Below are 72,089 nucleotides of genomic sequence, written 5' to 3' on the forward strand. Positions count from 1 at the left end.
AAGGTTCAACCACATACTGTAGCTATTGTAGATTGTAGATCTGTAGAAATTAAATAACTTGAGATGACATAGCACCGCCTACTTTGAGCTGTCATCTTGACTCTCTCATACGAAAATTAAGCTTTAAAGCAAGGCATTTGGTGAAATATAGGGATATGACAAAGGAAACAAACGCCGAGCAGAGGTTTAATTCAGTAATTCTGAGAATACACTCGGAGGATCTTTCAGATAAGGTTTGGAAAACATGGACAAAAAAGGAGAGGATGATAAAAAGTTTCCTCCTAGGCCACTGAAAGGTTAAAAACGCAGTTGGGCGCTAAGCAGCTAAAAGTCCAATTAGCCTACATTATTAAATGTATCATTTTTAAGTACCCTGACAATGAAGTCTTGTCATTTTTATAGTGAGTCTATACAATCCCAAACGTCTGTCTTTGGTGATGCAAATTGTATAATGATAATAATAACTTTTGATTGCCTAGATATTGTGGATAACGTTTCTCACTTAGTCAAAGCACTAGACCTATCTACCATAACAATATAAAAGATGAATACGAAGGTAGCCTAAATAGGCCAAAAATGTTTGATGATTTCTAAATTGGCTTGAAGAATTCGCTGTCGAGATACAAATTCATTATCCAACTTAAAAATTTTAGGCCTACATATTACTCATTCCAATTCCTAAACATAAGTATGTGGATCGCCAGATGTGGGTTTGCATAGAAGCGTTGACAAATAAGATTGTGAATTTTAAGTATTTCTGTCAGAGTGAATAAGGGGCCGGACCGGATGTTGGACATGCAACCTTCAGATGGGCTTTGAGGAAATGTGGGTCTTTAACCGACAAACAATAGCACTCTTGCAAATCGCATTAGCGCAAGTCATTTTTATTGCGTTGCAGGAAACAGGCGAAGTCAGAAGGCCTTCTAAACAAACTTATTTTATCCCACTGAAGACGAGACAGTGGTGAAGAAGTGTGTTCACCCATCTGCAGACTCCCCTTTTGCAAGTGAGTATTTTTCAGGTAAGCTCGGAGTACCGTTAACTGACTCTGCCTGCTAGCATTAGCTGGGTTACTAGCATAGCACAGCGGTAGCAAGCGACACACGTCGTGTGACTGTTAACAGATTATGAATGGGGGACATTTTTCTCTAATAGCAATGGACCATTCAAAATAGACGAATCGCCCCATTCACATCCTCACCTACAAGCATTAGACAAACGGTGCCTGTTTAATCGACTTAGCATGCTAGCGTACACCGTTAGCAGCCCACTCTGCCCTTGTGCTGCTCGGGTGAGTTGCCCACCAACCTCAGGTTTAGGCTCCAGTCCGCTAGCTGTAACTTATTTTATTTGTTGAATAGTGGCAACGGAAATACAGGTGTATATTTATTTTGTTGGATTTAGGTGTGACTGTAACTCGAGTTGACCACGTATCTTTCATATTGTAAATTAAGTTAGATTTGAAGTCAGTATTAGTGTCTACTGAAAAGCCCAGTCACTGGTTGGACGCAAGGTGCATGCTGGCTTGTTTTCTATGTAGCTACTTCAGGCTAGCAATGCTTCCTTGTCTATATTAATACCTACTGGTTATTTCTCGAGGAACCATGGAGCCGCAGAAGTATCTGGTAACAAACGCTTAAGTGCTATGGAGCGTACAATGCGAGATTAAGATGGGCAAGAATAATATAAAAGAGGTTATGCAGTGCAAGCCATCTGTTATTGGCCTTACGTCATATGAGCCGTCTGGCTTCAAGTTGATTGGTGCTCTGAAACATACTTTCGACTCTAGGTTACTGGAGTTCATTCGGGTCTCTGTCTCCTTACCATTAGGTCATTTATTCTGCACACAGTACTTGACTGGCTGGTAAGGTTAATGTGAAAATGACTCGCTACTGAAACCTATTTATGTTGTACTGAGGGGATAATTACAGAACAAGCTCTTGTTGGCCCCATTTGGGGCTATCATATTTATATAAACGCTATAGTGCTAACTCCATGGACACCCAAAGTAAACAGCCATTATCTTTATTAGCAAAACCTCAATGTAATCCATGACTTGCTGTAAAAGACAGATGGCTCCCCCATTTATATAATAATCATCCCTATTTATAAATCACAATTGAAAACAGATTTTAACAAAGTGCTTGGACAGACAAGGCAAAGAAAGGATCTCAAGAAGATGACTTAATGGCTATCAGTAGTTGGCAAGCAAAGGATCAACTAGAATGAATGCACATGAAGGTATAACATAGAAAGAAAAGGTCTTAAAACGCAGGGCTGTTGCTTTGTATTTAAAATTTGAGCTGTTTAAAGTCAAAATACACAATCTGTCAGCGCAACATGCCAGCTGAAGTAGTTTGCCTTTAATCCAACAAAAGACAAACCTTGCATAGCAGATGGATATGCCTGTTTCCTTATTTTTCACTGGTGAATCCATCTTGCGAAACTCCTGTCTGAACCGTTTGGGCCCAGTTAGAAAGTGACAGGACCAATCAGTGTTGAGGGGCAGTACTTTCAGGCGTGGCGAAGCTGTGACGTAAGCAAGCAGCGACAAGTGGCCAGTGCAATTATGGCGGAAGACATTAGCGTGGATGCTGCTAAAGCAGCAGTTTTATCAGAACTTGACGACATTTCTTTGTTAAAAGAAGAGCAGAGAACAGTATTGAGTTGTCTTCTTTTCAAAAACCATAAAGGTCGCCATGGTTCATATTATGCAGTTCTTTAAGGCGTTTACGCCTTTAAGAACTGCAGCTCGGTAGCGGCTGCATCACGTGTTTTGTTGCTCTGATTGGCCCGTAAAGATGTGACAGAACGTTCATCCAATCACCCTCCGAGATTTTTTCAAAGGCTCTCCCCTTTCCCAAACGCTGTCGATGAGTGATTTACCAGATGTACGTGTGAAACTAATCCAACTGGCGTGCCAGGTCAGGTCCAGGCGGCGTTTTTATAGGCCTTTGCATTTTTCAGATGCCTGCCAAGTTTCAGAATCTTTGGTTGAACATGCTGAGAAAAACTGAATTTGGTGGCACCTCTGAGCCGATAAGCCATGCCTGCTGATAGTACACTTGTCAAAGTAACGATTTTTCCAGTGGGCTCGTATTCACCAATATTTATTGCAGTACAAGTACTTTTAGCCCTTTGAAGAACTACTTCCTGTTTCTTTGTGAGTGAGGATCACCTTTGCAACTGATATAGGCTTAGACAGTGTGGCGACAGTCAAAGAATTTTGAGGTACATAAGGTTAGCTTTGCAGGAATTGTCACTGCTATCTTGAGAAAAAGTTTTTTTCTTATCCAGTTTGGGACACCAAAGTTTGACATGCCACTATGACCAAGCCCTTTGAAATTTGTAAATGAGCTAAATAGCTTTTTCCTACAAAGATCTTTTTAAGCATTTGAGCAAATTTCAAGAAGTTCCGATAAACCCCCTTGAAGGAGTTACTACTAGAAGGACCCTTGGAACTTTCTGCTGTAACCAATATTTTACCAAGATATGAAGATAGCTAACTTCCTGTTTATTTGACAATTTGGCTCCAAGAGGCTTTTTTTGTAGGACCTATCATGATGCACCTGGCATGCCAGATGTACTATTTCATATATCCATTGCATAGGAAACATTTCACATTCATCTTGGAAACCTCCCATAGTACGTTTTTGGAAAGGGCAGGAAATGAAAATAAGAAACACTCTAAATTTAACAGAGGAATGTGGTCAAGTGCTAATAAAACTGCCCCTTTACTTTAGTTACATCCAAGCTAAGCTGTACACCAGCAGCAATCATTGCTGTCAGCTTACTGTACAACCAAGCCCAGCCCATAGTGATCTCCTCATTCTTCTCGAATGGTGCTGATTAGTCAGGTCTATGTTCAAGCCTGGTTCAGTCATTTTTAAACTGGAGCTTTTTAAAATGGCTTTGCCAGAATCTGGCCAGTCCATCTACTTTGTAAGGTTAGCACAACACATAGGCTGTCTAAATTTCAAGTATCAATGTACGGTGGGTTCAGATAAAAAAAAAAAAACTGTTGGTGGTGGCACAACTGAGCTGTTTAGTCAAGCTTACCAACAGAATCCACTCCATCTCAGTTTCTCACTTTGCTTTCTTTCTGACTTGTTTCATGGCTTCACAAGGGGTTTACTCTCCTTGAAAAAACACTCCCTGTTTGGCAAACAAAAAATGACATGACGAGAGAGAATTTTACATAGACTTTCTCATGAAGATTTTTGTAGAGGGCTAAATCAACATCTTTAGGCCTTCCTGACAAAAATTTGGCACGAATGTAACTCTTGTACCACCATTGATACAATGGCCTGTACCATACACCATAGTATTTCCTTTCTTGTCACCACCAGTAGTCGCTATGATCTGAACAGAATAGTACCATATGAATGTGTTCAGGTCTGAACTCTCGTGATACATGGACAGATTTGATCAGATTGGACGATGGAAAACAGAGTTATAAGTAACTTTCTTGTTCTTAAAAATATGCAAATTTGCTTGCCACAGCTGTGGCCTTTGAGTTGTGTACATGAGCTGAACAACTTTTCCCCATTAACATCTCTACCACTAGAAACCTTTATTAGGCTAAATTGGAAAAACTCCCTAGGAAGAGTTAATCGTAGAACAACCCCTAGATATGGGCAAAAATGACCCAGTTTTAACTGTTTTATTAAAATGACAGATATTCATCTGTCTGTCAGGGGGCACTCTTGAGGCAATTTGAAATGTGCATGTTTGACACCCATAATTTTTTGCAATTTTTGCAGGACCTGATGCTCCTGCAGAAATTTCCTGACTTTTTGAGCATATTAAGGCCTTCAGAAGTCCAAGAGAGGATAAAGATGAGCCATAATACTTAAATTCGGTCCTCACACCAAGGAGCTCAGCCCTTAAATAAACCTTGTTATCATAAAAGAAGTGAAATAAAGTATGACTAAGTGTAAACGTCCTCAACTCACTGTATCTCTAAGGGGCTGTATTCATGTGTATTATAAACAAGCATTAGTTAATTTAATGAGCTGCTTGTTCAAAGTCCAGCAACATGACTGAGTGTAATTGAATTCTCTGTCAACTTTTCAAGATAAGTATAGCCCTACAGGACTTTGAAACATCAATGAGCGATATCTACTGTTATCATCAAGAAGTATCTTATGTATCCTTGAGCCTTGTCATAAATTTGGCCACCTACTGGGGTTACATCCAGTCTAGGGAGTGTTTAAAAGGATCTCAACCATTGATTAAGTGATGCAAGGTCATTCCTTTTTAGCCAGCCCCTGAACATTTACCATTTTTATTTCACAAAGGTAATAAATGCCAGCTCATACTGTGCGACTGAATCACTTGCGACACACAACTATTGCACATAGTTCATGTGCTCGCAATATACAGTCAGATTGTCGCGCATGACCCAAGTGCTGCTCACACTGTACGAGCGAAGTTGGGGCAGACTGTGACAAAAATTTGTGGAGTTTCCTTTGAAAAAGTCTCACACACTGAGGTTGAAGTCGTATCCTGTCATATCCCCTCTCTCGTGCTCTCTCTGTCCTGCTATCTCTCTCTCTAGCCCACACACACAAACAGCATCACAGTCCATGCCAGCTGGCCGTGTAGGAATATTTCCTTCTTGTTTAATTCCTTTATTATTGTGGGGGCAGGGGGCATTAGAAAGTAATTCCTGCTGTTGTCATGATGACGCAAGATTCTGTGTAACAGGACAGTTTACAGGATGTTGCTCTGCTCTCAGTGGGAGTGTGTGGAGTCGTACAACCAAAATACCAATCATGTCCAATCCATCCGAAGGGACCCTTGGTTCCCAACCCGGGGACTGAGACCCTTGGGGGGAGGACGCCAGTGATTTCAGGGCGGGGGTGATGGCCTTTCTGCTCTGAGGTTGTTAAATTTAGGTTTGTTCCTCTTTCCAAAAAAAGACAGCATTTCAGTCAATGTCCGTGATTTCCGTGTTTAATAGTAGATTCGTTTTTATTGGTCATTTCCGCGATTCCGTCCACAATCCCGTTGACGTGGAAATCATAGGGCCCTATGCCTGTTTACACAGATTACACATGATCAGACTATGACAATGACTTTTAAGTCATTATTTCATCTATCTGTATGTTTGTTATTTAAACAAACATAATGAAAAACATGATCAGCTGTTTCTTACATACATACAGTCTGTTACAACACACACACTGCTGCATTTAAAACATAAACACCAGCCTCTCCGGTTTTGACTGTGGTGCTGCTGGTTGGAATGAACACATACTCTTTTAAGCAGCAGTGTCTTTATGACGGTAAAGCAATAGCATGACTAGTTTTTAATACCCCGGTATATGGTATTACTGTATTAGTGCCCATTCCTTCTGACAGTCCTCTACAACTTTTATAGGATGGACTTGAAGTTGCACAATGTACACCCCTATCTATGAGGATAATTGATCTGATATGTTAAATATGCGATGTCTTGTAAAATACATCAGGAATGATTCAAATGCCAGAGCACACATTATAGCTCCCAACTTCGAGGGGTTACTCTGGTTAATTTGGTAGAATTGGTCGCTATTTTTTAGAGGTTTTATAGCATAAAAAGGGCAAAATCCAGAAGAAATGTGTCTGTTTGCAGCAAAGTTGTTAAAAACATTCTTTTAACATCATCATCATATTACATCTCTAAAAGCATACATGGTCTACTACTCTAGCTTTGTCCAACAGTCATAGTTTGCAGTGCAGTCAATGTTTTGATAGTTTTATACTTAAATTTGACTAGTTGTTAAATATTTGGACACTGATTTGTGTAAGTTGTACATATTCAGGCTTGAAATGACATTGAGTCCAAAGAGGAAAAGAAATGGAGCTAGCTCCATGCCTCTGTGTTTAGTGTAGGTTCGCCTGCAGAGGGAAAACACACAAGCAGCGTCCGTCTGCATCGATTATGTGTTGCCTCTGCATCGATGCAGAATCGCCCACGTCCACATTACAGTGCATCGTGGAAATTATTTTCAACCACTAGTGATGCATAACTGAAATAAAACATAGCACAATGGTAGCGGGAAATGAAATACCATCTTGTCCTAAATTTAGAGGATTTGTCCTCAACACTTAAAATGAAAGTGTCAGACTTCCTGCTACAGCATACTGACTTAAGTCAGGACAGACAGGGTAGACATAAGTGTATGCTGCAGCACCAAAACTAACTTTGGGACAAACTCCCGCCTTTGTTTTCTTCCTTTTTATATTCGACTAATTGCTCCAGTAGTCAATAACTACATCCCTACATCTGACACCTAAACACATATGGTACCTTCACAAGCATTCAGACCCATTTTTATTACAGTTAAACAGTCTAAATTAACTGAACCCCTCAGTGATATCAAATACAGTTGTCTTTTTTAATTGTGAAAGTAAAAGCAGACTTTCAAAAATGAGCCTGATTAATGTGTACATTTATGTATTTTGTTAAAATGTTATTTCTAAATTATTTTCCTGCAAGTTGATTCTCTGGGGTCTCCATCCTCCAACTTTCTCTTTAAAGGTTGTTTGACAGTGATAGATGGCTACAATGACAAAATGCTGTTAATGCATCAGTGAGTTTCTGTCTTTTATTTGTTTGTGATAAATTGTGATAAATCTTGTTTACAGTGAAAACCAAGAATTGTGGCTTCATACCAGTAGGGGCATGTAAAACTTTGCTCACTGTGTTGTCCTCATTTGTGTTGTGCTTTCTCTTGTAGCCACCTGACAGTCCCTCAAAATATACTATTGACTAAGTGATTACAGTACCACTGGCCCAAAAAGGGCTTCACTTTTGCCTGCTGGCACTATGTCTATATGAATAGCTGCAGTTTAGAATATGGGGTGTACCTCCTTTACTGTCTTTTTGGCTGCATTGTGCATCCTCAGAAATGTTGTTCACAGGGCAGTGTGGCTGGTATAACCTGGTCATATGCACTGCAAAATAACATCATGGCCTAGCAAAAAAATGATTGAAACTGCTTTTGAATGTTCAGCAGTGAAGTGGAGATATTTAGAAGAACAGGAGGACATCGTGCTCTGAAGCACAACTGGCTTCATAGCTGTCATTATATGCATGTCTACAGTTATATTTGGCCTATTGGCAAGACCTCAAGACTGTCCTTTACCTTTGACCTATTTGTTTCAGTAAGCACTTGCATGTATTTGCACACCCTCTGCTGGCTAAACAACATTTGTCATGAGCTGTAGGAACACTCAGACCTTCACTGATGATGTGCCCCATGGCCAGCTTTATTCCCAACTGCCTAACAGATGAACATGTTTCTCTTTTAAACCATTTTAGGTACAAAGGTGCAATCAAGAGAATGATTTGGATGGAAAGCCAATGGTTTTCTGTTTAAGGGTTGTTCACCTCAGACTATACTCAATTAGAAATATACAGAGCAACAGCTTGGCAACACATATGAAGAGGTTGCTTAAGGGAACTATCAACTCACTTTGAGGTCATCACTTCTGTTGGTGCTTGGTGTAGCCAATTGCAAGGTGTGGCAGGAACTTCCACATCTTGATTGGTTCCTCTAGTGTAACAGATGCCATTCTGTTAAACCTGGTGTGGGAGAGCTCCGCCTTTTTCTTTGTTAGTGTTAATGTAATGTGACATATCCAGGGTGCCCATAGCCTGCTAATCAGCACTAATCTGATCCACTGGATTAGAGAATGGGAATGCATGTAAGACGCTGCTTACAGTATGTGTGCCTCCCTCATTCCAGAAGTGAGCCATCTTTCAGTCTTTTGAGCATTCAGGTGCAGACTCGAAAAAAATAATCCAACGAAGCCTTTTGGACTTTTAGATTTTTGTATGCATTTATTTTGTTTTTATTGCAAAGTCTCTTCTTAAGATCCAACTTTACTGGATTTTTTTCCCTGGTGACAGGAAATTATTTGGTTTAAAGGAAGCACTTGTTCTGTTTTGGAGATAATTTTTTTCCAACTGGATCTGAAATCTGCTTGGGTGCCTGCCATCGTCATCGACATCGTCATCATCAACATCATCATCATAATCTCCCTTGTTCCTACTGTAGGATTATGATGACTATGAAGCAGGATACCCTGTGACTGTTCACTGCATATAACAGGCCTTTTCCTGTTTTGTTTTGTTTTTTTGTTTTGTTTTGTTTTTCCTGGCCTAAATTTGGTGAATTAGCAAGATCCAAAATGCTAAACCAAAGCGCTGTTATGATCTTCACAGGAATATGTGGGGCATTGGTGGTCATGGCAATGGCCTACTATGTCTACTGGTGAGTGCTGTGGAGGAGAAGTAGTCTGGATAGCATGGGCCCTACGTATAAAAGACAATGAAGTTAGCAGAGTTCTTTAAGGCATAATTCATCCTTCAGCTGTGACGTATTTTAAGCTTGTAGACTCAATAACTTGGCAAAGATGTAATACATGTCCAGATGTTGCAGAGATATGCCAGGATACGACTGTTTTCTACCTGTTTCTAAGTATCTTTGATATCAGACTTTTTGTAGTAAATGGCATTTTTATTTATATGTATGTTTGTTCAGAGGACGTAGAATAATTTATTAGAAGTTCTAAAATTGCACATTGTGAAGAGTTATTGAATATTAGCACAGGTAGCTTGGGTAATGACTAGGAGAAGCAGCAGTCCGGTCTTAAGCAGCTTTAACTCGGTCAGCATCTCTAATCTTGTGTGTCAGGCGGTCCCTTCCTCCACATGGAGATGGACCTCCAATGGCTGTTTGCATTGTACAAGGCGATGTTCATCCCTTCATATATTTTGTGTTCTTTTCAGAGGCTTAGAAAAGAACAGTGGAAGTGCGGTCAATAAATGTATTGTGTGTTTGGCTGAATAACCTGATGCATCAGATTTATATTGAACCTCTTTTGTGTATTTGGTCCTGAGAGTCTACTGCCTAATAATGGAGGAGAATCATAGGTGAAGCCTCTAAACTAGGAATCAGTCCATTCTTTAAATTCCATTAAGCCCTTAAAAGAATAAGATATTGGCAATAAATCAACAACTTGATCCATTAAATCATTAGAGCATTTACTGCAGAGTTAAGTGGATTAAATTTTTGTAGTGTTTTCTATTCACAATTGGCAGTGCACTGCTCTGTTAATGGCAATGACAATGTTTGTGCTTGTCCCATATTATTTTTAAATCCAGTCTTACTGTCAAACTATGAGCCAAAATAATTGAAATACCATCTTCTTTAGCTGCTCTGGTGATCACGGAGCAATGCAGGAGCAACAGCATGACAGTTTTTCTAGGGAAAGGTTGATAGAAATGGACCTGGCAGAGTTATTAAAGTAGACATATGCTACAGTTATGACTGTTGGCTCAAACGCTTTGAAATGCGTCCCATTACTCAAACTTTCTCTGCTGGGCATAATTTTTATTTTCTCTATGTTGAAAAGTGATTTCACATTCCAAGGGAAGAAATTAGAACATGAAAGACGTGAGTCTTGCATAAGGGGGTGAAAGAGAAGTTTGCTGATGAAGTGAATTATAAGAAAAACAATGAAATAAATGTCAGAAAATAATGTTGCAGCTGATGTAAAGGGCATTTTACTATCACAAGAGCAGCTAACAAACACCATATATGCTGGCCCATGTGGCATTATCAAAAAGTGTGGTACTCCCCTTTAATTGTCTTGTATCTTTTATTGCAATCAGAATGATGTTAACATCATTTCGAGACAAACAGCTTTATGTTAGAATGGTTTCCAAAAAAATCCTACCTTCATTTTTGTGCTTTTTCATTCTCAAATATGAGAATGACAAAAACCCTTCAATGCAACAATTAATTTCCAATTTGCAATGCGAGTCAAAATCATCAGAATTAGATATTTTTAAAGAATTCTTCAGCCCTTGTTTAGGAATAAAAAAAAGTTGGAGAGTAATTGCATATCAAATCGCAATTGCAATGTTGGGGGAGGGGGAATCGCAGTTAGATTATTTTCCAAATTCGTTCAGCCCTATGTGCAATTCACATCTTTGTAACCCTGAGAATGTGTTGTTTTTGGCAGCAAAAAGAAAAAAATAAGATTAAAAATGAGGAAACAGTGGCTGGTAGTATTAAATCACAGTCTTAACAGCTGTGTTCATCTTGTGTAAGCTAGTAATTGATCTGCCCTCAGGACGGCATGTTTCATGTTATCCCAGGTAAAATACATCTATAAACTTTACTGAAAAATGTCCTTTTATGGTCCTGAACACATTTTTGATCATGTCATTTTATCACCAACCCAGCATTCTGGCATTCTTTGAACCTGCCAACTTTCCAAAAGTATATCAGTAGTCACTGGTACAATGCAGGGATGCACAATATTGGATTTTTGCAGATATCTGTATGCCAGTATTTAAGCTACACTTTATTTTTTAGCTGATATCAATACTGATGTTGAAATGTTGTTCCGACCCAAAACTTCAGTCCTTAAAACACCCAATTTGAAGTTTGAGGATGGACACATTAACACATTAGAGTCCTTAAAACAACCTTTAAAGTGTAAGGGATGATGATGAATGAAGAAAATGACTTCAGCTGATGAAGGTCTGTTGGCCGAGCTTTAAACTCCACTAACTTATTTGTTCATACAGCCAATACTTACAGATGATATATGCATATTTTTGTAGCCATTTATCTGTTGTAAATTGGTATAAATTTTCAGATGTGTGGATACAATGATTTACTTTTTGAGCTAATATCTGCCGTTACCTACATCATGTAGATAACAATGTGCATCCCTAGTAAAACGTGCAGTAGTGTAGCCCTGTTGTAACCAGCAGAGACAAAGTTCATCTCATATTGTGGATACAACTGTGGACATTTGGACTTTTAATCAGATAGATGACAGTCAAGCACCACGTGTCAGTATTTCAGCACAGTACACAGTACAGCACATTCACACCACCAGGACTGAGAAACGGTTTTATGTTCATCTGTAGAAGAGCCTGGCCTGCAGTTCTCACATGTAAGACTTGATTTTCTTTACACTAAGTCTTTTTTGTTTTGTGTTTAAATGCAATAGGAGTATTCCAGTGGATAGTCCTTGTTGTGTAGCCACTTTAAATTGGGTGGTTTGATAAAAAAAAAAAAACTGTCTTTTTTCTTAAATTAATTTCTGTGATAAATTGAGATTAATGTAAAGATGGTTATAAATATGACGATTTTTTAAAAGCTGCCTTGAGTAACTCGTATTAAGAGTAGTTTTAGGTTGTTCTCAATAGATTCATTTTAAAAACTGTTCCTTGTTTTGACTTGGTTGGGAATACCCTCACTTTCATCAGATCCCCCTCCATGAGTACAATTGTACATTGGTGGAACACGCAGTCAGAGGGGTTTTGTCTCCTTTTATGGTCTAAAATTAAACCACTGATGGGCTGTTTTTGTTGATGTGCTGACAAGGTTGTAGAACTGAATTCGTAGGAACTCATGTCAGTATGTTTATAAACAGGGAATAAAAATAGAGAAAATAATTATTTAGATATTTGTCAATTATTCAATGAATATCACTTAAAAGAACGTAGTGTTGATATGTTCCTTGAAAAGAATCTACTCACTGAAACTGTTTAAGTGCTTCTCTTAAGGTGTGTGTTTGATTAACCACAGCTTTGGTAATTTCAGTTTTAAAAGTGATTTCAAGACATTTTAAGAGAACTTAAATGTATTTGTACTGGCACTGAGGGCTGGGCAATATGTAGGGTGTTTAAGATAAACTTAGATATTTTCAAGCAAGACAGAGATAGGACAATTTCAATTATTATGGTACAATATATGTTGTGGTTGATATGAAAAAAATAGATGCCACATGCTCGGTAAAAAGATTTACATTAAAAGTAAGTACTTTACAGTAATTGTAGTCAGTAAGTACTTGCTACAATATATTTTAATGTTTGGTCTAAATGGTACATTTGTTTTTTAAGTGTAACAGACTTTTTATTTCATTTTTTTTTTAAATATGGAAACTAAGATTTTTTTTCAATATCATCTAGTTCTATAGTTCTGCTTACTACTTTACTTTGAGTTAAACAGGTTTATTAGTAAGAAAAAATTAAAGATAACAGATTTAAGATGATAACAAATAGGAGTCAATGTATCATCAGCCTGGTCAATTATTGATGCAGATATTTGGCATTTGGCTTAATATCAGTATCGGCATTTTAACTTACCTATAATCTGTACAATTAATGATTAAAAAGTGCACTACTTTGGCTCTGCTGCAAAGTGTGTCCTCCCCTCTGGCTTTATTTTCACTCTCCACAGTCTCACCAGATGTCCTGTATAACACCCAGTCTAAATGGCTAGCTGTCATGTGAGTTCTAGCCAATCAACACTTAGGCCTAGGTGCCACGGACACAGTGAGCTTATGGCATTGTGTCATGTTTTCCTACTGCTACTGTGCTGCTCTATGTATTTTTTCATGCTGATAGCCCTTGGGCTATATTGTTTTTTCCTTTTATTTATTTATTTATTTGATCATGCATTTTTACTTTTTTGACATTCAGTACATCGTGTACATCACAATAAATGCATATCGGTTCCAAATGTCAGTCTTATGAGCTACTAATAATTGGTGTCAGCATCAGCCCTGAAAAATCAAAACATGTAATAACAAATGAAGACCCAGCTAACCATGGCTTGTATGACAAGAAATAGCCGTACAAGAAATCATAGATATAGATTTGAACTCTTCCTTAAAGGCCAGAATTGCTTTCAGATGGCCTTAGTCACTCTTCTGAAAACTCTAAATACAAAATGTGCTTTTTTTAAAGGAATTGTCACTACTTGATATACTTTTTGTGAGCAGTAGAGTAAAGTGATGATGTCAGCGGTGTTGTCGGTATTTGAGATGATGTATTTCCAAGTCCTCTCATTGGTTTGTAGCCCAATTCACAGGATGTCAGTTGGTTGTTTAAACTCGCCAAAGACTGCTTATTTAAGATGAGTTTCTGTGGCCTGTTCTACCGGCTATGCACAAGTTCAATCTCGAGCTATGGTTTGAATCCACTGTAATCCAGAGGTAGAAAAATTGCACATTAATGTACTCGAGTACAGCAACTCTGGTTAAAATGTATTTATTTATTATTAGAATGCCTGTCCCTCACTAAAGGGACTTTTCCTGCAGTTTGCTTGTCAGGCAAGTCAGGGTAAGAAGAGTCAATCCTGGATGGAAAAATTCAGTTGTTTGCATTTACACATGCAGCTCATCTTGGTAAATGTGGGAAATTTAAGGAGCGTTTTGACTTGCAAAATGAATAGATAACAAAAGCATACACACTTATATTTAATGCAAAACAACAGTGACATCATGAGGAAATTAAACGGTACACTGCTGTCAGACAAATTTTATTATTTTTACTCATGGAAAACTCAAACAGACATAAAAAGCAAAATTAAATGACATTTCTTAGAGACGTAATCCCAACCTTCTTCTCCTCCTTTTACACAACATACCCATGACAACCATATTTTATGGTGAGCTTTACACTGACTAGAAGGCAGGTATGGTATTTCAGGTGTAAGTTAAGGTGCAACACCTTAAATGTTAGTAGACTGTGAACGCTACAGTAAGTGCTTTAAATTCTGTCACCTCATAAAATAGCAAAGGCTTGTGAGAAAGCAGCTTTTATGCTTTAAATTGCAAGTTCTAATGAAGACCTGGATACAGTACAAAGTTAGGTCTGCAGGGTTTCTTTCTGTGACTCTGTATTTAAGCATTGTAATGCCGAAAAAACAAAAACAGAACTGTTCTGCATAAGAATCCCAGCTGAATCTTTATTCATGTACCTCAGAAAACTATCCATCTCTTAAGATATACAACAATCCTCTGTGTTTTTGTTCTCCTAACTCTAAAGGGTGCAGTAGTGGGGCAGGCTTAAATGTGGCAGTAAGACTGTGTGACTTTCATACCTCACTGTGACAGCATATAAACAGTTTAAACACGTTGAGTAAAGACTTACCAGTTGTGAAATTTATGACCAATACTGACGTGTAACGTAAGCATTTAGCCAATGTCTGCCAGTACCAATGTTTTTGTCATTACTTACTTCATTACTTCTTCTGGTGTAGCACTCATAGTATGCCAACATTTGACCATTGAATCAGATCAGATGATGTTTTCCCATCCATTTATACACTATATCTACTTGTTTTTTCAACCCTCATAACACAAAAAGCAACACATCTTGAACAGACCCACGGGTCCTTTGCATTGCTAAGTCAGACTGTTACCTCAGGGTAATTACGTGTTTCTACATATTCCCCCATCCATTATCTATACTGCTTATCATGGTCAAAGCAGTGGGTCTTATCAAGGGTGGAGTCTATCTCAGTTGTCAACTGGTGAGAGGACAGACACCCTGAATCCATCAACAGTCAATCACAGAGCTGACATATAAAGGCATACAGGCATTCACACTTCTTCAGGCAATTTAGAGTCACCATTTAATCCCGTAAGCATGTCTTTGGGCTTTGGGAGGAAGCTGGAGCACCTGAAGGCACCCATGCATGGGTGGGGATGCAAACTTCACTCAAATTAGCCGGCGAGGGATTTATGAGTCGGTTAAACCAATTACCTATTATTTTTCATAACCATGGCCTTGAACTCACGGTTTCTCATGCTCTTTTAAACTGCAATGAACCTCCCACAACTAGAGGCCGCTGTAGCTTCAGTTCATGGCCACTACCTTTCTGACTAGTCAGCTAAACGAAATTAAAATGAGCCGAATGGGGAAATGGTCGCTTTGGAACATCCTTAATCAGGAGGACGGCAGGTCCTCAAGCGCTTAATACATTTTTAAGTGTCTTGTTTCCACCGTAAACATATCATAATTTTAAGACATCAAAGTTAAGCTGGACAGGTAAAAATATCACCATAGAATATGATTATATTATACAGTTATATGATGAATATGATGATATTATCATATTTCTAAATATAATGTGATTATATGATGATATGAAAACATTGACGGTGCTTGGTAAAAAGTTGTAAAATCTGTTGTTAGTTCCCCTTCTCATTTTGATTTCGGCCTCTGCTGTAATCACGCACACTCATTAGCCTGTTCCAAATGTGTGTTTAGCAGTGGGGTCCTCTTCCCTCATCTCAGTAGGACCCAACTCAGGAGGATCAGAGGAAGGATCCTGGACTTTGAGAAACAGCTTGTGTCTGTCCAGTAGTTCATTTAGGAACCGCCTTGCTGTGAGGCAACAGCACTGTTCACTGTCCCACTGCGCAACTCTCGTTTCCACCAAACCGTAGATAAATGTTTTCTACTTTTTGCACAATATTATTAGCATGATACTGGTATCAGCAGATAGGAAAATTTCTGCTGATATTTATAAACAATATTTTTTGTCTATAAATATATGCCTACATCAGCTAGAACTTTTGGCAACACAATCAAATAACTTGGTGGACTTTAGGCTGAAGTGTTGTTCCTTATTCATCATCATTTCTTACAATTTAGTGTGTGATTTAAGGAGTAAAATGTGTTGATTTGTTCATCCTCAAACTTAACATTTTGTATTTTGAAGTTTAGGGGCTGAACTACATTTCAATATTGGCATCCATATTAGAAACAGTTGAAAGTAATTTGTAAATATCAGCATATCTTATAATGTCAAAAATCAGATTTCATGCATCCCTAATTTTTGGATTACAATTAGAGCACCTGAAGGAATTAAAATAGGTACACAGGTGTTAACTCTCTATTGGCGAGAAGGCTTTCATTGTGTGCAGAATCATAAAAATATGATGTTTAACTCCCAGAAATGTAGATTGATTCTTTGTATTGCTTTCCCCTATTCCTAGTTGTACAGAGGGTGCATGAATTTATGTCTGTAAGTATAAAACATCATACTTTTGTCTTTGTTAACTCAACCTCCTCTCCTGTCTACTTTAGGTCAGTAGTATTGGCCGAAGGACCGTGTAAACGGGGCTTGTAAAAGGATCCAGCGTGGTAAGAAACATAACTGTTTTTATCTTCAGATAAACAAACCCATCTCATTTTCCTCTGCATGATATTGTGAATCTTGTAATAATTTTCCACCCTGCCCTCTCTCAGGCTGGTGTTGGTGTATAGAAAGGAGCCTACTCAGCTCTCCAGGCTCCTCAGCCATGGCTCCACTGGCCTATCTGAAGAGCCTGTTTATCCTGCAGTTGCTAATGGGCTTTGTGTTTGTGGTGAGTGGTCTCATCATAAACTTCATTCAGCTCTGCACCTGCATTCTTTGGCCAATCAACAAGCAGCTTTATCGAAGAATCAACTGTCGGCTCTCCTACTCACTCTGGAGTCGTGAGTAAATTATTTTTTGTATGGTATTTCAGTAAGTTGAATTCTTCTTTAATGAAATGCCAAGTTAACACACAGACTTAATAATAGCCACCAGGTTATGTTTCTTTTTTAAATCATGCACGGTTCAATGCCATATAATTAACTGCATTAGTAGTAGGGGAGAACAGGGTTGGTTGTCACACTTTCTACTCTAGTGTGAATTGCTAATTGAAACATTTTTCAATAGTCATTCCTACATTAAACTGAAGCTTAAGTGTAAAATGTGTATCCCTCTCATTTTCAAACTTATTGTGACAATGAGGTAATGAACTATCAAAGACACGCTGACACGTTGTGACAACCAATCCCATCACGGGGATGGTTGTCACACACTATGGGTTGTTTTAATGGAAAAAAATCTTACAAAGAAGGCAAGAAAGCATAACTAATATATAACGTATATAACTTATATAACTTATAACTTATATTGACAAGTTGACAAATACATACGTTAATCTTAACGCAAAATAAGCAAGACACATGAACAGGAGCATCTTTAGGCCAGCCTATAGGCCTATAATAAAATATAGAACAAAACAAATAGGCCTTCCAATGATAGCCGACTCCACTAGGCTACACGCATTCACTATCTGAGTTGCAGTCATGGCAAATGTAGGCTGTGCACATCCAACCCTTCTCCCATACCTCCCCTGACTGGCTGTGACAACCAACCCTGTTCTCCCCTAAACATGATATTTTGTTTTTTGTCTTTGTGCAGAGTTGGTAATGCTGCTGGAATGGTGGTCGGGCACAGAATGCACTTTATACACTGAACAGGCTACAGTGGACAAGTTTGGTAAAGAGCATGTCATTGTCATCCTCAACCACAACTTTGAGATCGACTTCCTTTGTGGCTGGACCATGTGTGAAAGATACGGTGTATTAGGGGTCAGTATGACTCAGAAAGCTACTCAACTCTTTATTTGTATATTATCTAACTGATGGCCATTGGCCACTAGTCCTGCTTTAATGGCAAGGATTTACTTCACCCCTGACGATGTGAAATACAACTTTCATAACCAAAAACCTATATCTGTGCTTCCTCTGCAGAGTTCCAAAGTGCTTGCCAAACATGAGCTTCTAAAAGTTCCTCTGATTGGCTGGACTTGGTACTTCTTAGAAATAGTGTTCTGCAAAAGGAAGTGGGAGGAGGATCGAAAGACTGTCTTTGAAGGACTGACCAGGCTCAAAGATTATCCTGAATGTATGTGGGTAGGTACATGTCAGACATATCGTGCTTGTTGCTCAAATGGTATGAGGAACAAAGGTGCAGTGAGCTGTGATTCAAGGTTTGGCAGTTTGTTTAGACTTGTTGCACAAATCCAACACGTGGGTTTTGATTATTTGTCAACGTTGCCTCTGTTTGTGCAATCAAAACTGCCAAATACAAAACTGAAACTAACGTGTTACTATTAGGAGTAAATGAAATTAGAAGAAATGTGAAGGTTTGAGCTATTCTTATGAGGGTTACAAGTGTAAAAAAAGGTTGATAAGAAAATTGTGGTTACATACAATTCTGGTTCTTTAATATGAATGGTTTTGATTTATTTATTTGAGAAGAGTTGTTAAAAGATCAGCGAAAAAAAGCCTTTGATTTCTGCCATACTTTGATTACTTTCAAAGTTTGTCAGAGAATCCTTGAAGGTTTTTAATGGTCTACATTCCTGGATAATAGCTGTTAACAAGCTTACTTGTATCACTAATGGGAAAAGAAAGCAAAACCACAAGCAAATGATCAGTTTTCAACTCTGATTACTCTTGAATGAAGTATCAGTAGTTCCCTGAGGATTCCTCAGGAAGAGTATAGGAAGTCCAGACTCTGCACTTTGACACAGTTTTTACTTGTGGGTTGATCTTGGCAGTTGTATACGTGGAAGTTCTTTGAGTCCACCAGCTGTTTTAACATCTCAACGGGAATTTTTGTGTTTATTTTCTGTGAAACTTCATGAACTGGGTATCCACTGTACATTACAGAGTGAGAAGACATTCACCCAGCTTTAGGGGGCAAATTTGCCTTTTTTAAATAAGCAAGCATATTCATGGTGTCATAATTTGCAGTGACAGGTCTTGCTGTTTGTTGTCCCTCTTAAGTGAAGGTTTATAGCACCTTGTGTCACAGTTTTCCACTGTGTCACACCAGTTCACCAGGGAAGATTAAGAGCATCAGTTTAGGCAGTTGATCTAATTACCCTGAAGTCACTAGGCCAGTGCTAATGAGGAAGATTTGAAGTGTTTGGATAAACCAAGTGAGCTGTCTATGTCAGAGTTTTCATCAACCCTTCCTATTGACATACATTTTAATTCAGACACAAAGCAAGAAAAAGGTCAGCTTAAGTGTGATTTCCTTTAAAAAGGTTTGTGTATATGAATTAACACAGCTCATTTTCCTCCACAGTTTCTGTTATATTGTGAAGGAACCCGCTTTACAGAGACAAAGCACCAAATCAGCATGCAGGTTGCAGAGAGTAAAGGCCTACCCAAGCTCAAATACCACCTGCTGCCCCGCACCAAAGGATTCACAACCACACTGCAGTGTCTTAAAGGCACAGGTACGGCCACACAATCTCTCTTTCTCACACACTTACTGAGTTTATTCAAGAAAACACACTAACTTAAAATCATACATCTGTATTTATCTGTTTTAGTCTCTGCTGTGTATGATGTGACTCTCAACTTCAAAGACAACCACACTCCCACTCTTCTGGGCATTGTCAATGGCAAGAAATACAAAGCTGACATGAGTGTAAGGTGAGTGCCAAGGATATCTTCCATTTACATATGAATCACCTTTTATTCTTGATAATGATACATTATTATATTTTAGAGCCAGCTTTACTCGGTTTCTCCTTGTTAATAAATGTGTCTAGGCACCCCACAAACAACATTGTTGTTCAAATTCTGAAGCAACATGTGAGGGTAGACTGGAGCCACATAAACTTATCACTGGGTTCAGAGCCTGAAATCACCTGCCATAGAGATATTGGCTATGGTGCACTGAGTTTTTGGGAAAGGTGCCCCCTGGTGGTAGAAACATAATTGATATGATGTTAAATGGTCATCAAAAATAATATATATTAATGTTATTTTTCCACTTAAACAAGTCTTAAAATAAACAGATCAAATATAGATTATATTTTTGTGATTTTAACCCTTTAAGGCCAGTATGTTTACATGATGTCACAGTTTTTTTAATCAAAAATAAATGTATTTATTTGTGTATATCATACCTGTCATATATAATAAGAATATAATTTCCATAAAATACAATTTAAGGAGTATTTGATTATTTTTATAAGGCCTTAAGATGGGTCAATGGCTGGCAGCAACATTGATTTTGATTTTTATTTTTTTTTTTTTTTTTTGCAGCGTCAGGTTAAAATACCCACTTTGTAGTGCTAATGACAAAAATTGTCAGCCTTCTAAAATTAGCTGTAAATGTATGTTATTTTTTTCCACTTTAAACAAGTCAAACTCTTTCAACTACTTCAGTTTAAATTTATGCGTATCAAATATTCATGATATATGGGGGATTTTAACCCTTTAAAGGCCAGTATTTTTACACAACTCAACTGTTTTTAATGAAGCAAAATCCCAAATATGCACTCACAAAATGTTTTTTTCACACACCATTGCCCAACACCCATAGTGACACATTAACCATTTCAATAACAAGTCACCCTTGCAGAAAATGGTCAAAAGTGTGAAATTTGCAGCATGTTTTGAATGGGAAAAAGGAGCACCATCTGGTGGACAACTATAAAACATAAAAATTGAAAGCTAGTAGTCCAAAATGAAATGTTAACATAAAGGAATGCATTAATTTATTTTAAGATAAATGTGGAATTAAAAATGACATTTTCAATGGTTTTCAATGGGGCATTTTTCTGTCATTAGGAATAAATGTGTTGTTATTTTGTGTAGTTTAGCAAATACTGACTAATTTATGGAACTGGGACGACAATTATAAAAAAGTTTAAAAATTGAAATCCACTGGCAGATTTGAGCTACATTCATTCAACACAGCCAAAATAGCTTGAAAATAAAAAGAAATGAGTGGCACTAAATGTCCCTCGGATCTCTTAATTATATACATAATGATAATATATTTATTAACCCCCACACACACATTTATTTTTTCCCAACCAGGCGGTTCCCTGTGGAAGACATACCAGATGATGAACGAGAGTGTGCAAATTGGCTGCATAAGCTCTACCAGGAGAAGGTAAAGTGCAAAAAATATATATATATATTTTAAATGAAACTACAAATAAGTTTTTGTACATTGAAAACTTAATCTGAACGGTCTGCATGTTCACTCATGTATCTTGAATGTGGCTGTGTCTGAGAGGTTGAGGTTGTTTTCTAATAAGAGAATTGGTCCTTCAAACCCCCACCTCAATACCTTGCATATCAAAGTATAGATACTGAATTCCTCAGTTGTACAAACAATTTTTTAAAAAGTAGGAACATTGCTTGAAATAAAAGAAAACAGACTGATGATTTGGGAAATATGGGTACCTAAAGTTTGATTGACAACAACACAAAGGTAGCATATAAAGGAATAGGAATAAAGGCAAAAATACCATACTGGCTCTGATCTTTTGGCCCTTACAGTCCTGCATTTAAACCAGACACAGTTTTGTTGTAGACATCACTGCATGGGCTCAATAATACTTTCAGAAGCTATTGTGTGTGAACACAGGTTATTACTGTATCTGCAAGTACAAGCTGAAACTTTACCATGTAAAAAGAGCACTGTTCATAAACCACATCATGAAACACCACCTTCTATGAGCCTTAGATCATTTAAAACAGGCGTAGCTGTGTGATTTTTCATTGTTTGGAAATCCTATACACCCTGTCCTCCTAGCTAAAGAAGAGAGGGACCATCTGTCTTGTTATTGGCATTCAGTCCAAAAGCCAGTTGCTATGATGGAATAGGGGTGCATGAAGGCACATGCCATGGCAAATGCACACATCTGTGATGGTGTTAATAATGCTGAACCATATACACAGTTTTTGAGAAGTATATGGTGCCAGTTGATACATCTTTTTTTTCAGTGGAAGCCTTGCTTGTTTTAGCAAGACAGTACCAAGCCACTTTCTGCACACATTGCATTTCTCAACTGCTGGACATTTTGGATTAGGTAAGGGAACATACATCATCAGTCTAGGAGGGATAATTATAAGTTGGCTCAGGTCGATCATCCAGAGCTCTTGGTCCTTTTTTTTTTACTGGGCACAGCTCCTATTGTAATGCCCAATTGGTAGGGATGTAACAAGTCATTGATGTATATTTATACATGGATTGGTTGATTAATTATCCGATCAAATTGACAGAAAGTTGATACATCAATCTACATTGCCCCCCCCCCAGCACATTTATTGTGAAATTCCTCCCGCATGCCGGTTGATCGTTTCTGCACTGCTGCACATCCTCAACAAGTTAGTTGCTGACCAGAAGCAGACAGCGCAGAAATCCACTCTTCTCTCAGCTTTGTGGACATATTTCAGACATAGACTACTGCAGGGCAACCCTTCCCCCTTATTTTGTATCAGCTTTATACAACTGCTTATGAGATAATTATACAGATTAAAAAACAAAACAACTATCCCCCTGTTGTGCTTGAAGTAGTGAGGGTGCCTTTTGCTGCAGGGAGCTACTACATATCTCTTTTGATACACTGATGGAAGTCCGTCTCATATCAGATTTGTAAATAAAGATAAAAGTTGTCTGACCTCGACATGATTCAAGCAGGACTGCTGCTCTCCTTCTATACCCCCTCTTTTTCTCTCATTATGAGGCTGCTCATAACGACTGATCAACCTTTGAAATAACTACTTTGTCCTAACCACTCCATTTATCAAGATCAATATTGCAGTAAATACAAAATATTATGAATTCATCACTGTAACATTATATGCCACACATTTAACCTAATTAGAAATGTCACACTGTACTACAAAACTACAAACATTAAAATGCTCCTATGTAACACATGAAGGACTATGATAGAGCTGAAATAACTTTCAAGTCCACATGTATGTAAATGTGTTCAAAAAAATCCAAGACAAGGCAAGAAGAGGCCAGAAGAATTGATCATGATCATGTTAGGTTGCAGAAAAGTGCATATTGTTTTTACATAAAAGGAAATAAAAAGGTTTGGTGCTTAAATTATTTGTTGTTATGTAATCAACATGTTTTAATACAGACATCAGTTATGTTTCTAATTTTGAGGTAATCAAAGGCCCTCAGCTTTCTGTTAATAAAAATATATTATATTTTCAACCTTTTAAAATGGTACTTTAGTGAAAGACCGGTCTTTGTTGTATTTGTTAAACAGATTGTTTTTATTAAATACAGAAACTTTTCAGAAATGCCCAAATTGTTTTTTATGTACCTGCGAGAAATTTGTGCATTTAATTGTCTGATATCAATCGTAGGCTGTTATATTGAATCGAATGGAAATCCTATCGTGATAGATTTTGTGATATCAGAAAATATTGTCTCATTGTCCAAAGTATCGATATCTTATAGTATCATGATGAAACCGGTGATTTACAGCCCCTACCAATTAGTGGAAATGTATTTATTTGTGTGTTGAAAATGGAGGAGCAAAATAAAAAAGACTATATAAGTAAATAAAATAAGTATGTTTAACCTGTAATCAAATTAAAGAAAAAAGGGGGGATAGAATTAGAGCTTTTATTGTTGAAAGCAATTGTTTTCACATTTAAATCAAAATGGATTAGAAATAGGGAAAATGCCTAGCAGTCACATTGACCCCTTTGCATCCTTCAAATTATTTACAAACATTTTTATTATAGATAGACGCATAAAAAGAAACAGAAGTACAGGGCCCCTGCAATTTCTACAAAGCCCCACTAGAGGACAGGCAGTGCCAAATAGAAATGAGCAAAAGACCCTTAGAGATTTGAGGTAACAAGGCTTTTGGAGCCTTCCAGCAGGACTTTATCAACATCAACTCTGAAAACTATGCACTATAGGAGTACGTGATCTATGTAATTGATGGACAGGTCAGTGGCGCTACATCTTTGACAGACAAGGAATCATATCAGACAGGTAGACAGTGAGATATTTTAGAAAAAGGTCCAAAGGAGAGCTATTTAGATTTTTTCATTAACATACAATTGTTCAGATTTTAACCATCAACCCCATTTAAGCTATTATTAATCTGTTGTTATGAAAATTTTCCATCTTTGTCTTTTGATCATGCATTAATTATGTTTTTAACCATATTAAAGGGATACTTCAACATTTTGGCAAATTTGCCCATTGCCATAATTCCTATAGTCTTAGTAATAGGTTTGTTTCCTTTAGTTGTCAGTGCAAGCTGTTTCTAGATCTGGGGGACAGATATACCAGCTGCACAGCGGAAAGCAGACCCAATTTTTTTTGCTTTCCCTCATCAAACTCATCAAATACACAATCCACCAACTCCAGAAATAATAACGTATAATTATGTAACATTATGACACATGAAGCAAATACTCAGAACTATTTTTTGAGTAAACCACTGGGTGGAGTGACAAAGTGCAGCAGCCATGTCTGGAGTGTAGTTCCAGCTTTGCATTTAATTTTAAAACATCTCCGTCTCGTAATGTTCCATGATTATTTCATAGCGTGGTGAATGTACAGGTCACGACTTGTCCGCGAGAGCATTTTGGACTTGTTGGATTGTGTATTTTATGAGTATGATGAGGGAAAGCAAAAAATTCTGTCTGCTTCCATAGCGTTAGCTGTGCAGCTGGTATATCTGTCCCCCAGATCTAGAAACAGCTTGCACCGACAACTAAAGGAAACAAACCTATTACTAAGACTATAGGAATTATGGCAATGGGCGGATTTGCCAAAATGTTGAAGTATCCCTTTAATCATGTAATATAATTCAGTTTTAAACATCGGGCATTACAATATTTATGATCATGCATTAATTCAGTTTTTAAACCCTGAATCATGCATTAGTTTTGTCTTTTACTGCTTTAATCATGCAATTAAAGCAGCCATGACTAAATGAGTTTTTAACCTGTAAATAACACAAGAACTCAGATGTTTTTAATATATTAATCATGCAACAGTTCAGCTTTAAACCTGTATACGCAATAATAAGCCTGGCATTAATTTGGTTTTACCCTTGAAGTAATTTAATAATCATGCTTTCAACTGCTTCAATTCAGTTTTTAAGCTTTAGAGACTTAAATATGTGCTGGAAACTTTGGATTAGCTTGAGGCTGGCACTGGATATGTCATTTAGGAGGTCTGAGTCCGGTTATCATGGTCAGCTGACTGGGAAATTGGTGTTCGCTTCCTGCTCTCTCCTCCACTGGAGGTCTTGTTATTTTCAAGTGGGCAGTACATGTGTGAAAGGAGTTTGTGTTCGGTTTCTGTTGTTTAAAAGCAAATGGTAAACACAGTCAATTCATACAAACTCTTTTTCTGCTCAGGATGCCCTGCAGGAAATGTACAACAAGGAAGGGAAGTTTCCTGGACCAACGATTATTCCACATCGCAGAGCTTGGCCGCTGTTGAATTTCCTCTTTTGGGCCACCCTGCTTCTTTCACCTCTCATCAACTTTGCTTGTGGAGTCGCAGTTAGTGGTTCACCTCTCCTCATCATTGGCTTTATCATCTTCCTGTTCATTGGTAATTAAACTTTGATGCACCAGTAAAATGACACATCATCTTCCTTTTAAGATGCATCTGCTACGGACACTGTTTGGTATCACATTGGATTGTTAAAGTGATTAAATCTGCTCTTTTCTTTTCTCCTTTGTTTTCTCTGCAGCTTCAATAGCGATCCGTCGACTCATAGGGGTCACAGAGGTGAAAAAAACAGGTTCCAGTTACGGCAATCAGGAGGCCAAGAAACAAAACTAATCTGTTTCACCCCGTCTCTGTACGATCATCCTGCGGTGTCTCATTCCTGCCATTATCTATTCTCCTCCCACTGTTGGGTCAGTTGGCAGCCCAGGGAGGACACCCAGCTGTGAACACACAATACAGGCCAGTTTTAGGTATCATAATGGCATGAGAGTGAGAGAGAGCACGGAAGGTCTTAGGTTTAAGCTCTCTGGTGCAACACAGAACATTTAAAGGGGAAATGCATCACTGTCTTCCCCTGTTTCTTTCAGTTTCTTAATCATGTTAGTAAGTCACTGTCCCCATCTTAGACTCATTAATTCCTGTCAGAATCCGTGGTTAGACTCCTAACCTATCAGAGGTTACATGGACAGCCAGACAGTCCCTTTTCTGCTCTGAGCTATCTACCTCCTCTTCTTGTCACAGTCAAAAACCATTCTGAGAGCAGTGACATGGTCATTCATTTTGCCTGCAGAACACAAGCCGATCCACATTTGATCATGTAAACCATAACCTCCATCCAGGGGTAGTGCACGTTTGCAGCTGTGACCTTTAAAAAGCAGGACTCTCCTCCTCTTTAACTACTTGACTTGTGGTGAGAACATTGTCTTTAGGCCCTGGAATGCTTTATAACTAAGGATGGATTCACCTAAGATCACAGAACAGTTCTTATTTGGCAACTGGCCTGGCAGACAGTTAAGGTTTTTATGTCCCTAGACTTGAAAGGCACCACTGGCACTCCAGTACATTATTAGTGTGTACGATTTCCTTGATGCTGAAGTCATTGTGGCAGAACATCTTAAAAACACAGCATATGTGTGTCAAGATAATCATGATTTAATGCTAATTTTTACAGTTGAAGCTAACCATACTGACATGATTGCTTATTGGAGTTGTAAGCACACAGTTCGTGGACAGTGAAGTTGCATTTGAAACATGTGAGTGCCACCTGTCAACTTCAATAGTAGTGTGCGTGTTTGAGCAGATACTAGATACTGAAAGGGTGAATTTGATTTTATTTTCTTTCAGATTTGCAGTCCTTTTTTTAACTTAGCCCTTTACATTTTAGCCAGGAGTCTGATGAGCTCATGTAAACACTCAGAATGTAAATCTGACCTCAAAGATAGCTATCATCTGTGTCAGGACCATCTGTAACCTGCAGCACAAACATCTACAGACTACAGACACGTTTTGATTATGTTTTATAACTTCTCTGATTTTCACCTGCTTTTCCTTAAAAGTTTTTCAGACATGCAAGTGTGATGATAATTTGACACAGAACTCCTATCCATATACCAAAGCAGAGCAACCCTTCACCCATCCTCTGGTTCAAGTTGAAATGCAGCAGACATTACTTAGGATGAGACCATTCTGCTTGTGTAGTAGAATGACGGTAGAACCAGATTTAAAAGAAGTCATCATGTAGCCTCCAATCAGTAAGCGTATCCTTTGCTGTCCAGATTTTGACTGTAGAAGTGGATGTTTTAACCTTTGCCTTAAATCATGCTTGCTCAGGCAAGGGATTGTTAATTTACCACCCCTTTAAACAGCACCCACTTCTTACCTAGATTTTGAATTTCCTATCTCCTCCGTGTCTACTGAAAAATGGAATAATGTACATTTATTGGGGTTCATTAAAATAAAAGTTTGTAGAAACCATTTTAATTTTTAATGTTTATCATCTTTGTTCTTATAAGTTTGTTCTAACTGCACATTATAATTCTTTAAAGAAAGTTGTTTACACAAAATGTGCACAGAAGATATGTCAGAGTCGGTCATCCCAAAATACTTAATAGAAAGCCTGCAGGATCAGACAAATTCATCTGATTGGGTATATATTTGTTTCTCTCATAGGGGTGTATCGGTTCACAGAGGTCAGGGTTCGGCTCGTTCCTCGGTTTTGGGGTCACGGTTCAGTGCGGGTTCGGTTCATCAATTAAAACAAAGTCCCAGATTTATTATTCTAGATGCGTGTCACTTATTATTGTTATTTTTACTGTTAGTGCAGCTAATGTTTTTTTACATGTTCAAAATATACATTTGAAACAATTAAATTAACACTTTGTTACATCTGGTGTTATTAAGAACTTGCAGTGTTAGTCGGTACAGCCTATAATGTTTTTTAACATGAGACAAAAAAGGAAAACAAAAATAATGTACAACATGAAAAGCAAAACAGAAAACAGCCCAGTATCTCAAAGATAAATACTGCATAATATGCCAATTAAAAAAGGTGGTAGAGCAGCATATCATATTTATGATTGATGAGTGTTGTAACACCATTTTTCTTGAATAGCCTCTACAGTGGTTTCTCTGTTTCCACATCTGTAGACATTTTAAAAAGGGGTGAGGAGAGTGAGGAACGAACAGTGGGTCCCGCTGCCTTTCTAGCAGCAGGAGTCAACTTTTCTTCTACGTATGTTTCTAAAGATCACATTCTTTTTCTTCTTCATTGGTGTTTTAAAGAAAAAAAAAAAAGACTTAGCATTGCTGCCTCCAATATCGGTGGGTAAATACTGCCTCTTTTCTTTTCCTGTCTTTTTTTCAATGGTATGGACGTATTCAGTGTGTACCTACGTGCAACGAACCGTGACAGTTCGGGATGAATACAAAGACCGTTACACCCCTGATCTCATTTGTATATTGAACAGAAAAAAAAATCACTGGATACGACAACAATCCGCTGGGAAAATAACTCAAACAATCCCAGCAGGAACCAGCTGTTCTCATGTTGTGCTACTGTGTAATCAACAGAGGTAGAAAAAGTACTGTTACTCTGGGTAAAACTTACTTGAGCAGAAGTACTGGTTTTCAAAATGTACTAAAAAATTTTTAATTTCCCCCAAAAACTACTTAATTACAGTAATTTGAGTAAATGTAATTAGTTATTTTACACCCCTGGAGAAACTCCCATGATGCTTTTGTTTTGAAAAGCCCCGAGCACAGTTCCACTACGCACCAAATCAAGTCTCTTATAGGGAGGTTTAAGGTAAAACTAAAGAAGAATAATAGGGCTCTGAGAGCAGGGAGACCAAGCCGACAGACAGCAAACCAGCGCCTGGTATGAAAGCCATGACAGTGCTAAAACATGCCGGCCTCCTGATGAGGCCCAAGTTCAAATTTACTCAAATTCTGATATCTAGTGAATTTTTTTGTTCAGTATACATATGAGAGATAAATAAATCTTTACATTTAGGTGAATCAGTCTGATCATATTGGGTTCCTTTTAAAAATAAACTCTTGCTGCTGCAGTTCATGGGTAAATGATTTCCACTGTGACTAGGCTCTCCTGGTCCTAAATGCAAATATCATGAAGGGCCTATTTTGTCCATCTCTCTTCTCCCCTCAACCTTCCTTGCCATATATTCATCAAATTTTTCTTCTGTTAAATTTTTACTCCTCTGCAGCAATATTTTATGTGCATCCTCCCGGTGTTATAACAAGTCTGACAGATTTCATTCAAGCCTTAATAGACAGTGCTGCTTACTTTTTGTGTGGAAATATTAGAAGCTCTTTGAGCCCATGAGGTAGTGATGGAGTTAAAATGTCCTCTGCTATAGCAAGCAAGTTGCTGTTATTAGTTGCCAAGTATTTTATTTGAACAGTAAGAATTGGACAGAAATAAAATAGTTCGCTCTTATCTGTAAAGAGCTCCGTTTGCATCATTAACAGTTTTATATAAAAACACAGTGAGTTGCTTTACCTCAGAAATGTGTTCAATGATTTCTGACCTGTGATCTGTATTTTTCTTTGATACCTACATCCAGCATCAGATGTGTTACAGTCAAACTCATCCTGCCATTCAGTCAAAATCATCTTCCAAAGCAGAGGGAGTGAGAAGGAAGTCAAAAAGTATTTGGAAAACCTTTTACACTGGTTGTTTTTTTTTATTCAGAGAAAAATAGAAATGTAACTTGTGCTTGTTTTTCAAATCAAACCAATATCAAAAATCGACTCCTTTTTTGTATATCTAAAATTATTCAGTCAGTGGCACCTATCAATTCAGATTTTGTTTTGTTTTCTAAGGCAATTTTTATGTTTTCTTCTCTAAACACTTGAGATTATTAAAGGATTTAATCACACATTTTGTGTCAGTTTCTCTGTTTGCACAACAGTTCTGAAAAAAATGAATAAACCCTCAAAAGGGACAAGAGGGCTTTATTATATTCAGGTAACTGAATCCAGGCGAAAACCAAAACATCAGTCATTACACATTTGCAATGTTTTTTTCCTCCATGAACAGAACCATTTTCACTGAGGCTCATAAACATCACTCATCCATCATGACACATCCACAGTTTTCCACTAAGATGTATTATTTAGTGAAATGTTAACAGCTGAAAATAAGTACAGAAGCCAAATAATGAATGTCACATTCACTTTAAAAATATACGCGTGAAAAGCTTTTCTTTGTTTTCAGGAGAAAATCTGAATGACCCATTTACCAATCATCCACCAAATTTCCTGAGAACATTTTGGATATCTAGTCACATGATGTGATGTGACAGGATGTAGACTGTAAAAAAATGTACATAATGTAAATGATGTTCACTTCTAGAAATGGCTAAGGTGCTCTTCTGTTCTTTTGCAATAGCTCTTTGAATGATTGGCCATGCGTTGAGGCTACGACCAAATGTACTGCTGAAGAAAAGCTAAAGCTGTAAAAGTTTCAAACTGAGCTTGCCTCCATTGTTAAGTTCACAGAATAATCTACAAAGGTTTGAAAGAGTTAACATGCCATTAAAGATCGTTTCTTTCAATTAAAGCCACAGGCATACTGCAGAAGATGCTTAAAAAAGCCTTTTCCAACTTTCTTAACCATGGTTTCATACTGTAGTCAATTACTTTTTGCATGATGTGCACTATTGCACATTCAGTGAAATAAGTTTTTTCTGACTCAGGGACTCTTTAAAATAATGCAACAGCTGTGGCATTTACTCTGAATTTGAACTCGAATAAAAGGCTTTCTGTAGAAGTTGAAGAGGTGTGATTTTTGTTTTCTTTTTTCACAGACGTCCAGATGTGTTGTCTTGGTTCTGCAAAGCACAGATAAACTTGGTTTTGGTTCAAAAGTTTCCATACAAGACGACATATTGGCAATTAATAGAAAGGGGATAGCTAAGCCCTGCCCGGTCAAACTCTGATTGGCCTCCAGAGGTCGAGGTAAAAGTACTCAAGTAAAAGTAGCCACTTTGGTTATAATTGGATGGATGCTTAAATGACAATGTGTACTGAATACAATAGAATGAGTTCAAAAGCAATTTATCCATAGTGGCATGAATCTCAATATGAGGGTGCAACAATCAGCATTAATGCAAGCAGGGATTAGTGAGAAGTATGTCATGTTGAAATGGACTGCTGTGATTGGCTGTGGGAGCTGGGAGGGAATAATTGGGATCAGCTGGCTGTCAGCTGATCACGGCTGGGCGTGTGACTGCCTGCCTGCATAAACTAACGCTGAAGTTGAAGTAAAAGTACTTGTCTATGAAACTACTAAAGTAAAAGTTTTTTATTTAACTTCCTAAAACCCTGCATGAGGACATTAAAATGTATTATATTATTGTCTGGAATGCCCATTGAAGTTTAAGTAATTAGCTCGAAATACTAGGAGAATTTTCTAGTAGTAGTTCAAGTATTTTCTCGGAAATGTAAGATATATTTGTATGTTCTGGAGAGTTTCATTGTAAGTTTTGGGGAATATTTGCTGTGATTTTTTTTTTTTTTTGTTATTTTCATAGAAATGTGGGAAGGTTTTTTATGTTTTTTTATGAAGGGGGTATTTTATTTTGAAATTTTCAACCATTTTTATATAAAGTTGGGAAACGTATTTGTAATATGAGGGAATTGTATTGATTTTCTGGGGGGTGGAGGTTTGTGGAATATAGGGGAGGATTTTCAACATTTTTTGTAATTTGCTATGAGATTTTAGGGTGAGCTTCCCTTTATTTATTAGGGGGAATTTGCTTTCAATTCTGGGGAATCTCTTTTGAGATTTTTAAGAAGTTTACATAGAATTTTCGGGAAACATTTTACTTGAATGTTTAGACTTTATGACAAAGTTGCACTGAAACATTTGAAGAAATCTTGGGACATTTTTATGAGAAATATTAAAAATATGTTTAAGAATTTTCACAGAAATTTTGGGTAGTTTCTTTGAAATTTTAGGAAGTTGTGTTGATTTTTTTACATCATTTTTGGTCAGAATTGATTCCAGAGATGAGGCTGAGCTTTTAAACCTTTCAGGTCCTACTTACCCCAAATAAGTGGTTAAAAAAAACCCCATCATTCTCAAGTTTCAGGAGGTTGAAGTTCACTTAAAGTACTGAGTTGCTTATTTTGATACTCAAGGATCTTATAGAGTGAAATATTATCTTTCTTTGCTGTGCAAAAACAAAGGGAGAATGTTAATCTCCAAACAGGTTGGCTATTCAAAGGTGCACCTTAACTTTTAGTAAAATGCAACAGCTGTGTTGGGATGAAATGTGGAATCATTCTCTGGCAAGGTGCTTCTGACCATCATGTGCTGTCAAAGCCAAACTACTGGACAGTTTCATGTTGTTGGTAGAAAGCTTAGACTTCCTCTGATAAAGAATTATCCCAAAAAGAATCCAAAACTGAGATGAGAAGTCTTGTGTTTGGTCTTTTCTTCAAGGTTCATCATTGTGTTAAACATAGAGTGGTCAGTAAGGTCAATACAGTCCTTTTTTAGTATTTTAATAGATAACATTCTTCTCTGCAACTTTTTTTGTACACTTTCCATTGTGAACATAAACAGTCTAGTATTTTTGGTCAAATCTTTAAAGTTTGTCATCATTATCACACACTTGCATTATGATACACATTTGCTTTAAAAAAAAGCAAAGTTGCTGAAAGTCTGAGCCCAAATACTCAAAACAAGACAAACAAAAAAAAGTTTAAATCACTGACAAAAACATTAATGTAGATACACAGAGACAAAAGTGGAGTTCAATGTAATGTGATAATGTCAAACATCAGTAAGAGACAGAGATCACATTTTACTATATTTTCTACCATATGTTTTATCTTAGCCGTCTTCTTGCACTTTGTTTAAATCCTGGAAACAAGTAAAACACAACCTCTTAATTGTTTTCAGTGATGTGCAGAAGCACTGAGACACCTACCAAACAAAACATTCTTAACCCTGTTTCTTATTTGTGTCAGGTTTAAACCATAAATGAGCGGATTGATGATTGGAGGAATAACAAGAAATTCTATAGACACAAAATTCCTCAAACTTTGGTTGAACTTTTTAGAGCCGAATCGTATGTACAGCAAGTCAAAGAGCAAAGAAGCAAGCACTGTGAATAAACAGAGTAAATGAGGCAGACATGTTTGCATGAACTTACTTCTGTTCTCTTGTGAGATGAGACATGTTTTGATCAGTTTAACATAAGACCAAAAAACAAACACAGCATGGCAGAAATAAAAAGTGTAATTAAAAGCAGGACTCACAACCATTGCTATGGAGGCAGAACAAGCCAGTTTACCAACAAAGTAGTTAATACAGTAGATCCTGGGTATGTGTGAGCCACACATCCTCAATGTTGATGTTGTTATCGTGCTAATGAACAACAGAAATAAGGGAAGACACCAAGCAATGAACACAAAAACACCAGTTCTTTGTTTAGTCATCACAGAGTGGTAGACTAAAGGTCGACATATCGCCACATATCGGTCAAAGGCCATTACAGCTAAAAGAGAGAAATCAGCACAAGCTGAAGAGTGCAGAACAAAACCTTGTAGAAGGCATCCTGCATAAGAGATCATATTAGTGGTGGACAGAAGATCCTTGAGGAATTTAGGGTAAAAGCCAGTCGTTCCATAGAGTGCATTGATGCACAGATTACAGAGGAAGATATACATGGGTTGATGAAGGTTTTTATCTACAATAGTAGTGACAATGATGGTCATATTCACAAGCCAAATCACACAGTAACACAAGAGAGTAACAACAAAGAGAGTGACTCTGTAGTTTCTCGTCCCACTTACCCCTGAAAGAGTAAACATGGTAATTGCAGAATAGTTGTCTGTCATATTGAAATGATTTCTTTTGTTGAAGTAAATTTTAATGCACGACTGGCAGGATGCTGTATTTGCATACCATAATCTCTACAGGAGAACGTATAACTAGTCCTGTGTCTGTCCACCCCTAACAGCCAGAGCTGTCTTTCTGGCATCAGAACTTTATATGCAGCAGCAGATCATGACCTTGTCATCGTGGGAATTCAAACCATGCAATTAGTAAGAGGGGGTAGGTGACAACCCTGTCCATATGGCAACACAACATCAACTATCTTGATTGACAAAGTGTCACTGAACAACAGTTAAGGTAAACATAACGTGGAATCAAACAGAGATCCTTCACCTCAGTAAGAACTACAATGTAGCAAATGAAGCAAATGTTTGGATGCGTTTATTCTGAATCCTAATTGACTACAAAGAAAATCCATGGATGTTAATTTTACCAGTTTACACTGGACCTTTTCTTCATTGCACCTAATGATTAGATGACTATTAACACTTATTGTTGAATCAGTACTTTATTTTGTGGATTTTTTGGACACTATTTTCCACCCAATTTCTGCCAGGGTTTTATTTTATTTATTTATTTATTTTTGTAACTTTTTCATCACTTTTAACCCCGTTTTTGCTTTGTCACCTATTCTTGCCTTTTTTCTTTTTTGCCCCCCCTTTTTTTTTTTTTTTTTTACTTTTTTTCTCATATTTGAAACATTTTTTGCAAATTTTTTTGCGTATTTTAGCCCCCTTTGCCATTTTTGCTGCTTTATGCCCTTTATGCCACTTTTTACCCTTTTTTGCCCTTACTTTTTTCTGTAACTTCTTTTTAGCCACTTTTAACTCATTTACACTATTTTTTGACTACTTTTTACCCATTGTTGGTCTCTTTTCACAATTACTCTATTCTTTTCTAAACGAGTTGTTTAATTTCTTCAGGTTAAAAATAATAAATGGTTAACACAGCTTAACTTTATAACATACTGTGATTTTGATGACCACCACAGACCTTCAGTTTAGCTGGGCCCCAGAAAACTCTCTCTTTACCCCCCTTATGGGCGGTCTCACCAGCAGCCTCTAGTGATGCATCCTCAAAACCATTTTCCTATGTTGTTGATTGTTAAAATGATTTCTTTTTTAGTAAGTAATTAGATAAAATATTGAACCACTGGTTGATGCTAATGCCAATGCATTGAAAATGTGCTTCCCCAGCAGTGGCCACACTAACTGGTTAATGGTCATGTGTTGGACCACGAGTTACCGAGAGCTAGCTCTCCTGCCAATTTGCCTCTGTTGTGAATTCATTGCATGTGATAAACAGAGTCTGCATCCTTCTTACCTATTAATAAAGATAGAGAAAAATTATATACATTAAGAGAAAATAGATATGTCAAAGATGAATCAAAAACAGTTATTTTTGTTGCATAACCACATTTCAAATATATGTACAGATCTGATGTTTATGTGCATGCACATTTATATATATTGGTAATTAGATTGTAATAAGGTAAAGAGATACATGGAAACAGAAACTGTATTGTTCAGGGTAGTGGTGCGGTGCTTGACACTTTTGCAGTCGCAACAGTTAACATAAAATGCAGCAGTGTTTCCAACTGCTGCATTTCACTCAACAAGTGTGAAAGTTTTTGCTGAAATGATGTTTGTTGGAAAGAACTTGTCACTAATGTCCTGGTGCACTAGAGGTTTAAAAGTGCGGCCCTGTTTCTGTCCCCTGTTGGGTGCAGAGTAGGGGAGAACGGGTTTGCTTGTTACACAGGTTGGTTGTCACACTCATTATATCTCACCACAAGAGGGTGCTGTCACCCAAAACTTGGTATGGAAATGTCCAGAACTGGGACAAAAGCTCACCTAAATGGTCTCCTCTGAAGTAGGACAGTAGGACTGAACTTTAGGTGAGAGGATTTTTTGTGTTTTCCATGTCGAACCATAAATATTCAGCTCATTAGTATTTCACTTTCAGGCTTTTACACAATGGGTTTATAATGAAATAATTGTTCCTCTTAAGAAGTGAGAAGGGAAAGCTATAGTTTAGATTGTTGTTAGCTAGCTAACTTGTTATTAGATGGTTGTTAGCCTTGAAGCTAGCAAGAATTTCCAGCTGGGGTTGGTTGTCACATGTGATAGTGAAAGCATGCAGCCTAGATGGGTAGGATGTCAGTGTAAGTTCCCAGTCATCAGGCTTGGGGAGTAACGGATTATATGTAACGGCGCTACGTAATCAGGATACAAAAAAACGGTAACTGTAATCCTTTACAGTACAAAGAAAAAAATGTATTCAGATTACCAGTATATTTTATACAAACGGGGGTTACTAGACAGGATTACATTTTTCAAATCAAATGTGCGACCAGCGGCAGACATGATGGTGCACACGCAATGCAACACGTTACGACACCAAAACAAATTACGACGACCTCCCAAGCTGTGCACGGCATGCCAATGCACATGAATCCCAAGTGCCCACGTTATGCGGACGATCAGCAGCCTGGGACAGCACAACAAAACTAGCGCATGGCCACGGATGAGAAATCCGCTTTCACCGGATGGAAATTCCGCCACCACTTTGAGTTTGCATCCGCACCAAAAAACAACATCTCTGTGCAGTGCAAGTTATGCCTCCCGGCGAAGAAAATGCTATCCTCATCAAGACACTCAACCTCCAACTTAAAGAAACATTTACAGGTACGGATAAACGATATGTGTTTTGTATGTTTTGCATGTTTTCAATTCTTGTTCAAACTCTACTGTGAATTATTACATCCAATCTCTTTTAACACTTTAAAAGCCCTTCTTGGGATGGTTTAGATGGGGAAACCAAACATGTCCTCAGTGATGTTTGAAAAATTTCAGCCAAAAAGGGCTATTGGCACAACAATATTAAGGCTTGTGTGTGCAAAGGATATCAGCATGTTTGGGATTGAAGTAATCCAAAAGTCACTACAAGTAATCAGGTACATTGCTTTTATATTATGGTACTTAGGGTAAGTTACTGATTACATTTTTAAACAGGTAACTTGTAATTGTACTGGATTACATTTTTAAAGTAACCTTCCCAACCCTGCTAGTCATCCAGGTCATTGTTGTCTGATTCTTTGTCGAAAGGGCCACTGGACTTACTGGAGGTTCTTGAAAACATTTTGCCTCTCCTCCAAAAGGCTTCTTCACTTCTAATGTGAACATGTGGATGGTCAACAATATAAATTCCAACTTTGGCCCCAGTCACATTAGAATTTTTTTTGGAGGAGAGGCCAAACATCTTCAAGAACCTCAAGTCCAGTTGAACTTTCTAGCTGAGTAGGCTACTGGCCTATTTGTTTTGTTCTTCAAGTTGCTATAGGCCTGATAGGCTGGCCTAAAGATGTTCCTGTTCGTGTTCCTTGCTTATTTTGTGTTAAGATGCATTAAGTTTCTGTATGCATTTGTCAACTTGTCAATGTCATGCCTTTATGCCTTTTTTAAAAAAAGATTTTTTCCTATTAAAACATTGCGACAGAAAACCTCATAGTGTGTGAAACCATCCCTGTGATGGGGTTGGTTGTCACAATGGGTCATAGTGTTTTTGATACTGAATTACCTCTTTGTTTCGATAAGTTGAAAAATGAGAAAAATACACATTTCAAGCCAATACGTTAAGTTTCATTTTAATTCCTTGGGACAGCGACCCTTGAAACTCAGTCTTATAGTTAATATTATATCAACTGTGCATTAGCATTAAGCCTCTTGTTCTGATTTAAAGCAAAACCCTCCATTAGATATGGCCTTGTAAAAACCGATCATGTAGGAAACACCGCACTTAATATTAGCAAGCTAAATGATGCTTAAGTAATAAATGTCATCAGGTTAAAAAGCAAGATGCCTCAATCTGAGATCATGCACTTTGTCAAAATAGCACGAAAAGAAAAAGCAACAGGCTTAGATTTGCCATGTGGCCCAAGTCTCTGGAAAGATCATCTTTGGATTATGTCTGTTTACATTAGGGGAGACAAGGGACAGTTGTAACACGGGTCAGTTTTAGCACTTGCAATTGCTCCAATCAGGAACAAGTTAGGAATCACCTGATTCACTCGGCACATGCTCAGTTTGGTCCTTGAACACATGTGAAGAAGCAGTGCCCTGAAGCAGACACAGCAAACTTTATGAGGGAAAACATAATTTGGAGGTAAGAAAGTAATTTTTTTGCTCAAATTATTTTTGTGATTACACAGCCTGCTTTGTAGTTGAACTCATCAAATGTACAGTGCTTAACAAATTTATTAGACCACCTGTCATATTTGTCTCAGAGACCATCCAGCATCATGAAGTGCTTTAATGCGGACTCTTTCATTTTCAGTGAGCTCTCCACGTTTAACCATTTTGAACAGGAATGAGGAATTTCAAACTGAATTCACCCAAATTTGAGCCGGCTCACTGGGCTTCTCTGAGAAGTCATAAATTAATCAAGCACAACATTCAACCACTAAAACAAATTTTTCTGTTCAGGAATGCAAGTAAATAACTATAATTTGACATATTAATCAAGAAATAATAATGTGCTTTACTATTTTTTCAGGGTTTTTTGTAAATCAGTAAATTTGAGCATTCATGGATAACAATAATAATTATATTCTGGCATTAAAAATATCATTTGGGTTAAAGAGCTTCTACATATTGTTGTATTAACCATTGCAGAAACATAAAAAATGATTTTGGTAATTACCAATGCTGTTAGTTTAGGGCAGCTGTGGCATAAACCTTACTTTGGTTAGGGTTAGAGTGGTCTAATAAATTTGTTAAGCACTGTATTTCATGTTGATTATGTGTCTGTTTAGCTGTCTTTCTTTCAGAATGTTTGTGGTAATGTTTTAGCTGTTAGCTGTAAGCCAAGCTAGCTCATCGCTAATGCACTCGGACAGTTGTAACAAACTTAACTGGGGTAGGTTGTAACATTTAAAAAATGTTACAACTTACAAAGCAAACCAGCAATGTCCCAGGCTACAAAAGAAAACTCCAGGAGAGAAAAAGGAGAAAACCTGGAACATTTAGCCACAGGAGACGGAGTCCTCTGATGATGATCATTTCTGTATTATCTGCATGGAACACTTCAATGACTCAAAGCCAAAAGAAGCCTGGGTCCAGTGCATGACATGTCATCTGTGGGCCCATGAAGCTTGCACTACAGGAGTGCCATACACCTGTCACCACTGTCTGTCTGACACTGACACCAACGATCAAACTAGGCACATACACCCCCCCACACACACACACACCTACATTCAGTTGTTGAAGCCAGTGTGTGGTATCACATTTTGTTCATTTTTATTATTTCCAAATTTTTGTGTTAGACAAACACACACACTAATGTTTGATTGTTGAAGTTAGTGCACAGTTGCACCTTTTGTACAGCTTTAGTATTATAAATGTTCAGATGGTAGTGTAGTTTAAGTCCTGTACTCTGCAGAACCACAGCAATTTGTTTAAAAGTTTTGAACAAAAAGCTTTCAATATCTTAAGTCATTGACTGCGTTTACATGAACCTGAGTATTCCGGTTATGAATCATATCCTGGTTTTTATCATATTCGGGATACTGTAGTGTTTACATGCGCACAGAGAAACCCCGTTACTCATATCGCTGTGGTCATGAGAAAAACTAGTATTCCGGTTTCTGATCACTGAATCATATCTGCACGGTTGTGATGTTATTTTACAACACCAGACGAGGTTAATTTGAAATTGGAGAAAAATTAGATCACTGTTATTTTGCGTTTAACACAGTTAAATGCCAGCATCACGTTGCAGAAATGGTATCAACCTCGTTCCAACAACAGGAGAAAACACAATCTCGTTTATATTAAGAACGTTTGCTAACAGGTAATAAAGCATCTGCCAAAAAAAAGAGAGACTAAGAGGATGGCAGGGAGTGAAAGAGAGATCTCAGATGAATAAGTTTAAAATAACTTGATATTTCAAATTATTATCACTATTAGGTGATTAGAATTATTATTCAACAATACGAAAGTTTGGCAGAGATGCCAAGAAAGAGCGAAGCAACTTGCAGTTGACTAACTTCACTAATTAACTGTCCCAGAAACTAATTCAAAATACAAGTCTGTGAAAACTGGGGCAGCTCAAAGGGGACCTTGAAAAGGGTTAAGCTCTCACTTTGAGAAGTACACTGGAAGAGTCATCATTTCTAAATTACAGGACTGGGAACCGATGACAAACTGTGCAGGATGATTACTGAGTACAGAGCTCTAATTCCTGGTAACTCATGGCCTGAGCAGTCATTCTCTGTCTCCAGAGTAAACTATGCTCACGTTTCACTCATTGCTGAAAAATTGAACGGTTTAGTTCACATGTTATCTAAATATGAGTGGGTTTTGGCACAAAACTCCCGTCAGTACAGACTGATCCTCTGCAGACACAGTCGCTAAACTGTCACTCTCTCTGGGCAGCATGGATCAGCTGTTTCTCCACCACACAGACGCAGTGTTTGTATCTGAAGGTAAATTAAGTTAAATAAAATTCGTGCCTGCACAGGTGGGCTACAGCAGCCAGAAAACAGGATACTACATATACATGGCACAGTATCCCGGTTTCTTTTGGAGTTCTCCAGGTAGCAAAACCGGGTTTCTCAAAACCACGACACTGTAATATCCCGGTTTCTGAAGACGTATAAATGCACAAACAGAAACTGGGATACTCAAAAACCCGATAGAAACAGGGATAGTCAAGTCCATGTAAATGCAGTCCTTGTCATGGTCCTTATTTCATAATGTTACATTTCACCCCAAGGTATGTTACAACTGACCCGGACTATGGGGTCAATTGTAACATGTCACTCCGTGTATTTGTGATTAAGCCATGCATTTTCTGTTTGTGCTGCACAGGAATTTTCTAGGCCATTTATCAGCAGACACTTAAAGCTAGTTTGTATAGCAGTCTGAACACACTGGGTTAAAAGAGCTCAAAGTTAGAGACAGAAATGTCAAAAATGTTACAACTGTCCCCGGTCTTTCCTACATTATACATGTCTGCATGTCAATCTGAAAGTTCTCTCACATTCTAACCACATAAACAACTTGTGCAGTGCTGCAGAGACAGAATAGCACTATTATCATTTTATTACTAGTGACAGAAAGCAGAAAACATAACGTAAACATTTCACCTTTCATTTCCATTACTTTTCTCTATCTAAATCCAATTAAAATAGTTATTTGGGTTAAAATGTTAGTTCACGCTATCCCTTTCGATCTCCATTGTCAGCTCTGTCAGATGAGGTTTTTATTCATTTTAAGAAAAAATGCATCATTCCCAGTTCATTCTATCCTGCTAAATTGTTAAAATAGCAGTTAATCTATATGCAATTATGACTTATTAATTTCAAAATATTAGTTTAGTATAGTTGATATTAAAGATAAAGTTAGATGATCCTGAAATTCTGGACTGAGATACTTCAGCTAAGTGGAAATAATTTCATTACCAAATATCAGTGTTAGTTAACTGAAAACTTGGCATTGATCTTGATTAATAAAATGAAAATAAAATATATTTTAGTGTGTCTGATGGAGTTGACAAAAAATCAAGACATGATGGGCAAAAAAGGCACATTTTGGAGAAAAAAAAATTGAATTAAAAATCTGTTCCCTCACACAATTACTATTTGATGCCGCAACCTTCACAAATATCCACTTTAAATTATTGCAGAAAAAAAGTACAAAGTCACGTATTAACACAGGTTTTGTTCACTTTTCCCAAGATCAGTAATATTTATTTTGCATGTTCTTTCTTGAGCTCATCAGATGGAAATATACAGACAAAAAATAAAGTTTGCAAATTAAATTTGACATTTAAAGCCTACAATATAGGTGTGGGAAACAACTTGATAGATGTGACTTGCAATAGATCATTTCTGAGGGAAAAAATCCTTTTTTAATGTTTTCTGGGGGGATTATTTTTCCAAGAAAGACTTAAGAAAGACCAGTCATCACAACAGAGCCACTTGTTGAGTATCACTGACTGAGACAGTTACAGAATCACACATTTTGAAGGGAATGCAAACTTCATGTAAAGTCATTTATTTAAAAAAATCATTTTATGTGTTTCACATTTCACAGAAAGAGGAGTTTTTACAAATGTGCACATTTAAAGTAGGACAAAATCCAGGAAATGGTTGCCTAAAAAACACACCTCTTCCACTTTTTTTGTTTGTCCTTAACCATTTTTATACGTTTAATAGCCTTCTTTGTAAGAGATGCTATAATACAGGCCACTGATCAATGTATTAACAGTCTGTGAAACCATTTGGAGGAGGATTGTGCCATGAAAGTATGCTATATGAAAGAACAAGGCTGTGCTGTTTTCAGACTTGACAGTTTCAGATCAATAAAGCAAAGTTAGGGACTTTTCATTGTAATGATTCTGGTGCTTAACTGTAACAGGCTTTAAGGGGTTAATACCATTTCATGAAAATAAAAAAAACAAACCAATGGGAAAACATTTTAGGCATCTTTAGCCTATGTAGTTTCCATGTAGTTTCTGTGGAATTGATTACTTTCAAGAAATCCTCTTATGCAGTGATAACATTTGTAGAATCTGTCTTCTTATTTCTGGTAGTTTAAGGCCGTAAACAAGAGGATTCAGAATCGGAGGAATGACAACAAACTCCAGTGAAAGAACACCTGCAACAAGTGGATTTATCTCTTCAATATCATACCGACTCAAGGCGATATCACAAAATCCAGCAATGGAATAAATCACAAATGAGACCATGTGTGGGAGACAGCTGTGTAACACTTTCCCTTTGAATTCTGCAGAGCTTCTCCAGCAAACAGCAAGAATCCTCATGTAAGTATATAAGACAAAAGAAAGTGGAAAGAAAACTGTTGTTGCAGTCAACCAAAAGCCATAAATATTGTTTTCATCAGTGGCAACACACGACAGTTTTACTACATTCCAGTTGGCACAGAAGAGTTTTTGTATCTCATTCCCACATAAAGGAAGCCTGATTGACAGGGAAATGCACGCCATGAGACCAAAGGCAGGAAAAAGCCACGCCAGTGCTGCCAACATGAAAACAGTCTTAGAGGTCATCTTTCTATGATAGTGTAGAGGATTACATATAGCTACATATCTATCATAGGCCATAATGCCAAGAATAGTCATTTCATTCGAAGCATATGTGTAAATAATGTAGATCTGCGTGAAACAAGCAGGACGAGAGATCAGATGACTCACAGACAGAAGATCCATGAGGAATCTGGGGAAGAATCCGGTCGATCCATACACAGAATTCACAGATAATAAAGCGATAAACACATACATGGGCCCATGCAGAGCTCTTTCTCGTGATATCACTGTTATTATCACAAGGTTAGCGTACACAATAAAGCAGTAGAGCAGGAAGCAGAACACAAAGGCTGGATAGCGATAGTGTCCAATGTTCACAAACATGGTGAGGTTAAAATAAAAGGAACCGGTACTGTTCTCCATTCCACCCTTCATAAATCAGTGCAGAAGAATCCAGTTTTTCTGTTTTCAGGTCAGGCAAACAGATCTTACATTAGAAAGTGTTCCTCCACTGTTGCAAGGAGAAATGATAAGTGTGAACATTGTATGGAATGAGACTAGACGTGACCACAGCAGCTTCCTTCTACTTTTCAAACGACAAGAAAAAAAACCCTTCAGAGGTGTTCTTCATCTTACACCTAGGTACACCTGTAAACATGCTACCGGAGTAGTGAGAGGATTGGAGGATATTTATAGAGCTTTTTAATGTAGTCTGACGCTTTGCATGACATCTCATTTCTTCTCTGGAGAATTATGACAATAACATCATTAATCTGATATGACAACTTACAGTAAACAGTCTAGCCAGTTTGTCATGTTCTAGACTGGAAAGTGCAGCAACAGGAGCAATTTGGGGTTCAGTGTCCCACCCAAAAATATGAGACTGCAACAGATGGAGATCAACACTACTGCTGATCAAACGTCTCCCAAATTACTTCAAAAAAAGGCTACCTGACTCTGTCAAATTTATTTAAAACCTATTTCACTACATCAAATAACTAGAGCTATTGCTATTATCAAATTTATTTTTTTGAGTATTATTTTTTTATTTCATTTGATCTTATTTTATTTATTTTTATTCTATTTCTTATTTTTTAATTATTTTTAATTTTGTATTTTTTCAAATTTATTTTTTTTTTTTTATTATTATTTAATTTATTTTTTATTACTGTTATATTCTTTATATATTATGTATTTTATATTATATATATTCTATACTCACTTGAAATTCAGATCAAATGTCAACAAGATCAATCCTGAGATGTTTACTTTGACTGTAGTCCACCTGTGGTAAATTGAATTGATTGGACATGATTTGGAAAGGCACACACCTCTCTATAGAAGATCCCACAGCTGACAGTACATATCAGAGCAAAAAGCAAGCCATGTGGTCAAAGGATCCTGTCTCTGAACTCAGAGACACGGATTTCCTCCTGCAGGCTCACAAGAGTACACTGGCCTCCATAATTCTCAAATGGAAGAAGTCTGGCACAACCAGAAGTCTTCCAAGAGCCATTTATCCTGCCAAACTGAGCAGCTGGGGGAGAAAGGGCTAAAACAAGAGTAGTGGTCCCTCTGACTGAGCTCCAGAGATCCTGCGTGGAGATGAGACAAAGTTCCAGAAGGACAACCATCACTGCAGCCCTCCACCGATCTGGGATTAAGGCAGGGCGGATAGATGAGCCTTTCCTCAATGCAGAACACAACAAAGCCATCTTGGAGTTTGCAACAAACTTCAAATAAAAAGTCATGTAATAAAAAGCCAATCATGTCCAACTGAATTGATTTTACACAGACAGACTCCAATCAAGGCGTAAAAACATCCTCAGCAAAGATCCAGACAAATGGGAGGAACCTGAGCTACATTTCAAGTGTTTTTGTAAAGGGTCTGAATACTTATGTCAATGTGATAGTTTTTTAATTTGCTAACATTTCAAAATTTTCACTTTGTCATGATGGGAACTGAGTGTTAATTCATGATGATAAAATGATTTTTACCTGTAGCATTAGGCCGAAAAAGAACTAGTTAAAGAAAAGCGAAGGAGGTCTGAATTCTTTCCAGATCCACTGTATCTCTGCTTCCCCATATTTGAATATTTTCAGTAAAACAAAGGTACAAAGTCACATATGGAACATGTTTTGTCCCTTTTCTCAAGAATCAGTAATATTTATTTTGCATGGTCTTTCTTGAACTCATCAGATGGAAATATACAGACAAAAAATAAAGGTTGCAAATTAAATTTGACATTTAAAGCCTACAATATAGGTGTGGGAAACAACTTGATAGATGTGACTTGCAATAGATCTTTTCTGAGGGAAAAAATAATTCTTTAAGGTTTTCTGGGGGGATTATTTTTCCAAGAAAGACTTAAGAAAGACAAGTCGTCACTACAGAGCCACTCGTTGAGTATCACCGACTGAGACAGTTTGACAGAATGACACCTTTTCTTAAGGGAATGCAAACCTAATGTAAAGTCATTTTTTTTAAATCCTTTTATTTATTTTGTGTTTCACACTTCATTGAAAGAGGATTTTTTATATATTTATTTTAAAAACGTGCACATTTAAAGTAGGACAAAATCCAGGAAATGGTTGATTAAAAAAAACACTTCTTCCACTTTTTTTGTTTGTCCTTAACCATTTAATACTTAATTCTTACATTTAATAGCCTTCTTAAAGTCAAATTTAAAAAAAAAGAAAAGTTTATGTTGTCTTTGGCAGCTGAAACACTAGTGTGATGATCACGGTGCTGTATCAGTTTGATGCATTCAGAACATTACGTCTGTAGAAGAATGAAAGTTATCTCGACTAGACAGGTCTTAAGAGTTAGTAAGAGGTAAACAGACAGGAAGCTGGTTCCCTTGAGTTTCTCATTTGTTTGAATTTGAAATTTTTGGACTAAAGATACTGCAGCATGTTGCATTTTACTGCTACAGATGTTTAAGTTTGACTTAATGTTACCTTCTGTATTTACTGATGAGTGGCTCATTCTCTAATAATACAGAGCCATGTCAAACTTGGAGTGCCTCCATAATACACTGCCCTAATTTTATACGTTTCAATTCTAATAAGACAGTGTTTAAATAGTATGTTATGTTACAGCCTGATGCTACAATTAGAAAAACATTTTACTCTCATTTATCTACACTTAGTGCCAATGATGAAAAAGTGAAAACAGATTTTTTTTTTTTTTTGAGCAATTTTATTTTAAAATAAAAACTGAAATTTCCCATTTACTTAAGTATGCAGACCTTTTGCTAAAAAAAACTTAAAATTTAGTTCACGGTCCTCCCATTTCTCTGGATCTTTGCTGAGCTCTTTCTGCACCTTGATTGGATTCCACCTGTGCTAAATTTAAAGGATCTGATGTGATTTGGAGAGGCACACACCTCTCTATAGATTGCCTCACAGCTGGCAGTGCACATCAGAGAAAAAAACAAGCCATGAGGTTAAAATTCTTGTAGAGCTCAGAGACAGGATTGTTGATGGGAACAGATCTGAGGAAAATGATTTGATTTCACTATGAAATTTATCATTTAATACACTTTACTTTGATTGTGTGCTTAAATATGTACACATAATTGATTTTAGATTGTAAACTATCATTTTTTTAAATAATTTGAATTGAAATGAATTCTGGTAAGTCTTCAGCTTTGACAAGGCATCAAATGTTTCACCAATTTCAAAAGGCAGTCTTTGGGCAAAAGCTGCTCATGAAAAATCCAACTGGTGGTTAAAAAGTTTGTATAGTTTAGAGAACTAGAGTAACTGGTTGATTATTCTCTGTTAGAATCACAAGACAAATTTAGTTACCCCTGTCATCATTTGATGGATTGCAAATGTAATGTTAAAATGTAAAAGCATTACTAAACAGAGCAATATCATCCATCAGTGATCTTTGTTCACCAAAGCGGCTCCTAATAAAGGCCTTTAAGTTATGATCCATGATTCATGGGTTTTTGTTTTTCTTACCTCATCTTTGCTTTTACTGCTTTTACCCTGAGGCCTACAATATTGAACTAATAACCAATGTTAATGTTTGGTTATGTGGCTTCAGGAGACTGCACCAGGCCATTTATCTGATATGTCTTCCCAATAAACTTCAAACTTCACATTGTTTATCATAGAATTCTGGCTGTGTCATATATTTCATATTAAATACATGAAGAATGGCAATTTATGCATCAAGAATCTAAAAGCAGAGGAAAAAACTAAACTTTCATACAAGAGTATATATTAATTATGAAATAGGGCAGCTCTTCTTATGATACTCAGAAACCCACACACACTGAGAGATGATTTCAGATACTGTGGATAACAGCAGCTTTATTTAAAAGTATTATGGCTGCAAGCTTACAGAAAACTTAAATTCACAGGTTGATTATATCATACAATATTGAAGTAAAATAAAAACATAAAAGCCACACTGTCTGTTTTTTCTTGTCAACTCTATCGCTATATATTTTACTCAGCACATTCAGTCTTTAAACAATAATTGAAGGATCCGGTGTTCGTGACTTCCTCTTCATTTGAGCTTTAATGAAAAATATCTTGAAAATGTGTTTTCTTATTTCTGGTAATTTCAATCCATACACAAGAGGATTCAGAACTGGAGGAATAATAACAAACTCTAAAGACAAAATTATGGCCACAAATGGATTCATGTTTTCCTGATTTTGTCGGCTTAGGGCGGTATCACCAAACGATGTTATGGAATAAATGGCAAATGAAATAACATGTGGTAAGCAGCTCTGTAAAACTTTCCCCCTGATCTCTGATGACTTTCTCCAGCAAGCAAGAACAATCCTCAGATAAGTGTATAGGATAAAAGCAAAGGGGAGGAATGCTATGGTTATTGCCCCCAACATTGCAAAAATACTGTTAACAGCATCGGTAATGCAGGATAGTTTGACAACATTCCAGCTGGCACAGTAAACCTTCTGTATCGTGTTTCCACACAGAGGAAGCCTGACGATCATGTTGATGGTTATGGTCAGGTTACAGGCTGGACTGACCCAGGCCAGAAATGCCAGAATACACACAGTTTTAGAGTTCATCTTCCTGTGATAATGCAAGGGATGGCAGACAGCAACATATCGATCATAGGCCATTATGCTTAGAATGGTGAGTTCATAAGAAGCATATGAGTAAATAATGTAGATCTGAGTGAAACAAGCAGGACGAGAGATTAAATGACTATCAGACAGGAGATCCATCAGGAATCTGGGGAAGAAGCCAGCAGATCCATACAGAGAGTTGACACATAAAAATGCAATGAAAATATACATGGGCTCATGTAGTGAACGTTCCCTTATTATGATCAATATCATGACAAAATTAGCATACACAATAAAACTGTAAAGCAGAAGGAATAAAACAAAGGATAGATAACGATAGTGTCCAATGTTCATGAACATAGTAAGGTTAAAGTAAAAGGAGACAGTGCTGTTTTCCATTCTCAGCTTACCTGCTGTCAAAGAAAAGTCACTATCTTGGTTTTTACTACAGTTTGGAATCAGCAGCAATCTTAACACCCAGGATAAAGTTTCTCATCCGTCCTACATAAGCTGTTATCTTGATTTAGATTATTTAGTCATTGGTTTCAGGTTGATTCACACAAATAAAACACAACTGTAGGCTCTGGGAGATGCCCAGCTTCTTTTATGTACTCTCAAACTTGGTTGTTACATCAGTGCACCTCTGGAGAGTTTGGAAAACTTTAGAAGTTTTTGATGAGATATGAGTGCTTGATAAAACATTAACTACTGTGATTATGGTGTAGGCTTTAAGGCACTTTGTGTTCTTTTTAATTGTGCAAAAAAAGTGTTGAAACTAGAGTCATATGATCATTTTGGATTCATATCTCTGTCTTAAGGCAGAGAAAAGGATCTGTTCTACTACTTACAGAGAAACTGAGGCTTACTAATTAGGAGAATCAAACTCAAGGCCCAAATCCGGCCCGCAGTACTCACACCTGGCCCACAAGATTATATCACATTTCTATTATAACTGGCCCACTGGTGGGTAGTCTGCAGGTTTCCTCCTGTATAAAAATGTAAACGTGGGGCGAAGCAGGTACAAACCCAGCCTGTGGCACCATTTCCTGCACATCTCTCCTCCGTTCTCTCACCCCTGTTTCCGATTCTATCCATGTCCTCCTCTGTCAGTAAAGGCTCAAAAAGCCCAAAATAAATCTTTAAAAAAAGATGATGATGATGATTTAGGTCATAAAAACTTTGAAAAGATAAAGGGTAAAATAATTAAAAGGTCAGGAATGAGGGAAAAGAAATGTATCAGTGTTTTCATTTCATACTTTCAATTTCGCATCTCACAATCAAACTCGTGATTTTTTGAAGTTTTTAATTCATATTTTTGACTTTTTATCTCAAGTTTTGACCTTTTCAACTCCTAACCCTGACTTTTCATCTCATAATTTGAACTTTAAGACTCACAATTTAAGATTTCGACTTTCTATCTCATGTATTTGCCTTTTAAGAACAACATTTTGACTATTTTCTGTTTTGACCCTTTAAACTAACAAGTTTGACTTTTTATCTACATTTTTTTATCATTTTGATTTTTTCTTAAAAGCTCAAAATTATTTAACATCAGTTTTTCCCCCGTAGGATTCTAGGGACAGGCTCATGTTTACCATTGTGAAGCATCCTCTCTTCTTCTAACAGCAGAACAGTCTGTTAACATCTGGGAAATAAGGAGACCAATTACTGGGGTTTAGGGAGAGGAATGTTGTCCCATTCTGGTCCGATGCAGGATTACAGCTGCTCAACAGTCCTTAGACATTTTTGTTGTTTTTTTGTTGTATTATATCCCAAACTTTCTGTTAGTGAAAGGTCATGACTGCAGGCTGGTCAGCTCAGCACCAGACTCTTCTGCTGTGAAAGAATTCTGTTGTGATGGATGCCGTTTGTGGTTTAGCATCTGGGACACCCATGCCATAGGCACTTAATGTGACCTCACATTAACCCTATTGTACCCTGATAATAACCTGGATGGTCTCTTTCCTCTCCAATCTGCAGGACCTGGCATCCATAGTTTCCTAAAAGAACATTAAGTTTTGATGTATCTGACACAAAACAGTTTTCCATTTTGCCTCAGTCCATTTTAAATGACCCAGAGACATCATCTGCGATTCTGGATTTTGTATATGGCTTCTTCTCTGCATGATACAGCTTAAACTTGCATTTGTGGATGGTGCAGCAATCTCTGTTGACAGGCAGTGATTTCTGGAAGTGTTTCCATGCCCATGCAGTGATTTCCAGTACAAAATCAGGCCTGTTTTTATGGCAGGCCCAAAGATCACTAGCACTCAATATCAACCTTTGGTCTTATCCCTTAATTAGATATAGGTATCGAAATATATATAGATACATGCAAACATATTGATAAAACTAGATTTTAGTTACAAATGCAAGGCTACTGCTTTTGGAACAACAATTATTGTGTCAAATTGAACAACACATTGAGACTTGATGTAAAACTTGTCAAAACATTTGTTCAGCCAAACATCCCATGAGAATGCATGGCAATGACCACTGAGTCATAATTAGCTGGCTGAAGAACGTTCAGTCCCCTGATGTCTGTTGTTTTCAACAAAGGTACTCCAGGGAAGTCTCTAAAGGTGTCCATAACAGCAGCCTGTCATCAGCATGGAAAATATGCAAGTCAACACAGAGCTAACTGATTGCATCAGTTGGATTTCATCATGATGGATTAAAATTTCTGTTTATTTTCACCTCTGTGGCTCGATGCACATACGCAAAAAAAAAAAGAACACCCCATACATTATGACCTCCTCAAAATAACTTTAGAAAGTAAGCTTCAGGCTAAAAAGGTTTCCAGTTTACAGCCTTTAATTTGTTTCTAGTCCAAACCAATCTAAACTAGTGTACCAAATGTGAGGTGTATGTGTATTTACTCCTCCTGACACCTCTACCATGGTATGATAAGATAAGATAAGAAACCTTTGTTGTTATTGCACATCAGGTATACAATAAAATTGAAGTAATTTTCTGGCCAGTGCAGCAGCAACTACATAAATAATAAGTAGATTAATAGTCACGGAATAAAAGGATCCATTTAAAAACATTCAATCAATGATAAAGTGCAATATGGTATACAGTCAACACGCTTTAGGACGCATTCATGGAACTTATAGCCCAGGGAAAGAAGCTGTTTTTTAGATAGTTGGTCCTGCTTTTAAGACACCTGTACCTCCTACCTGAGGGCAGGAGGTCAAACAGGTGCTGTGCTGGGTGTGTGGGGTCAGCAGCAATCTGCCTCACTCGCCTCAGACACTGCTTGCCGGCGATGTCGTCCAGGGAGGGCAAGGGACAGCCAGTGATCTTTTGGGCAGTTTTTATGACCCTCTGAACAGTTAGCATACCAGGCCGTGATGCCATAGGTGAGGACGCTCTCAATGGTGCTGCGGTAGAAGGCCACCAGCAGCCTCTCCTTCACAGGGTTCCTTCTCAGCACCCTTAGTAAGTGAAGTCTTTGTTGGGCCTTTTTAACTACTGCAGTTGTGTGGGCAGTCCAGGAGAGGTCTTCATGATAGATATACACAGAGGACAGAGGCAATAACTGGAAAACATATTAAAACATGAACATGTCAACCACAAAGCTAATTATTGCCTTTACCACCTTACTGGCTGAGGGCATTATTTGAAATGGAAACACAATTCCCCTACCAACCCACAATATAACTTCTTAGACAGGAATAGAGGCTGGGGGCTAGGAGGAGAGAGAGATTGCTAAGATTATATCAACATCTTTGTTATTCATGTTGATTAATTTTTTGTATGATCTTGTTTGTAGTTAGTATTTTATTTTTTCCACATATTTCTCTACTGGTTTGCTTGTTTGCACATTTATTATTTGTATTTATGTATTTATTTATTTATTATCATTATTATAATTTTAATTTATTTTTTAATTTAGTGTCTTTATTATTTAATGTTATCAATACTTGTGTTGTAATGAGCAATGCACTGAGACCATAACCAGTGTGGGATCTGGGAGGGTGGGTGTTGGGAGGGTTGGGGAGATGTTCAGGGGATTCATATGGACATATTGACATACTTAGTACCTGACTGATAATTCTCTATCTGTAATGTCCAAAACATTGAATAAAAAGATTTGAAAAAATATATGAATATGTCTACTGGACAACCTTTTTCGGCAGTGATACTATGTGCTCTCTTTTTGTTAGTCAGTTGCCTTAATTTTATGAGGTAATGTTTAAGGCCAAAGTAGCTGGTAGTCGTTTTAATCTAAAGTGTTCAACTAACTAACCAACTTAAACTTATTGAATATTCATCTTTAAAAGTCCCTTGATCTGCACTGGAAAAACAAAAAGAAAGTAACAGAATAAATGATGATTTTGCCATCATTTGCACCAAACACACAAGAGTAGTTTCATGGCTCAAACCAGCCAACTTTAGTTCCCAACCTTTTACTGAAGATTTATAATTGAGTATATTTAGGTGAATTTTATAATAACATTTAACCATTAATATTTTTAAAGGCACTAAGGTTAGTGTTCAGGTCCAGATATCCTAGCACCAATTTTATCATCTGCAATTGTTCACACACTGTGGGACAGGAGCTAGCCTGGGCCTTGTATGGTAATGCTTTCTTTCAAAATGAACATTGCATGACATGATGTGTGCACACATTAAAGATTCAATCAGAAAAAAGCCATCTTGACACAAACATAGTTGCAGAGCTTTTGCACCAATGTAATCTGAAGAAAGCAGCAGTAGCACCTCCATGAAAAAATAGCTTTTGTGTCTTTTATTAACACATCACATAGTGCACTGGTTCCTAAAGTGGGGGTCGGGACCCCCAGGGGTGTCACGAGACAGTGAAGGGGGGTCGCTGGATGCTTTCCAAAAATTAAAGAAAAATTTCATATGATTTATAATCATATATTTGATATACTAAGGTAAAAAATTGTTAAAAAAGAGTTCCATTTACAATAAAAATGTAGTTATCAAGTGATATGTGTGCTTAAATGTAACAGTTATGAAAACTAGTAACACATATGAACATTTTTACCCATTGCTAACATGCTAGTAAATCTGAAATATTAAAACTGACATCTTTTTTTCTGATTTAAGGAAGAAAAAATGTCAAAAGCAGCCTCATTCAACCTCTATTATCATTTATATGAGAGAGAAGAAGAGCTTTCATGCTACCCTCTGCAGACTTCCCCTTTATAACATTCATAAAGAAAATAACAGGCAACACTAAAATAACTCTAACTGCTGAGGTTGGAGTTTGAACCATTTATTATTTTCCTGTTTGAAATTCCCAAGGATAAAACTTTTTCATGATTTTATCATTAATATCACAGCTGTCTTATAAGATTAAAGTTGCCTTATATATTTTGATGCATTATGAGTTATAGAGAGACTGTTAGATTAATTTAAGTCCATTGTGATTGTAAAAACAGCTTACTTAATTGTTACACTGACCACATAGAAGTATTATGTTTTTCCCACCTTAAGCCTCAACTTACAATTCTGACATGCCATCATACACAAACGTACCATTCTTTGTCGAATCTTAGTCAGGATCATCCCATAAATAATGGGGTTGAAAATAGGGGGCATCATGAGAAACTGTATGGCCATGAAGTTTTTGACACTCGGGGCCACAGAAGCAGATCCATACCTGGAGTACATGACGTCAAAGAGTAAAGCAGCTGTGACATTAAGCAAGCACAACAAATGTGGCACACATGTTTGTGTAAATTTCTTCCTGCTCTCTTTGGACTTTATAGCTGATTTAACCAACGGCACATATGAGCACAAAATGAACAGAACATGGCCACAATAGAAGAGAATAATAATCATCCCCACTATGCTGTTTGCTGTTGTCGAGCCACAAGCAAGTTTCACTACTGACCAGTTCTCACAATAAAGTTTCTGTATGTGAGAGCCACATAACTTCAGGTTGGATGTTAAACTGACAACCAAGATCTCACAGACTATAGGAACAATCCAGGCTACACCAATAAGAACAGCACTTCTCCGTAAAGACATTATCAAATGATACTCCAGTGGTCGGCAGATAGCCACGTATCGATCATACGCCATGAGAGCTAAGACTGAGAAATCAGTCGTTGCATAGGTATATATTACAAAGATTTGCAAAAAACATCCAACATATGAGATCACATGAATATCAGACAGCAGATCAGCAGCAAACTTTGGATAAAATGCTGCAGTGCCATAAAGTCCATTAATACAGAGGTTACACACAAAAATGTACATGGGTTCATGCAGGTTTTGATCCAAGACGATGGTTAAAATCAAACACACATTTACCACCAGAATTGTACAATAGCAAAGACAAGTGAGAGAGAAAAGTGTGATTCTGTAGTTGGTTGTGGCACTGAAGCTGGTAAGTGTAAATAGAAACACATTGGATGCATTTGTCATTTTCTGATAATAGTTCAAAACCAAAGTGTCAAAAGTTGAAAAAGCACTAAGAATTAATGTTGCATAAGGTGAAGACTGCTTAACTTTAGCAGTATGTCCCATATATGTCGACACTCCAGTATGACTGCTGTGTTCACCTGCACACACCTCAGTGGAGATTTTTAACTGCTCCCTTTACAACAATAGTTACGTCATAGATGGGCAGATCAAGGGAAAAAAGCAGCAGTGTAAAATTACATATTTCTAAAGAGCACTTGTCTTGCTTCATTAAAAAAGTAAAAAATCATAGGAAAAAACTTCATATCTTAAGATGAAGTTGTGCCTATTTGCATAATTTTGAAATGCTTTTATGATTTATGAGTATGTTTGCTTACACACCCCTACAGTAAGGGAAACAAATGTTTGCCCTTCTACATCTACTCATCTTCAGACTACATCCATGTGCAACTTAACACTTTTTTATTTATCCATCTTTCCTCAACATTTCACTTCATGTGATTATGGACCATGGCTCCTCTTAGAAGCAGGACACTGCATAGTTGAGGGCCTTGACAGAGCCGGTCTCAACAAATGAACTTTCTGAATCTCACTGCTGTACAACAAAGGCTGACCAACTTCAATAGGGTTTAAATAAGGAAAAGTATTTTAGGTTTAGTTGGGCCACTGAGAGCGCTGATCGATACAATGTGCTGCAATGTTGCTAATTTCAGATTTGATACCAGTAACATGTTAAAGAAACACAAAAAAGTCTGGACAGTGTCATATTTACAGCATTCTGAGAACTGTTTCTGTTATTTTGAAGGGAGAATGTTTTACCATTCTTTCCTGATGTAGGATTTCAGCTGTTTAACAGTTTAGGGTCTTCACATTTCATAGATCCTGTTTGTAATTTGGATTTAATTAGGTTAACATCCATTGTAGGTGTTTTGATATCGAGTAGTACTGCTTTTAGCTAGGTGATGATGCATCTCAGTAGATGATATCCAACATCTGAGACTACCACGGTCTGGAACGCCTTCATACTGATTGGTTTGCTAGCGTGGATGCTATGTGAACCAGCATACAGGAGCATTTCCAAAGATCAGAATATCAAGTAAAATATCATTACTCCCTTTATTTATTTCAGTGAGTCTTTACTTTATACTTTGGCAGTATGTGTAGAAAATGAAATAGAGAAACAGAAAAAATGGTTTGATGAAAACAAGTTGTCTTTAAATCTAAATAAAACAAAGTTTAAGGTTTTCACAAATAAAAGAAAAGGTGAAAGTATCTCACCATAGATGGTGTTAACAATTAAAGAGTGTCTGAATTTCGTTTTCTGGGTGTGATTGTTGATGATAAACTGACATGGAAAGCTCATATCGCTCACGTAAAAACAAAAGTGTCTAAGAATATTTTTATTGTAAATAAAGAAAAGTTTCTGTTAAACTGTCATGAGAATTAAAGGTCAAAGGTCAAAGTTAAAGGTCATTAAAATTCTCTACTGCTCTCTTATTTTACCATATCTCTGTTATTGTGTGGATATCTGGGAAAATTCATACATCAGCAACATTCAGCAAACATTCTGTTTATTAAGACAAGATTGTTAAAACTTAAAGATCTGACTGAGTTGCAGACACTCACAGTTATGTTTAGAACTAAATGTAGAGCATTACCAGAAAACTCACACATTTTTTTTTTGTTTTTAGTCCAGAGGATGAGAACCATAGAAGGAAATTTAATTTCAAGCATCATCATCATCATCAATTTTGCACAGACAACCTTAAAGCAGATGTGTATTTCTGTGGTTGGGCTCAAAATGTGAAATTCTTTACAGAGTGATATAAAGAGCTGTTTGAATATATTTCAGTTCAAGAGAATGTATAAAGAGAGACTCATAAGACATTATGAACATGGCGAATAGGGTGTTGTTTTTTTTCCCATTTTAAGCATTGTCAGATTCTTTGATATTGTTGCTGTATCTTTTATGAATGTTGCTGTAATATTCTCTCAGTTAGTGTAAACTTGGCAGACCAACTGTGATATTTGTGTTTTGAGCAGGCTAAATAAGAATTTTCTTCTCCCAGCTCCTTTCTGACCATGGAGTGTAATGAAGTTAAATATTTCTTTGTGACAAGAACCATGACTAGAATAAATAAAATGAAATGAAATGAGTTACATTTCCATAAATTCTAGATTCATCTCATACGAAGAGAAGAATTTAAAGACTTCTTGTTTTAATCTTTATGATAACAATTTACAACTCACAAAAATCAAAATCCACTATTTCAAAATATCAGAATATTGTGGAAAAGTTCAATTTGCAAAAGTTTCCTGAGTGTTCATTCTCTCTGGTTCAGTACAAACTATTGCAACCATGGGGAAGACTGCTGACTTGACTATTGTCCAGACAACAATCACTGACACCCCGCACACGGAGAAGAAGCCCCAGAAGGCCACTGCTGAAAGAGCAATTTGGAATTTGGATTTTTTTTTTTACCAAAAGCCCCAAAGAAAAAAAAACTTTTATTATGAAACTGAAAACCAGATAAAGTAATGCCAGTTAAACAAAAATATGCATGGTAAAGCATGTGACTGCATAAATATTCACCCCCTTGTTGTAAGTGTTTAGATGCACCTTTGGCTGCAACCACAGCACTGAGTCTGTGTGGATAGGTCTCAGTCTCAGCTCTGAGTCTGTGTGGATAGGTCTCAGTCTCAGCTCTGAGTCTGTGTGGATAGGTCTCAGCCTCAGCTCTGAGTCTGTGTGGATAGGTCTCAGCCTCAGCTCTGAGTCTGTGTGGATAGGTCTCAGCCTCAGCTCTGAGTCTGTGTGGATAGGTCTCAATCAGGCTTGCACAGCTTAACTCTGTAACTTTACTTCATTCTACTTTTGAAAACTACTCAAGCGCCGTCAGGTTGCATAGGGGTCGGGCATGAACATCCCTTTTCAAATCCAGGCCCAAATTCTCTATTAGATTGAGGTCTGTGCTTTGACTCGGCCACTCTGGAACATTCACCTTCTTGTCTTTAAAACCATGTCTGTGTTCTCTGTATTCTTTGGGTCACTGTCTTACTGGAAAAACCTCCCAAGCCACAGTTCTCTTGTAGACTAAAAAGATTGTCCTCCAGGATTTTCAAGTATTTTGCCGCATTCATTTTACTCTCTACCTTTACAAGCATTCCAGGGCCGGCTGCTGAGAAACATCCCCACAGCATGATGCTGCCACCACCTTACTTCACAGTGGGGATGGTGTGTTTGTGGTGATTTGCAATGTTTGATGTCTGCCAAACATAGCATCTTGTCTGCACCGTTTTGGTCTCATCAGACTAAATAACTTTCTCCTACTTGACCATGGAGTCTCCCACATGCCTTGTGGCAAATTCTAGTTGAGGTTTGATGTTTTCTTTTCAAAAGTGGCTTTCTCTTTGCCACTCTCCCATAAAGCGTTGACTGGTGAAGAACCCAGGCAACAGTTGTTGTATGCAGAGTCTCTCCCATCTCAGCTGCTGAAGCTTGAAACTCCTTCAGAGTAGTCATAGGTGTCTTGAGCCGTGTTTCCATCAGGGGTCTGGTTAGATTCAACACGGTTTGGTATGGTTTAGCATGCTAAACCCCAAAATAGTTTGCGTCTCCACAGACACCCATGCCCTCACTTGGTGAGCAGGCTGTAAAGGCGAAAAATGTGAAGTCCCATGCAACGAGAGTTAGCTGGTCCAGCCGCAGAGTTGTAAGAAGGATGTGACAGAAATCAGTAGGGAATAACCATTAAACAGCTTTATTTCAGCTGAAAGTGCTTTAAAAAAAAAAACTACATTTTAATTATGTTAACTGCTGTTGGCACACTTCATCAGCTGATGGAATACATGTACAGAGATGGTTTGAGTCATAACTGTACGTTAATAAGTGAATACGTCTAGTCTATAATAGTTTATACTACAAAATATAAAAGTTCAGAGCTGTACTGTGAGAATTTGCCACATTAAAAATAAAGTAAAAGTTCAGCTGGTGTTAAAATCAAACTAGATTAAGTCAGAAATCCTGGGTGCACTGAACTCGTTTTAAATAGGTTGAAGCCCAAACTTTTACAAACACGTCCAACAACCACAGAGCGATCTTTTCAGAAGTTACCTAATGTAAGAAGTAGATTAATAACTAGTTACAGTACAGAGAATCAGCTGATCTAAGGCTTCGTATTCACAAAACTTCTGCATTAAATCAGCTTCACATCCATTGCGGATAGACCAGGCTGATGCCTTCGGGCTCTGCTTCGTGTTCTCAAAATCAGGTTCATATAAACGTCAGGAAACTTGATTTGTGGCCAGATATCAATATACACAGAGTAGGAAACAGTTTGGATCTCCGTCGAGTCCATATATCTCCAATTTAAGCAGATATGAGTGCGTTTGTCTCCTGTTTTTGCTGCTCCTCACAAAGCAGACTTCTGCGTTTTGCAGCCCAGAGCCGAGCAGGTGAGCAGCTGAGTTGCGCGCTGACGTGACGTCAGTGCACCCCCCGATTGATGTGTGTGTAGCGCCACCTTTATGATATGGATAGGTAAGACTGATACCCCTACGGAGGGGTGCCAAAAAGTGGGACGGTACGGGTCGTTTTTTTGGGACCCTTTCCAACTTTTGCTCTATTGAAACGCTAAAAAATGCATGCTGTTCTGCACTGAACTGAGCCGGACCGCTTAGTGGAAACGACCTAAAATGGTGCATTTTTGTGGCATGGTACAGCTCATACGATAACTGAATCTATCGTAGATTCTTCAATTCTCAGAGGTCAGTACTCTGTTTTTCTTGACCTTTGTTATTTAGTATAATCAAAGGACAGCACTCTGTTTGTCTTGTCTCCCTGTACATTGGTGGCTCTTTCTTAATGAAGAGGGAATTTGTTGTCCCAGAGCATAAACCCACTGTGGACTGATGTCCTGGAGATGCAGTGGACGAAGGACCCAGAGGCCTAATCATCATATTTACTCCTTACTTTGTTTCTCTGTCAGATTGCATCACAGATGGGAGATACATCAGTGAATCTTTGATTAATATCAATAAAAGGGGATCTCTTGAGTATAAACTGAACACATCAGGTTGGCTCATAACAAACATGTTTTTAATATCCTCATCGTGTGTCTTTTTCACCTTGTGTGACACATAAACACATTATCTGCTGTAATAAATATTATGTATTTTATTTAGGGAAATTCAACACTATAGCTGTGTTATGTTGACCAGTTTGGGCATCATTAAAAGGCTCACAGCAAAGCAGGAAATATGTTCCCTGAAACTTTCCATGAGTGCTTCAACACTGTGCCATGCACAATTCTTGACAGCTTGTTTAGATAAAAATATTACACAGAAATGTGGACAGTAGAGAATGTCAGTTTCTTAATCACGGATGCTCACTGTTCCCAGGATCCACAGTTATTGCATTTTGCAGGAAAGAATGACAAAACTCATCAGTCTGCGATCACCAAATAGGATTCAGAAACCTCTTTTGTTTTTGTTTTTGTGGGTGCAGGCTCAATTGCATTTCTAATCCTAATACAGTGATAGCCTACATATGAGTCAAGGAGTATTTTGGCCCCTACATTGGTTTCAGTCTGTCTGCAGTGCTTTCATTACAGGTTTTCAAAGACAATTTGCATTTTTTATTTGGACTGTGCTGATCCTTGGTAAATGATGGATGAAGATACAGGAGGAAGTATGTAACCAGAGAGAAAATTTCCGGTATCGAACCATAAATATTTGTGCATACTAGGTTAGGCTTTGGCAGTTATTCAACTTTTAGTGTCCTGGAGGCCTACTGGTCACAGAACTAACACCAGTGTAACCTCCTCCGGTGTTTCCATGTTTGTAGTTTACATCCTACACATCTGGTACTTGTTAGACAGGATGGGCTCCATTGTGTTCCCTCTGGTGGTGTCCTCCAGTCACATGCTGTACATGAGCAAATATACTCACAAAAATGCTTTTTAGTGGCATGAATCTCTCCTTCCCAAGACGATTCAATTCAAATCTCGATCCACAGACTACGATTCAATTCACTGATGATTCATTAAAATACAGAACGATTTGGTCTGATCCGGACCGATTTGATCCGGTCTGATTATAGAATCAAAATAACTTTATGCTTTAATAAAAATTAGCGAAAAAGGGGAAAACAAGATCATTTCATGATAATCTAAGTTTATTTGATCTTATTTATAAAACAGACTAAATGCCAGGCCTCCTGTGTTATCATCCTGAAATTATGTTTTAGAAAGTTTTCATCACACCCAGGTTTCTTACTTTGACATTAAATTGGGAGATAAATATAAAAATTAGTTTTTACTGGTACATGTTCGTCCTTCTGTACTTGTAACTTCCTCAGCATTATTAATTCCAATAACAGTAAAAACTAAATATCAAATTTTCCCAAGAAGCACAAATTAAAATGATTTTAAAGTCACAAGGAGATTTGGATAGACAGAGCTCTGTGTGTCTGCTAGTACAGGAGAACAAGGGATTCAAATTATATTGAAAAAAGTCAAATTAAAACAACTTTCTATGCCTTTCTTCCTTTCATAATTCCTCTTAATGACAGTATTCAGTGTACATGTCAGTTTTCTTCCTTTCTCTGTGTATCTTACCATTGTCGTTTTCACTCTTGAATTAATACACTGGAGAACAGCTGATCTCCAGCTCAGTGAAGTCTTCTCTGTTTAATATCATATCAGTGGGCTCAGATGTATTGATTAAGTCACCAAATCAATCACTCCCAACAACACGTTATGGTCGTAAACCCTGTGAATAAAGGGGCTGTTGTTACAGTGATAACTGAAGAGTTTTTACTCAGATAAGTGTTTATGTTCAGGTTTGTTTGTGTTGTATTTAGTGTTAGCATCTTAGCTCTGCCATCTCAACAAGTGAGATTTAATCGCTTCGTTTTTCTCCAAAGTGTACAGACGGGCAGACATTTCGTAAGTTATCCTTCCTTCATATAAAGTCCACATGACTTTTTCCTGAGGTGCAGAACTGTAACTGAAAGACATTTAGGTGACTATCGGTGAAACACATCCAGCTACCTTGCCAGCACCTACGGTGAATGGAACTCTCATTTAAAGGTAAAAGGTCACCATGGGTCAGAAGAGATAACAGACACTGAGCCAGAGCATGAAAACAAGCAGCAGAGCCTCAGTGAACCGATCTCTCACATTAAAACCGGTCCAAAGACCAGTCTGTGCAGCATTTTGACTGATCCAGGGCTCTGCTGACCGATGCACTTGGACCGCTGACGTCAAGATCAGTTAACCAATCCATATCCAATTATCTTTACACCACTAATGCTTTTGATGCAAACACAAAAGCAAGTCGAAACAAGTATATCTCAGTATATATATCTCTATACATATTTAAAGAAAATATGTGTGTAGTTTTCTCTTACTCACACTAGAACCTGGAGGATTACTTACTGAATTAGAATGGTATAATAAAGTTACCTTGCAAAGAAGATGGACTGGCCAGTTTCCAGGTCTTTCAGGCAAATCCAGCTTGCAAAACACCAATCTGAAATGACTGTGCCAGGTATAAAAACAGCACATTTTTCCATCATACCCTTGGGCACTGAGCTTTTGGACTAAAAGTAAAAGGAAACTGCGTTTAAATGTGTTCTGATCTTGCCTGTGATACAGTAATCACTGTTGATATTATTTTGTGCTTGTACCTGGTATAATACATATATATATATATTTATATATATATTTATATATATATATATATCTTTATAGATATAATCATGTTTTTGGGCTAAATATTTGACCAGATTTAGATTGTGTGGACTCTTTCTGATGCAACAGGACTGTTTTTCATGGAATATTAGGATCAGGAGAGAACAGGAGAGCTTCTAATGCTGAGCTGTGTCACCTTTATTATTGTTTGTTTGTTTGTTGTCTCACAAATGCACTGATTGTTGCTGCTGTAGTAGTTAAAATGGCAAGAATCCTGAGAATCAGAGCTTTCTGGTGGTGTATAACATGTTATAGTTAACTTACCTTTTGTAAATAACAGAATAGAAATTAGAAAGTCATTTGGATCTTACACAATAAAAGCTAAAAGTCAGGATATCCCTGCTATCTCTCTTTTTTGGGGGGGGGGGGCATTTCTTACACAAGGCTCTGGAATGAAAAAAATGAAAATGTCACCCTCATGTGCTGCCTTTGACATGTTTTGTCCCTTAAGAAAGACATAAAACATTACCCAAATGGATGAGCTAAGTCTGCACTAAAGTGTGTTATATGCTCTGGTGAAAGGATGCACTCCAACATGTGAAAATGTTAGACAGTCTTTAACTATAGATTAGACAGTGAATATGAGAGCTTGAAATGTGAATATTGTATCAGGGTGAACCATTGTTACACCTCATTTCCTCACATGTATGACTGATGTCGGTATATCCATAAATATATGGACAGCACCCCCTAGGATCCAATGTAAGTACCTGCACTTTTTTACAGATGGATAAAAAGATGATACATTACCTGTAGCTGTTGGGGTGAGGATAATGTCCAGTTTTTCGCCATTAAGCAGCATGGAGTATCTGTTCACTGAAATAAAAGAGATCAAACATAACTAATATTGCATATGAAGAAATAATTGCAGAAGTTGGCCAACCAGTAAAACAGCGTATATTTCATATACAGACATATGAACAACCGAACTAAGCTAAGCTAAGCTAACTCTTTTTGCCATTCAAATGCTCGTTCATACGTTTACCTTTTTTTAATCTAACCATCCCTTTCAAATGGTCACTTAAATGAGTAAATACATCTGACACTACCAAAATGATCTGCATGTTCTTGTTAGAAAAGCCTGAAAAAGTGATTTTTGCGTAATATGTCCCTGTTAAAACGAGGGCAGAAGAAGCTTCAGTTTGAACTCCAGACAGCACACCTCAATGAATGAGCTTACTGAAGATGCACCACCAGCAGACTTCCTCTGCTCCCTTATGCACATTCCTTTGTTGCGCGCACCCAACAATAATAATACAAAGTTTTTAAAAAGATTAAAAAGAAAAAGAATTTTTCATTTAGACTTGGTCATTTTTTTACTGGAAAACAAACCTCCCAAGCTGCAGTTGGGTCTCTTGCAGACTGAATAAGGTTGTCCTCCAGGATTTTTCTATATTTTGCTGCATTAATTTTACTGCTTTACTGTGAGAATGGTGTGTTTGTGGTGATGTGCTGTGTTTGGTGTGCGTCAAACCTAGTGTCTTGCCTGCACTATTTCAATCTCATCAGACTAAATAACTTTCTTCCACTTGACCATGTCATCTCCCACATGCCTTTTGGCAAATTCTAGTTGAGATTTGATATCAGTTTCCTTTCCAACAGTGGCTCCCATAAAGCTTTGACTGGTGAAGAACCCAGAGTCTCTCCCATCACCAGGCGCTGACGCTTGTTACTCCCTCAGAGTAGTCATGGGTGTCTTGGTGGTCTCTCTCACTAGTCTTCTTCCTGCATGGCCACTTGGTGTGTGAGGACAGCCTGATCTAGGCAGATTTACACATGTGCTATAATCCTTCCATTTATTGATGATGGATTTAATTGAGCTGGGAGATGTTCAGTGGCTTGGACAGTTTTTGCGTCCTTCCCCAGACTTGTTAACCTTTTCTCTGAGTTGTTTGAAGTGTTCTTTTGTCTTCATGGGATACTTGCAACAATTGTGTGGACCTCTGTTGAGTTAGGGCACCCACTTTAAAGGGGGTGAATATTTATGCAGTCCCCTATTTTACCTTACAAATTCCTTTATTTGACATACTTTGTACAAATCTGTTTTCACGTTGACCTCAAAGAGTTTTTTGTATTCTTTTTTTGTCAAAAAAAAAGCCCAATTTCATTGACAATGGTTGATTTCTAAAAATGAATAAAAGGGTAAAACATCCAAGGGGGTGAATGCTTTTTATAGGTACTTTCTATACCTGTTAACTCGGTATCTACATGCCAAGAATGGATTTTTGATGCAAGGTTTTAACAACTTCATAATGAAGGGGGACAGTTCACAGTTGCAGGAAGCCAGTTAGGCAGCTGAACTCTTATCTCTGACCCGTTATCATGCAAGCCAAAAAAAAGTGTGGGACACCTATCGTTGCTTTGCATTGAAGACCCCCTATACAGCAGAAGGGTAAAGTGGGACACTTGGGACACTTTCCAACTTTTGCTCTATTGAAACGCTAAAAAAATCTGTGCCGTTCCACACTGAACTGAGCTGGACCACTTGATGGAAACGACCTAAAATGGTGCATTTTTGTGGCATGGCACAGCTCTTACGATAACTGAATCTATCGTAGATTCTTCAATTCTCAGAGGTCAGTACTCTGTTTTTCTTGACCTTTGTTATTTAGTATAATCAAAGGACAGCACTCTGTTTGTCTTGTCTCCCTGTACATTGGTGGCTCTTTCTTAATGAAGAGGGAATTTGTTGTCCCAGAGCATAACAGCCACTGTGGACTGATGTCCTGGAGATGCAGTGGACGAAGGACCCAGAGGCCTAATCATCATATTTACTCCTTACTTTGTTTCTCTGTCAGATTGCATCACAGATGGGAGTTACATCATTGAATCTTTGATTAATATCAATAAAAGGGGATCTCTTGAGTATAAACTGAACACACCAGGTTGGCTCATAACAAACATGTTTTTAATATCCTCATTGTGTGTCTTTTTCACCTTGTGTGACACATAAACACATTATCTGCTGTAATAAATATTATGTATTTTATTTAGGGAAATTCAACACTATAGCTGTGTTATGTTGACCAGTTTGGGCATCATTAAAAGGCTCACAGCAAAGCAGGAAATATGGTCCCTGAAACTTTCCATAAGTGCTTCAACACTGTGCCATGCACAATACTTGACAGCTTGTTTAGATAAAAATATTACACAGAAATGTGGACAGTAGAGAATGTCAGTTTCTTAATCACGGATGCTCACTGTTCCCAGGATCCACAGTTATTGCATTTTGCAGGAAAGAATGACACAGCTCATCAGTCTTCCTTTTTCTAGGTTCAGGCTTAATTTCATTTCTAATCCTAATACAGCGATAGCCTACACATGAGTCAAGGTGTATTTTGGCCCCTACACTTGGTTTTAGTCCATCAGCAGTGCTTTCATTACAGGTTTTCAAAGACAATTTGCATTTTTTATTTGGACTGTGCTGATCCTTGGTAAATGATGGATGAAGATACAGGAGGAAGTATGTAACCAGAGAGAAAATGTCCGGTATCGAACCATAAATATTTGTGCATACTAGGTTAGGCTTTGGCAGTTATTCAACTTTTAGTGTCCTGGAGGCCTATTGGTCACAGAACTAACACCAGTGTAACCTCCTCCGGTGTTTCCATGTTTGTAGTTTACATCCTACACATCTGGTACTTGTTAGACAGGATGGGCTCCATTGTGTGCCCTCTGGTGGTGTCCTCCAGTAACAGGTGTTGTACACAAACAAATATACTCACAACAAATGCTTTGATGCAAACACAAAGCAAGGTGAAACAAGTATATCTCAGTATACATATTTATATACAGTATATATTTAAAGGAAATATGTGTGTAGTTTTCTCTTTACTGACACTAGACCATTGAGGATTATTTACTGTATCAGAAGGGTATAATAAAGTTACCTTGCAAAGCAGATGGACTGGCCCGTTTCCAGGTCTGTCAGGCAAATCCAGCACGCAAAACTCCAATCTGAAACAATTGTGCCGGGTAAAAAAACAGCCAATTGTCCCAGCATAAACTTGGACATTGTGCATTTGGACTACAAGAAAAAACTGTGTTTAAATGTGTGCTGATGTTTTCTATAATACAGTAATCACTGTTGATATTATTTCATGCAAGAACCTGGTATTAGAGTCTGTTTTGTGGCTAGACACTTACAGCATGACTGAAGTTACCTCCTCAGTTAGACACCTTCTGCCTGTGAAGCTCTGTATGACTGGTGTGCTGAACTTAATTGAAGAGTTAGAAGTTCACCTGTCAGTCTCTTCCTTACATTGAGCCAGTCATTGCCACAAAACCATGGCTGTGCCTAATTTAAGAAAGAAAAAGTGTACAAAATATTACTGGTTAAAACCAGTGACTCAAAAATGTGTCTGATAAGATATCCTTTATGTTTTAATAGAGTTTATATGAGGCTGTCAAGATTTTTTGCATCAGTCAAGATATGGTCCACAATAAGTGCACTAATGTTTTGTGACTGAGATTAATCACATGCTTTGTTGTCCTTTATAACACTCTGAATAAGTCACATCAGTTTCTCACTGCAGCCACAGTGATTTAAAATCAATCCACCACTCTTTAACTCTTATCACATTTAAAACAAAAACTCACAGACAGCTCGGGGGACAAGTCAAAAGTAATCTGTACCTAGTACTGTCAAACATTTACCTTGTTACTGCCCCCTTTTTTCATTTTCAATCCATACCAAGTTCTTTTTTTCTGTGGTTAGGCCCATGCTAAAATCTTCAATCTACCTATGAAAGCAGGTTTGTATCCAAACAGGAAGCCTTTTGTTTAAGAAATTAAAAACATCTTAAATTAAACCAAAAAAAATGTTTTGATTACAAAATAGTGGAATTCTGAAACAAGATAAAAAAGGATGCAATAAATCACAATTAACTACAGAAAATCCGGGATTATTTGCAAATAGATTTTTTGAATTATTTGAAAAGCCCTTGTAAATATTATTCCTTTTAAGTCATACTTGTAAATCTACATTTTAGGTAGCAACTCACCACTGTATTTAATTATAATGTAGTTATTAAATTTGAGGCACAGTACCCATGACAATGATTACATTTTACACAGTCTAAATAAGTGCAAATTGTGACCTCAGATTTATCTAGTAGATCCCCGCCATTCTCTTTTTCATGTTGTGTGGATTACTGTCATGAAAAGGCCTGCTTATTACTCCATGCTACAAAAGATCATCGTTGATCAGACCTAATGAAGATACAAATCTGATCAAAACATTTTCTATTAAAACTTTTGTGCATGCAGTAAGTTTGCAGGCTTTACTTTCCCTCTTCTTTTCTGGTGTTTTTTGCAGCTAAGTGATGTGTGTGTAATTCTCCTCTCTCTAACTGTATGGAATACAATAAAAAAGGCAAACTCACTATCAAAAGAGGAACCTTGCATCTAAACATTCTTACTGCCATTATAACCTGGCTACCCACTTGATCAGAATTTTAGTTTCTATGATTTATCATATAAATAATTTTATTCCAGTAATGAAACTTTCTGAAATTGTACATTTCTGTTTACGACACAAACTATGAAAAAAGATGGGGAAGCCTCTAAATTGTTCAGCTTGTCCTAGCAACTATGCTCTGTAATAGAGCCACTCCCATCACCTATTAAAACACTGAACAAAAATTAAGAAGAGGCTTTAGTCTTGTCCACTTGTAGAGATGCAGGCGGCATTTGCTGATGTTAAAATTGGGGAGGTCTAACTTTTTAATAATGATCTGCATGCTTAATGCTCTTCTAACACTTGTATACATGGACATTTACTACCATGATCTCTATCAAATGGCATGGCAAAAAGAAATCAGGATTCACCAGCATCTTTTCAGTTGTTTGTTGTCCACACTGTGATTTCATCCACAGATTAGGGATGCTGCTAACTGATTGTTTTACACATGCATGTGTTTGGCAAAGATGTGAGTCTCTGAGAGTTTGAAAAATAACTTTCAACTAATTGATGAAATGTATGCAAATGGGCTCTTCCGTTGTTTCTACAGAAATGGCACTTTGTGTATTTCAGCGCAAGAAAGATGTATGAATTTGTCTACCTGCAAAACGTTGGTTATAAGACAGATTAAATGTCTCTATTTAAGTATAGAAATATTATTCAAAAGGACATGAGACAAGCCTTCAACTGAATTTGTTTGGCTTTTAAGTCCTTGTGTCACTTGATTTTCATCGCACAGGAAGGAAATGGATAACACAACTAAGATTTGGTCGTTTGTGCTGGCTGCCTATGGTAACATTGGAGAGTTAAAATACTTGTATTTCAGTGCAATGCTGTTCTGGTATCTCTCAATTTGTGCTGCCAACACAGTTCTTATTGTTGTCATATATGTTGATAGAAGACTGCATGAACCAATGTATATATTACTCTGCAACTTATCTGTCAATGAAATGTTTGGCAGCACATCACTGTATCCTCTAATGCTCTCACAGATGTTTTCAGACACTCATGAAGTGACCCTGCCATGGTGTTTTCTGCAGATGTGCTGCATCTACATATCTGCATCTGTTGAGTTTTGCAGTTTAGCAGCCATGGCCTACGACAGGCATGTCTCAATCTGTTATCCTTTACGTTACAACATCATTATGAACACAGGGAGATTAGTTTCAATAGTTGTGATCATATGGCTGTATTCAATAGCAAGTTTTATATTCTCATTTGCATTCATCACAAACCTACATTTTTGTGGAAATGTGATTGAGAAAGTCTTCTGTGATCACCACTTATTGATAAAGCTTGCATGCTCCATTTCAACACCTAATAACATCTCTGACCTGCTTTTTGCCTTGGTAACTATTGTCATCCCATTTAGTCTCATTTCAGTCTCTTACATGAAGATTTTGGCTGTTTGTCTGAATACTTCTATAGAAAACAAGCAAAAAGCTTTGACTACCTGTACACCTCAAATTGTTTCAGTGTCAAACTTGTTTGTTGGCTGTATTTTTCATTTTGTTGATTCCAGATTTCATGTTGCCCATGTACCTGAAAAAGCACGCATTATTTTATCCGTGTATCTCCTCATCTGCCAGCCGATTATCACCCCCTTTATGTATGGATTCAAGCTACCAAAGATCAGGGATGCCTTCCAAAAATATTTTGTTCATAGAAAACAAATGATTTTTTAGTTGAAAATAATACTAATTATATTAATTCACAATTTCAGGGTTCCTTGTGTTGTTTTTATCTTTGCATGAAATACAAAATGATTCGATGTAGCATATGACCAAAAGTTGCACTCAGATTAAAAAACACTTGGAATTCCAGGTGAAATGAGCCAAAAAACTCCTATCAGCTCCTATTGATCTTTATAGATATAATCATGTTTTTGGGTTGAATATTTGACCAGATTTAGATTGTGTGGACTCTTTTTGATGCAACAGGACTGTTTTTCATGGAATATTATGATCAGGAGAGAACAGGAGAGCTTCTAATGCTGAGCCGTGTCACCTTTATTATTGTTTGTTTGTTTGTTGTCTCACAAATGCACTGACTGTTGCTGCTGTAGTAGTTAAAATGGCAAGAATCCTGAGAATCAGAGCTTTCTGGTGGTGTATAACATGTTATAGTTAACTTACCTTTTGTAAATAACAGAATAGAAATTAGAAAGTCATTTGGATCTTACACAATAAAAGCTACAAGTCAGGATATTCCTGCTATCTCTCTCTTTTTTTGGGGGGGGGGGCGCATTTCTTACACAAGGCTCTGGAATGAAAAAAATGAAAATGTCACCCTCATTTTCTGCCTTTGTTTTGTTTTGTGCCTTAAGAAAGTCATAAAACATTACCCAAATAGATGAGCTAAGTCTGCACCAAAATGTGTCATGTGCTCTGGTGAAAGGATGCACTCCAACATGTTAAAATGTTAGACAGCCTTTAACTATAGATTAGACAGCAAATGTGAAAGCTTGAAATGTGAATATTGTATCAGGGTGAACCATCATTACACCTCATTTACTCTCATGTATGACTGATGTCGCTATATCCATAAATATATGGACAACACCCCCTAGGGTCCAACACAAGTACCTGCACTTTTGTTAATTTCAGCTGAAAGCCTTGGGTTTGGCTACTCTTTAAGTTTGTGTAACTTTGGCTGTACTTACATATTTTAAACGTACTAAACGAAGTGTATACAAAGTGTGTTATTTTGAAACAAATTAATATATCTAAGTCTACATACAAAATATTTTTATTAAATTGTATTACAATAGAATAGCCAAAAAAAAAAGTTTTACATTATTAATACTTTAAAATACATACATATTATACTAGTCATTAGTGATATATGTGCAGTCCACTCCAAGAGTAAGAAGTGCAGAATAACTATGCTAATTTGATAATATCAGTATAATATCAAGCAATTGAAAAACGCTTTGTATTTTAAAAGCCCATTATTAGAGCTTTAGAATGAGCTGATACATAAGTGCAATTACAAAAACTAAAAATACATTTATTTTTTAAGAATAATAATTTTGAAAACTAGTTTAAAAATAAATAAAACTCACACTGTACAGCAAATTTAAATGGGTGACGAGTATGGTCTGAAACACACAAGAAACTTTAAATGAAATGATATTAAAAGATGCAATGATAATGTGCAAAAATAAGTAATTTTGACCTCAAGGTAAACAAACCAATTGTTGAATGAAGCTTAAAAAATCAAAGATTAAAATCAGTTGAGGTGTTACAGCAGGTTGAGGCTGGGTTGTAGTGTTTATTTCACCCATAAAAAGTTTAATTCTGGTAAACTTAAATAAATACAGCCTAAGATATTTCTGGATCTCTCTATGCACTGGTCTGGCACTGACAACTGGGGGCGATGGGCCTGGGTGACAAAGAACCCAATGGTTACCCTGACTGAGCTCCAGAGATCCTGTGTGGAGATGAGATGTTGTGTTGGTGAGTCAGGCAAGGGGGGCGATGAACAGTTTAGTAACTTTATTAAGTTGCAGCTCTTAGCTCAAGTATGTCACTCTTAACCAGGCATACATTCTTCTTCTGTCTGTTTACCTTAGCTGTATCACTTGCTATACATAGCGTCAGTGTGTCATCTAGTGGACAGTAGGTGTAACTGCTTTCAAGTAACTCATTCACATGGCATTCAGATCTGGCATTTGGAAACACAACATGGGACAAAGTTCCAGGTCAGCCATCACTGCAGCCTTCCACCCATCTGGACTTTATGGCAGAGTGGGTTGTGGAAAGCCTCCCCTTGGTGCAAAACACACTGCTTCGAATATGCAAAAATAGCTAAACGACTCTCAGACTGTAAGAAACAAGGTTTTCTGGTCTGATGAAACTGAGACTGAACTTTTTGGCCTCAATTCTAAACATTATGTCTGGATGAAACCAAGCATCACTGCCCAATACCATCTCAACAGTGAAACATGCTGGTGGCAGCATCGTTGCTGTCGAGGTGTTTTTCAGCAGCAGGGACCTGGAGACTTGTCAGGGTTGAGGGAAAGCTGACTGGAGCAAAGTACAGAGATACTGTATCCTCAACGAAAACCTGTTCCACAGTGCTCGGGACCTAAGA

The 72,089-nt window shown here is 37.4% G+C and overlaps 6 protein-coding genes across 8 annotated transcripts; 2 read left to right on the forward strand and 4 right to left on the reverse strand.

Annotated features, from left to right (window-relative positions):
• Window positions 1-819: 819 nt before the first annotated feature.
• On the forward strand, window positions 820-30,295 carry agpat3 (1-acylglycerol-3-phosphate O-acyltransferase 3). 3 transcript variants are annotated; one of them, XM_041806771.1, is made up of 10 exons: window positions 820-1,021; window positions 16,901-16,957; window positions 17,063-17,293; window positions 18,051-18,220; window positions 18,383-18,544; window positions 19,728-19,881; window positions 19,978-20,080; window positions 21,479-21,554; window positions 25,799-25,997; window positions 26,140-30,295. In XM_041806771.1, the coding sequence occupies exons 3-10, from the start codon at window positions 17,116-17,118 to the stop codon at window positions 26,229-26,231; spliced, it is 1,134 nt and encodes a 377-aa protein (XP_041662705.1). In that variant the 5' UTR covers window positions 820-1,021; window positions 16,901-16,957; window positions 17,063-17,115; the 3' UTR covers window positions 26,232-30,295. The 3 variants fall into 3 exon arrangements, with proteins under 3 accessions (XP_041662705.1, XP_041662704.1, XP_041662706.1); XM_041806770.1 differs by having other exon boundaries at window positions 820-1,006; XM_041806772.1 differs by lacking the exon at window positions 820-1,021 and adding an exon at window positions 11,871-11,967.
• A 3,028-nt stretch (window positions 30,296-33,323) lies between these two features.
• LOC121522622 (olfactory receptor 6C1-like) lies at window positions 33,324-34,268 on the reverse strand. The gene has a single exon (XM_041807171.1). The coding sequence runs from the start codon at window positions 34,266-34,268 to the stop codon at window positions 33,324-33,326; it is 945 nt and encodes a 314-aa protein (XP_041663105.1).
• An 8,536-nt stretch (window positions 34,269-42,804) lies between these two features.
• LOC121522985 (olfactory receptor 10A7-like) lies at window positions 42,805-43,740 on the reverse strand. Its single transcript, XM_041807694.1, has one exon. It carries the CDS (start codon window positions 43,738-43,740, stop codon window positions 42,805-42,807), a length of 936 nt encoding a protein of 311 aa, XP_041663628.1.
• A 4,061-nt stretch (window positions 43,741-47,801) lies between these two features.
• On the reverse strand, window positions 47,802-48,773 carry LOC121522624 (olfactory receptor 10A3-like). Its single transcript, XM_041807172.1, has one exon. It carries the CDS (start codon window positions 48,771-48,773, stop codon window positions 47,802-47,804), a length of 972 nt encoding a protein of 323 aa, XP_041663106.1.
• Window positions 48,774-51,600: 2,827 nt separating this feature from the next.
• LOC121522625 (olfactory receptor 10H2-like) lies at window positions 51,601-54,782 on the reverse strand. The gene is made up of 2 exons (XM_041807173.1): window positions 53,858-54,782; window positions 51,601-51,881 (listed from the first exon to the last, which is right to left on the reverse strand). Exons 1-2 carry the CDS (start codon window positions 54,780-54,782, stop codon window positions 51,601-51,603), a joined length of 1,206 nt encoding a protein of 401 aa, XP_041663107.1.
• A 13,958-nt stretch (window positions 54,783-68,740) lies between these two features.
• Window positions 68,741-69,679, forward strand: LOC121522626 (olfactory receptor 1-like). Its single transcript, XM_041807174.1, has one exon. It carries the CDS (start codon window positions 68,741-68,743, stop codon window positions 69,677-69,679), a length of 939 nt encoding a protein of 312 aa, XP_041663108.1.
• Window positions 69,680-72,089: the final 2,410 nt, after the last annotated feature.

Source organism: Cheilinus undulatus, linkage group 15 (genome assembly GCF_018320785.1).
Source record: "Cheilinus undulatus linkage group 15, ASM1832078v1, whole genome shotgun sequence".
Classification (NCBI taxonomy): Eukaryota; Metazoa; Chordata; class Actinopteri; order Labriformes; family Labridae; genus Cheilinus; species Cheilinus undulatus.

Excerpts from the sequence above, each read along its gene's own strand:
- agpat3 (XM_041806771.1), top strand. The coding sequence starts at position 17,116 with ATGGCTCCACTGGCCTATCTGAAGAGCCTGTTTATCCTGCAGTTGCTA. Across the intron at positions 17,294-18,050 it reads CTCCTACTCACTCTGGAGTC|AGTTGGTAATGCTGCTGGAA; the intron begins GTGAGTAAATTA and ends GTCTTTGTGCAG. Across the intron at positions 25,998-26,139 it reads TATCATCTTCCTGTTCATTG|CTTCAATAGCGATCCGTCGA; the intron begins GTAATTAAACTT and ends TTTTCTCTGCAG.
- LOC121522622 (XM_041807171.1), bottom strand. The coding sequence starts at position 34,268 with ATGACAGACAACTATTCTGCAATTACCATGTTTACTCTTTCAGGGGTA.
- LOC121522985 (XM_041807694.1), bottom strand. The coding sequence starts at position 43,740 with ATGGAGAACAGTACCGGTTCCTTTTATTTTAACCTCACCATGTTTGTG.
- LOC121522624 (XM_041807172.1), bottom strand. The coding sequence starts at position 48,773 with ATGGAAAACAGCACTGTCTCCTTTTACTTTAACCTTACTATGTTCATG.
- LOC121522625 (XM_041807173.1), bottom strand. The coding sequence starts at position 54,782 with ATGACAAATGCATCCAATGTGTTTCTATTTACACTTACCAGCTTCAGT. Across the intron at positions 51,882-53,857 it reads TATGATGGCATGTCAGAATT|ACCTCTCCTGGACTGCCCAC; the intron begins GTAAGTTGAGGC and ends TCTATCATGAAG.
- LOC121522626 (XM_041807174.1), top strand. The coding sequence starts at position 68,741 with ATGGATAACACAACTAAGATTTGGTCGTTTGTGCTGGCTGCCTATGGT.